The sequence below is a fragment of the Octopus sinensis genome, linkage group LG13, assembly GCF_006345805.1.
Source record: "Octopus sinensis linkage group LG13, ASM634580v1, whole genome shotgun sequence".
Lineage (NCBI taxonomy): Eukaryota > Metazoa > Mollusca > Cephalopoda > Octopoda > Octopodidae > Octopus > Octopus sinensis.
Window position 1 is genome coordinate 55,249,134 of NC_043009.1, and position 56,799 is coordinate 55,305,932.

The 56,799-nt window shown below is 36.3% G+C and overlaps 1 protein-coding gene across 3 annotated transcripts; it reads right to left on the minus strand.

The window, feature by feature from the left end:
• Positions 1-1,161: 1,161 nt before the first annotated feature.
• LOC115218473 (cilia- and flagella-associated protein 97-like) lies at positions 1,162-41,747 on the minus strand. Of its 3 annotated transcripts, none has more exons than XM_036508375.1 (3): positions 39,985-41,745; positions 20,430-20,495; positions 1,162-3,644 (listed from the first exon to the last, which is right to left on the minus strand). In XM_036508375.1, the coding sequence occupies exons 1-3, from the start codon at positions 41,488-41,490 to the stop codon at positions 3,375-3,377; spliced, it is 1,842 nt and encodes a 613-aa protein (XP_036364268.1). In that variant the 5' UTR covers positions 41,491-41,745; the 3' UTR covers positions 1,162-3,374. The 3 variants fall into 3 exon arrangements, with proteins under 3 accessions (XP_036364268.1, XP_029644167.1, XP_036364269.1); XM_036508376.1 differs by lacking the exon at positions 20,430-20,495 and adding an exon at positions 9,499-9,632 and having other exon boundaries at positions 3,513-3,644; positions 39,985-41,747; XM_029788307.2 differs by lacking the exon at positions 20,430-20,495 and having other exon boundaries at positions 39,985-41,738.
• Positions 41,748-56,799: the final 15,052 nt, after the last annotated feature.

A 56,799-nucleotide genomic window follows, 5' to 3' on the forward strand; every position in this document is an offset into this window, starting at 1 on the left:
TGGTTTTGAACTTGAGTCTTACGCAATTGTTGTTGAAAACCATATGAATTTGGCCATTTTAGTTGTATTCACATAAATATAGAACAGACAGTGAAGAATTAATTTGACACCCAAATAAATTAAACTGCAAGACAAGTAAGAAGTGAGTAGGTTACTGATTGTAACTGGAAAGACAACAAGAGTTAGATATAGGTAGACATGACTTCATCTTTTAGTGGAGCAAAGAAAGAAAATTTAACCCTGGAAAAATGGATGATACTTCAAAATGCTCTCTTTCAGACAAATGAGTAAGTATTGTGTGTGTGCGTGTAAAATACATAGATATAAATGTGTGTGTATGTCATATACACACGTGCATGAAGAATGAGCTTTTGAAGTGATATTAACCAACAATGGAATTGGAATAAACTATTCCTCATACCACTCTCATTTTTAAACCTTTTTGAAGAGAAAAAAAAATTGCTTCTATTTGCTTTGTGATATGAAGACACGCTTTAAAAAAACCCAGTTTTATCAACTTTACAATCTCAGTTTTGAAGTAAGGCAACCAAAGAGAGAAAGATGATACAGAATATTTTCCTGGGAACCAGACATTTCACAAAAAGGTTAAGATGGAAAGGTAGATAGCTGATTCAAGATAACTAACAACAAGAATAAAATTATTGAAGGAAGTTGTTCTCTGTGTGTGTGTATATGTATATATATATATATATATATATATATATATATATACATATACATATATACCCAACACATGCCAGTATGGAACACGAATGTTAAATGATGCTAATATATATGTATATATATATATATATATATACACATACATACATAATGAATATGTGTGCATCCGTGTGTACACATATATACCTACATAAGTTAAGGGTTGACAGTTATTTTGAAATAGCCTTTAATGATTTATGCTTTTAATATATAACTATGCAGAAAACAGTACACACATATTCACATGTATATGTGTGTGTGTGTGTGTTATATATTTAAATATAAAATTTTAAATACATAAATACAGTTTTTATATATTAAGTAAATGTGTGTGTGTGTGTGTGTGCGCGCACATATATATACAAATACACATACACACACATAGGCCCAAATATAAGTACATCTCAGAAAATTAGAATATTAAGGAGGAAAAAAAAATGAATATTCAAAAAATTTATTACTCTTATGTACAATAAATGTGGCAGTAGTGCTCCTTTTTAGTCTGCGAACAATTTCTAGTTTCTAGAATGATGACTATCCATTGTAAAAGTACAGACAAATATTTTAATTCTATTCTACTTCTCTCAAAATATTACAATATTGTCTGAGCATGTAAGAGTAATACTCATTCAGCCAATAATTTTTTTTTTATTTTTAATTTTTTTTTTACAGAAAACATTAGTGCTGTAATCATGAGCAAGACTTCTGATCTAAACTGTTGACTAAAAAGATCATCAGTAACATACTTCACGAAGAGGGGAAGACACAGAGAAGATTATTTCTTTAAAAGCTAGCTGTTCCCAGATTTCAACATTGCAGCCACTTTCTGGGATACCATCTGGACATGCAAGATGAGGCAGAAAAAAGGTGAGCCAGCAAGAGGGACAACTGTAACTTCAAGAGAACTGTGAAAAAAAAAAAAAGCCAGTTTGACAACGAGGAAGATTTTCATCAAAAGTTGACACAGAAGTTAGGGCATCAAGAACCACCTTGTACAGCGAGATAGCTTCAAGAGATGGAGCACAACAGCAAAGTACCTAGCACTAAGCCTCTTTTCACTGACAAGCAATGTTACAAGTGGTCGATGGAGGCAAGGAGAAACAGGAAATAGAGTGATGGGCAGTGGCACAATGTGACTTTTTCCTGATTGGAGTAAGTTTTTGTATCTCATTTGGAAACGAAGTTTGCAGAATTTGGAGGTCTGGAAATCACAAAACACCAGCCATTAGAAACCCAGTCTCGAATTTCTGGCAATCAGTGATGCAATGTCATATGTAGATATTGGACTTTTGTGTTTCTTCAGAATTACAGCCAATGCACAAGTCTACCATGAGATCTTGGAGCATTTCTTGTTTCCTTATATCAAACATCAAGCTATTTGGCAATGTAAAATTTTTGTTTCAGCAAGATTTGGTACTTGCACATAGCGCCAAAACAAACACTTCCTGCTTTACTGATCATCACATCAATGAGCTACCTTACCAAGGAACTGACTTGGCCTAAATCTCATACAGAAACTATGGGGTATAGTTAAAAAGATGCCCAATTTGTGTCCCAGCAGTCATTTGGTGGTTAAGGCGGTTCCCACACTAGCAGTCAGTCAAAATGATTAAAACAAATCAGCATCAATCAGGAAGATAATCATTTAATGAAGCTCAATGCAACAACTAAACTGCTCCCTGCCATAAAACAAAAGCCTTGAGTATCCCTTTTTAGGAGCCAAAGGCTGCTAAGGAGACTACCGGGACTTCCATCAAAATTAACTAGTGTCACTAATTGGTTTCCTCTGTCATAATATGTCCAGTCACTGAAGTCAAAAGAGCACCAAACATGTACTGACATTTTGTACCCACCTCGATTTTTAACCGACTTTCTAATGATATGTTTCTGATGTTATGCTGTTACATTCTAATATTTCGAGATATTGGATTTTTAATGTATCAATAAAATGCTGGAAATAGAGCAATTTACATTTAGTGAGCCTAATGCAATTGAAACTTTTATGCTCAGACATTAACTGACAACAAAGATTAACGCTTGCATAATGTTTTAATTTTCTGAGACACACCTAGAGATCGATATGTCATTATCTACATATACACATTCAAACACACACTCACACACACACACATGTATGTGTGGGTGTTTGTATATGTACACACAAACACATACACACACATATAGATATTTTCTTTCTCAAGTAAATTTAGATTTTATTTCTATTTTTATAGTTATGCAATATTTTTGAATTTTTCTCCTGCCAAAAAATTTTTTAAAAAAATCTTTAATATAAGGATTTCTTTGCATTGTGATGGTCATTCCTTTGTCCTATGTCCTGAAGGCAACAATTAACGACATCACAAATGAAGCAGCATAGTTCCAACTGGAAAGTGAAACCAAAATTGCCAAGGAATTTGCTTTGTTGTGAAACTTAACCACCACCACTGTTACCACAGCATGCCACACACCATACAGCACCTGCCACAACAGAATCTTTTAAATATGACAAATATTTGAAATATATACAGAAAACAATTCAAACTTCAAAAACATGAATTTGTTGGGTTTTTCTTTGTTTGTTTGGATTTTTTTCCATACCCATCCCTTACTAATCCCCAGAATTATTCCCATACCCCCTAATTTTATAAAGGTCACCATTTTGATATCCACTCAGGACGGTTTTTAAACTTAGTCTTTGATCGACAATAAAGATCTTTCTTAGCAGGAGGGTCTGATGGGCTTTCAATACTGACAAAACTTTTAGATTCACAGGTTGCAGTTGAGGGTCTCTTTGTTGTACATCCAGGATATGATACTTTATTGAGTGGATATTTCGAGTGTTTTGAACTGTATTCTGCCAACTGTTCATCTCTTGACAAACCTTTGCTGGGTCTAACAGTTTCTAGCCGTCTTAGAAAAGCCTGTGGAAGAAGAAAAAAAAAAGAAATATTAACACAAATGAAGGTGAATTACTGCCTTTTTTTTTTTTTTTACTTGGGTGGAAGCTAAGCAAGCACAAGGCTAATTCTAAAGTAAAACAACTGAAGAAACTGATTAACTTTGAGAAAGGATTCCAGTTACAGTTTAGAAGGAACATCAAAAACATAAAGGGTTTGCAGTACTGTCCCCTGTTGCAGAAAAGAAGTGATTTTAAGGTGGTTCTCACTCTCCCTTTCAGTCAAAACAGCTATGACAAATGAGTAAAAATCAGAAAGATAATTAATTTAATCAAGCTCAATGCAACAACTAAATCATTCCTCAACAAAGCCTTTGAGTAGCCCTGTTTAGGTCTAGTCTACCAGGTCAACCAGCCTTGATTAAGTAATGTTACAGAAGTATTGATAATTCAAAACCAATAAGACTTGAGATGTGAAAGCCTTTCCTGAAATAGGAAGTGCAGTACTTGTAGTGCAGGCAATGAGGAAAACAAGTATCAAACTAAAGAGATGTAATAAAGACATTCCAGAACCAAGAGAAAAGTTGTTGATGGTCTATACTCCAAAGAGAGTGAAGAACTTAAATAAATAAATAAAATTTAAAAAAGCTGTTTTTAATGTGCTCTATTTCAATTATAGGGTTATTTTGAGTGAAGTTTGGTTGCTGTTTTTATCAGACTGAACTATCATGTAGAGACTCCGTCTTTACAATTTGAGAGTAAAACCTATTGACATCAACTTTGCCTTTCAGCACTATGGTGTTGGTGAGACATGTGCTAGACATAATCAGCTTTAAGTCAATTGACAATACCTCTTCCCTATAAACTTCTGATTGTGTTCAATTATGAAAAAATCCTTATCATCTAAGTAGTGGATTTATTACAGTAGTAATTGGCCTTACAATAACTCTATTTCTCTATGTTGTGAATTCAAACCTTTCACTATGGTCTTTACTCCAAGTTAAATAAAATACGAATTATAATTCCCTCTATCATACTTTTATTACTACTACTCCTACAACAGCATCATCATCTTAACATTCTTCAATACTATATTTCACTCAGCTAAGGTGTCTTGTTTTGTAAGTACTTGGCAATTTCACTAATGCTGGTGCCATGAAAAAAAAAAGCACCCAGTACGGTCTGTAAAGTTGTTGGCATCCAAACTGAAGCAGACATTGGAATTCAGTGCAGCCCTCTAGCTCACTGGTTCCTGTCAAACCATCCAACCCCTGCCAGCATGGAAAAATAGACATTAAAATGATGATGAATTCTTGATTTTGACCTAATACCCTAATCATAAAGATTATTGTAAAGTCAAGTATTCAATTAGCTATCTCCATGTCATAGATGACTGCTCAAGCAAAGCCAACCAGTTGTTACCAAAGAAACAAAGAAAAGAGAGAAGAAAAAAATACATATAAGACAAATCAGTGAAGTAGCCTCAATGTGGTCGCTTGATCTGCTAAAAATAACAGCAAAATCTCTCTGAAATTACACCACTTTACTGTCTTCAAAAGACAAGAAATGATAAGAAGATAGTGGATAATGTAAGGGTAGACTTCAGGACTAGACAACAACCCAATGACTACAGTAGGTAGACATGAACTGATAACCATACCAAGTAAGTCGCTAGTCCACCTACTGGAATGTGCATCACTGAAGGACTTTATTAGGCATTGGTATGGCTGTGTGGTTAAGAAGTTTGCTTTGCCACCAAGCAGTTTTAGGTTCAGTCTCACTGCATGGCACCTTGGGCAAGTATTTTCTGCTATTGCTCCATGCAAACAAATGGCTTGTGAATGAATTTAGTAGACATGTGGATGACTGTCATGTATGTGCATGTCTACATATGTGTTTGCATTTATCCTTTACCACATGACAACTGGTGTTTGTCTATATCCCACTGACCAAGTAGTTCAGCAAAAGAGGCTGCTAGGGATATGAAGCTTTACAAATAAACACTGGCTTTGATTTGTTTGACTAAGCCCTTCAGGGCAGTGCCCCAGAATGGTCGTAGTTCACTGACTGAAACAAGTAAAAGATAAAAGCAACCTGGAGGAAAGCCAGTTACCATGACCCTTTAAAAGGTTCTCCAAGACAAGTGGGAGGAAGTTATCCTTGAACCAGAGACCTGACCTCTATGCTTGCAACAGAACAGACTCCATTAAAGGCACCCCAGGATACAAGATGTTGGTGTTAAACCACGTGACAGATTAAGTCTAGCATTCCAGTAGGATTTGAACTTGGAACATTAAGAACCAGAACAAAAACAGTAAGGCATCCTATCTGACATTCTAATGATTTTATTAATTAGTGCCGATGGCACGTAAAAAGCACCCACTACACTCACGGAGTGGTTGGCGTTAGGAAGGGCATCCAGCTGTAGAAACACTGCCAGATCAGACTGGGCCTGGTGCAGCCTTCTGGCTTCCCAGACCCCAGTTGAACTGTCCAACCCATGCTAGCATGGAAAGTGGACGCTAAATGATGATGATGATGATCCCTGAAGAATGAAGAATAATATTGACATTGGTGTGATTTAAACTCAGAAATCAAAAAACTGAGATAAATACCAGCAAGGCATCCTGTCCAAAACTCAAACAATTTTGCCAATCCACAGACCTGGACTGACACTTTATTTATTGACACAATAAAGATAAAAATTAAAGTTGACATTGGTGTGATTTGAACAAGGAACAGATCAACACCACAAGGTTTTTTTTTTTACCTTATGTTCTAACAACTCTGCCAATTTGCCTTGCCACCTTTGTTTGCTTTTTGTTTGTTTTTTTTTAAATTTTATATTGATTTTTCCAAAGTGTGAGTGTTTCCACAAATATTCTACAAATGGATAAACAGTCACAGCAGGTGTTTCACAGCCTTCTCCCAGTGATGAAGTGGGACAAGTAGTCATTCATCAGTCAGCGGTTAGAATTAACTGAGCTGTCTGTCTGTTCATTCATCTGGTCATTCATTCATTTATTTATTCTTGTTCAATCAATATACAACTAAAATAGGACTGGAGTATGTTATAGATCTGCTATTGACTATTTACTTACTCTCCCACGCAAAACTGATTTGTACTTGGTTTGATTGAGTCATGTCTTTCACTACAGATTCTTATGACCTCACTTGAAAATCTTTATGACGTGGCACGAAAAAAGCACCGTCTGGCACCTGTGCCGGTGGCACGTAAAAGGCACCCACTACACTCACGGAGTGGTTGGCGTTAGGAAGGGCATCCAACTGTAGAAACATTGCCAGATAAGACTGGGCCTGGTGCAGCCTTCTGGCTTCCCAAACCCCAGTTGAACCGTCCAACCCATGCTAGCATGGAAAGCGGATGCTAAATGATGATGATGATGATGATGATCACTTAACTTTGAAAGACATTAAATTAATATTATTATAGTATATGCCACTGAGGTCAGCTTTGCATTTCATCCCTTCAGGGTCAATGAAATAAGTACCAATTGAGTACTGGAGTCGATGTAATTGACTATTCCCTTCCACCAAAATTTCAAGCTTTGTGCCTACAGTGGAAAGGATAAGACTGTGAGCTTGGTAGAATCATTAACACACTAGACAGAGTGCTTAGTGGCATTTTTTCTGTTTTTATGTTCTGCGTTCAAACTCCATCAATGTAATCATCTTGCCCTAACCGCCACCAACATTTCAGGCCTTTTGCCTATTGCAGAAAAAATTATAGTTATTATAATTGCCTCTGCCACTGAGATTGATTTTTACCTTTCACCCTTTCAAGATCAATAAAGTAAGCACTAGTTGAACACTGAGTTCAATGTAATTGACTAAGCTCCACTCACAAAACTTTAGGCTTTATGCCTACAGTTGGAAAGATTATTATAAATATTATGCCAAAATTAGAAAGTATTATTATTATTACTACTATCATTGTTGAAGGTGGCAAGCTGGCAGGATTGTTAGCACACTAGACAAAATACTAAGAGGTATTTTGCCAGTCACTACATTCAGAGTCTAAATTCCACCAATGTCGACTTAACCTTTCGGGGGGTTGATAAATTAAGCACCAGAGAAACACTGGGGTCGATGTAATCATCTAGTCCCCTCCCCCACAATTTCAGGCCATGTGCCTAGAGTAGAAAGGATTATTGTTATCATTGTTAAGGTGGTGAGCTAGCAGAATGGTTAGCATCCGGACAACATGCTTAGCAGTATTTTGTCCATCTCTACATTCTGTGTTCAAATTCCACCAACATCAACTTTGCTTTACATCCTTTCAGGGTCAATAAAATAAGTCACAAATGAGTACTAGGTTCAATATAATCAACCTACTTCCCCCACTAAATTTGCTGGCTTTGAACTAAAATTTGAAACTATTATTATTATCATTGTTAAAAGTTCCCTGTCAATCCTGATCCATCAGATCAATGACCTTCCAGCTGTGATCATCTCATAATTTTCTTGGGAATTGTAAATTAGGACTACATTGTCCTCTGAGTTCTCCCTTCTGATGGAAGATCAGGTGTGTCAAACATACAAACCAAAGTAGTGATTAATCTGACCCTCAACTCAATTTTGTAAACAAAAATCTATTAAATATGTATTACTAGCATGCGTTCAGAGTTATAATTTATATTCAACCCTTTAGCCATTTATTTTGGCCTACATTAACCCTTTCGTTACCAACCAGCTCTGGCTCTAAGTACAAATGTCTTGTTTTCATAAGTTCTGAATTAAAATCTTCCACCAAACCTTAGTCACAATTTATGTTCCTAACACTAGCTGAATGATAACTAAGTTATTTTACTAAATTCTTTGTTATATTTAAAGTAACTGAAAGAAACACAGAGCATCTCAAAATAAATATAGTAATGAAAGGGTTAAGCATATGTTTTGTTTTTTGGGGGTGGGTGGGGGAAATTTTCTCTATCCAGCAAGATGTAGTTTATGTTGCAATCCAGCCTGCAAAGTCAAACCATTTTTACATCCTGTGGTCAACTGATATTTGAGGAACTACGATCATTCTGGGGCACTGCCCTGAAGGGCTTAGTCAAACAAATCAAAGCCAGTGTTTATTTTTAGAGCTTCATATCCCTAGCAGCCTCTTTTACCGAACTACTTGGTTAGTGGGATATAGACAAACACCAGTTGTCATGTGGTAAAGGATAAATGCAAACACATATGTAGACACTCACACACATGGCAGTCTTCCACTAGTCTACTAAATTCATTCACAAGGCATTTGTTTGCATGGAGCAATAGCAGAAAATACTTGACCAAGGTGCCATGCAGTGAGACTGAACCTGAAACTACTCATAGACAAGGCAAACCACCATATAAGATTCTCTGGTTAGCTTGTAAGCATCCTATTTCTTTACTACCCACAAGGGGCTAAACACAGAGGGGACAAACGAGGACAGACAAACGGATTAAGTCGATTACATTGACCCCAGTGCATAACTGGTACTTAATTTATCGACCCCGATAGGATGAAAGGCAAAGTCGACCTCAGCGGAATCTGAACTCAGAACATAACAGCAGACGAAATACTGCAAAGAATTTTGCCCGGTGTGCTAACGTTTCTGCCAGCTCACTGCCTTGTTAGCTTGTAAGTAGAGTTAGGATGGAGTCTTAGTTTTTATAACATTTCATTATATTATTGAGAAACGTCTAAGGGAACGTCAGGCAGGTATAGGTTTAGCATTAAATCATTAATGAAATATTAATTGCTGTAGTACTCACACAAGCTGCCTAATTTGGTAAGCTCTATCATTGTACATTGAAAGCTGAATATCTAAATGTCTTATAAATAAACATGGTTCAAGCTGAACATCAACAACATTGAATTCACCAACCTGGGAATGCTTTCAAGCATAGGTTTGTTGTTTTATCTGTTTGATTTGCAACCAGGATGTTTCGAGTTCAATCTCAATGCTTGGTGCTTTGGACAAGCATCTTCTTTTATAGCCCCAGGTTGGCTAATCAACGTCTAGTGAATGGAATTTGGAAGATAAAGATTTTGCAACACAATATCATCAACATCATCATCATTTTACTGTCCAATTTTCCATGCTTGCATGGGTCGTAAAATCTGTTAAGGCAGATTTTTCTACATCCAGATACTCTCCCTGTCACTAACCCTCATCTATTTTCACGCATGTTAATATTTGCCCTAGTCCTTCAGACATGATTGACATAATGGTCAAACACGTTTTCACGAAAGTTTGCAAACAAATGTCAGTAACAATTGATACTTAGCATACAATACTGAGACAAGGATAAACATACACTCATGTGAGCTTCTTCCATTTTCCAGATCCACTCACAAAGCTTTTGGTCAACCAGTGGGGGTGAGGAGATAGCGGGAGACACATGCTAAAGTGTCATGCAGTCAGACTAAACCTAAAACTTTGCAGTTGCAGAGTGAACTTCTTAACTACAGAACCATGTTTGCACATACATACATGCATAGATGTTGTGTGTGTAAAGTGGCTGGCATTAGAAGGCATTCAACCATAAGAACCATGTCAAAGCAGACACTGGAGCATTATATAGTCATCTGACTTGTCAGATCTTGCCAAACCAGTCAACCTAGCAGCCCATGCCATCATGGGAAACATACAAAAAGATGATGAAGATGGCATGACTTTCACCAAAGTAAATCACCGTAAGATGTAAACAGCAGCAAGAAGAAAGAAAAAAAATAATTTCAAATAAAAATTCTGAGTATATTTGTTCTGAGTGAGTCTCTCTCTCTCTCTCTCTCTCTCACACACACACACACACATACAATCCCCTGTCACTCTCTATGCCATCATTAAATTCAGTGAACTATAGTGATTGGTTTGTGGGAAACTTGAAACCAACAATGCTTATTGTTCACCAAATAGGATATAAAATAAAAACAATAAATAACTATACAACTAATTACAAAAAAAAAAAGAACAAAAAACACCACCATTACACATTACTTCATTTGAATCAACTTGCCTAGTTAAATATAAGTGCTGCAACCATTTCCTGGTTCAGTAGTTGGCTAATGGTAGTAAGAGCATCCAACCATAAAATACACATGTTTTGATAATAAGAATACATCTAAGTTTACAAAATTATTATTTATTAAAATGTAATGAAATATTTTTTTAAAAAACACTACTGTAACATCAATCCACTTAAACTAAATTTTATAAATGAATACTACACAAAACAACTGAACTCTGTTAGTGTTACCGTAAAACAAAATTAAAACATGAATAGAAATATATATATATGTAAGTTAACGACATCTAATTAACATAATGTATCAGCTAAGTTAATTATTCCGTTTAATTATTGAATCATCAGAAAATGCATGCTCCAGCAATTTACAAATGTCTAACAATTTGCAAAAGAAAAGACAAAAAGAACACTCCACTCAAACTAAAATGAAATAGTACAAAAATTTATTTTTTTTAAATGTATATAAAACACACATTTCCTGAAACGTGGGTGTTGCATGCCAATGCTAGTCATTTTTGTTGTTATTACTATTAAGGTGGTGAGCTGGCAGAATTGTTAGCTCACTGGGCAAAATGCTTAGTGGTATTGTGTTCATTTTTACGTTCTGAGTTCAAATTCCGATGCGGTTGACTTTGCCTTTCATCCTTTCGAGGTCAATAAATTATCTACCAGTGAAACACAAGGGTTAATGTAATTGATTGGTCCCCTATCCATAAATTTCAAGTCATGTGCTTTTAGTAAAAAGGATTATCATTATTTAAGGCGGTATACTAGCAGAATCATTAACACGCAGGACAAAATGCTTAGCAGCATTTCATCTGTCTTTACATTCTGAGTTCAATTCCAAGGTCAACTTTGCCTTTCATCCTTTCAGAGTTGATACACTAAATACCAGTTGACTACTGGGGTCCACGTAATTGACTTACCCCTCCCTGAAGTTGGTGGCCCTGTGCCAAAATTCGAAACTATTATTATTATGGCGGATAAGCTGAATTAAGGCATCAGAAGAAATACTTTGCTGTTTTTCTTCTGGCCTCTTAGATTTTGAGTTCAAATCCTACTGAGGCCAACATTATACTTTATGTGTTTAAGCGTGTATCTATGTGTATGTTTTTATGTACTTGTGTATGTATAGATGATATGTTCACATGTATGTGTGTTTGTGCACGTGTATACTTATGTGCATGTGTTTTGTTCCTGAAAGCTGAATTCAATAAATTAAACATTAATGTACAAATGACAAAATAAATAAATAAATAAAACCTTCTCCACAAGTTAACATCCTGTTCTAAGGGCAAATAAGAAATATTTCCTAAATAGGATGTATCCTGTTACGAAACATCCTAGTTTGAAACAAGCAATTACTGCATCAGATAACCATCCTGTTGTGACACATCCTATAGTGACACACAATTACTTCAATCATTACATGGCAGTCAGCTTCCCAGCCACATGGTTCTATGCATGGGTAAGTGTTTTCTATAATAGCCCTAGGCCAACCAAAGTCTTGTGACTGAATCTGGTAGACAGAAACTGAAAGAAGTTTGTTAGAATAGCTGTGCAATTCACTCAATGCTTCCAAATCTTAATATATCAAAGAGAGTTTGTGTATGTGTGCATATGTTCCTTATGGAATCGAAAACTGAGTTGCTGATTTTGACATATGAGGTATCAAAAGATTTAGTAATCTTTCAGCTACCAAATAAACTTTATTTTCATTTACATATCTGCATTACAAAAATTTAACATAATCTTTCTCTAAGTCAACTATTGTAAATGACATTTTATACCACCACCACCACAATGTCACATTTTCTATCTGTGTGTGTTTGAGAAGTATGTGTGATGGTGTATGTGTATCAGTATACAAACATTTTTGTGGTGACTGACATACATCTAAAGACATGCAGAAGAACGGAGATAGGTCTGAGGTGTGCATGAATGTATGTGTCTGTCTTAGTATATGTATGTGACTGTACTGCCCAATAGTGAAACGTACCGATTTTGAAAGAGTTTAGTTTAGTTGTGGCCTGGATTTTGAACAAACAACAGCATTCACTTTGAAGTACCCTTGTTTGAATTTTCCTTTTCATCATGGAGAGTTGCGGTTTAAACAGTTTTAACGATTACCACTATTTATGTGCTGAAATATTATTGTGCTTTTCATAATCAACATGAAGATTTGGCTGACTTGATAGCAATCACAACACTTGCAAATGTATTTGAAAAAAAAATTTTATTCTGGTTATTATAACAAATTCAGAAACTTGGCAAAGTAGAAAACCTTAGCGGCTCTTTCAATATAATTACAGAAAGGTTATTCCAGTCCTTACAACCAGTTTGAAAATAATCCTTTTTTAAAAGCCTTATCGTTCTTATCGAATTCCTGCTATGCTGCTTTATCAGTGTGAATATTCAATGCCGCACAACCTTTTTACTGTTCTACAGCCTATAACCTTACGCAATTAAAATATATAGTAAGTGATGTCAAATTAATTTATGTCTTGCTACATACATCCTTCAGCAAATGTTTTAAATTAATTAACATTCACAACAGCAACATATTCCTTTGTACACACTTTGTTCAGTGTTCATTAAAAAATTGTAAAATAATGAATTATGCCTTCTGAATTTTCTTGGAGTTTGACTTTCTTCACTTGTGACATTCAATCCTGAACTTTATAACATTTTAGTACATGTTCCAAATAAATGTTGACTTTCTGTACTTTGTTACATTGGTGATGCATAGTAATTTTTGCTAAATTGGTGACTTTCCGACACTAGAATATTTCTTTTGGAAATATTCCCTGAAACAATTTTATAGCATAACTATGCTACAGAAAGTATGTTTTGCACCTATATTGACTACATTTTGTTTCGTTTGAACTTTGTGTGTGTAGAGTTTGCTGTTTTCAATATTATCAATTCTATGAGTGTCTGTGAGTGTGTGTGTTTTCGTGTTTGTTATGCCTATAGTAAACTATACCATTTTACCATTTTAATGAGCCCATATCTAATGAAGTAGCCATCCTTATGGTAGGTGATCCCCATGAAAATCATGATATTCTCATTCGTGCTTGAGATAATGACCTTTAAAATGTTTCAGAGACTCATCCCTCTTATGATGCACTCCAGTATCCTCTTATTCTGTGGAATGGACAAGATGGGTATCATTTCAATACTCCACAGACTGAACCTGCAACAGGAGAGCCAATTACAAACAAAAAGGTGTCATCAAATGACTTCTATTCTTACCAACTGATGTTAAGACCAAAACAATTAACTCAATTACATATGTATTATGATCTATTTCAGTAATACCTGGTTGATATATATGCTAACGTTGTGAGTGAGCATCTCTACATTCGTAACAATTAAACAAAGGGCTAGAAATTATGTTTCTCTCCAAGATGCTCTGACGACAGATGTTAATATTCAAAACATGGAACAACTTATAATCCTCCCATCATCATTCACAGGTGGTCCTCAATATATGCATGAACGAACACAAGATGCTATGACATATGTCAGGACATATGGAAAACCAGATCTTTTTGTCACTTTCACCTGCAATCCTAAATGGGAAGAAATAAAATTTAACCTTCTTCCAGTGCTGCATCTTCTGGTATTGCAGCTACCCTCCTCAATGGGGGAAGAACTGCTCATTCCATGTTCAAGTTCCCTCTAAACCTTGCAATGAAAGAATCTCAAATGTGCAACATTTCCAAACACTCTGCAATGGCAACAATTCTCCAACAAACTTATCTCATTGTTTGGGATGAGTGCACTATCATATCGTGGAGCTCCAGAGGTACTCCAAGACATAAAAAACAATAGCACGCTCATGGGAGGAATAACAATTCTTCTTGCAGAAGGTTTTTGTCAAACATTGCCAGGTATCCCCTAAAGGATCAAAAGCTAATGAGGTCAATGCATGCTTCAAACAATCGTACCTTTGGAAACTTGAAAAAACTTCATCTTACAAGCAACATCAGAGTACTTCCACAAGGTGATCATACAAGCTTCTTAAGATTGAGAATGGGATATTAACATTCAACTCAAGACTTCAGCTATATGAAATTACATGCGGTCAAATGATACTTTCTCTTAGGAATCTTATGGATAAAGTATTTCTTAATTCATCTGTTAATTACACTGATGTAAACTAGCTTTGTGAAACAGTTACACTAGCTCCAACTAATGAAATGGTTGATGAACTCAATCGTGGACTTCTTCAAAAGTTAACAGATACATCAGAAGTGACTTTCCGATCAATTGACAGCAGTCAATCAAAATCAGGTTGTTCAATACCCTGTTGAATTTCTGAACACATTTACACCCACTGGGGTGCCACCACATAACTTGACACTAAGACTGGGTGCTCAGTTATGATGACCCATCTCACTTGTGTAACGGAACTTGCTTAATTGTTACATCCATGAAGCCCCATGTCCTACAGGCAACAATCATAACAGGTGGTCCTCAGAGTCAATCCCTCAAGGTAGTTGCACTTGATGCTTCTCCCATGGCCAACTCTATGTTACTTGCTTGCGAGTTGGAAGCAGCAACAATTTATTCATTTCAGCACCAACAAAAAAAAATTACACAATGAATATTGTTTATCCTGAGATGCTTCAACATTGACAGATTTTTAGTTTGAAATTCTATTATCATTACAGTTTGGATATTTTTTAATGAAATATAGATATTTTGAAATAATTATGAGAATGTGTCTTTATATTTACTGAATAAGAACAGCAGTAACCCTGGCAATGCCAGGTCATTCAACTGCTATATATATATATATACTATATTTGTGTTCATCTCTATTTTGGATTAAATTCAAAATGGAGACAAACACTGGTATTCTCTCTGATAGGCTTCACAACTTAGGTTTAATCCACAAATAAAGAATCTTTAACCACTATTGCAGTGCTGAGCACTCATTCTCATTGTTCAATATTTATGTGTGTTTGTGTGTGTGTGTGTACACACATACACAGATGTGTGAGTGTGTGTATGCTCGTAGCACCTTGACTTGATATTGTTCGAAATGAGTGTTGCTGTTATATAAGCATCATTCATTTCCAATATTCCATGAAATCATGACTGACCATGGATAAATATTACAGTGTTTAGAAACAGGTGAAGGTTAGCAATAGGAAGAGCATCCTACTGTAGAAAATCTACCTCAATAAACTCCGTCCATCCATGCAAGTACAAAAATGTGGATGCTAAAATGATGATGCTAACACATTATTGTGAAACACATCTACTCCAATTACTACAAGGTGTATGATACACCAACTTGAGCAAACTGTGAACCTTTATGAGGATCACTCAACCTGCTAGAAAGAGCAGTCAAATATCCTCCAACTCAGACCTACTGAGTTTTAAAAAGGGGTACTTCAGATAATAGAGACCTATTATATTTGAATAACAATGGCTGGAATCAAGAAAGATCCTGAACTAAACAATAACAACATACAAACACATCTTCAGTTACTGTATTCTTATGACAGAATGACCATAATGTTGTAATGTACATCTATTTTGTTGGTTACCATATTGTTGAGTGTGACATATTCTGTTGTCACACAACTGAATAATCAGTTTTTGTTCTATTCCAACACATAATTGCTCTAACAGCTACTATTCTACTGTGACACAGAACAGATGTATCAATCACCATACTGTTACACAAACTGATGACATCATATACTATTGTGTTGTAACACAGAACTGATCACATCAAATATTATCATATTGTAACACAGAACTAATCATATCAAATACTATCATAATGTAACAGAACTGATCACATCAAATATTATCATATTGTAACACAGAACTAATCATATCAAATACTATCATAATGTAACAGGACTGATCACATCAAATGTATCATATTGTAACACAGAACTGATCATATAAGGTACTGTCAGCATTGATGTATCTGTTACCATACTGTGACACTGAACTGCTTGCATCAAATTTAAGGTGCCATGGAGATTCTCCATGCAAAGAGTTAAGATTTTTAGATTCTAGAGCTACTGTCATGGTTTTCCAGAAGATATCAATATAATGCTCAAACTATCTATTTCTGATTGTATGGTATGAATGAGGTTGAGAAGCTAGTTTGGACAAACTCATCATACAAGAAAGACTTCTGTTTGAAAGACGTGAAAAGTGATTCCTTGATGAAAGCAGATATATCTAGGAGTACAGAAAAACCTATTTCTTTACTACTCACAAGGGGCTAAACACAGAGAGGACAAACAAGGACAGACACACGGATTAAGTTGATTATATCGACCCCAGTGCGTAACTGGTACTTATTTAATCGACCCCGAAAGGATGAAAGGCAAAGTCAACCTCGGCGGAATTTGAACTCAGAACATAATGGCGGACGAAATACCACAAAGCATTTCGCCCAACGTGCTAACGTTTCTGCCAGCTCGCCGCCTAGGAGTACACAAATACCTACTAGTTCTTTCAAGGTTCTAGTGTACCTTTTTTTTTATACTTAAAGCAAACAGTAGTGAAGGTACATTGCCTAATGGACTGGGTGTTACACTAATGACCTGAAGATCATGGTTTCAGTTCCCAAACCAGGTGGTGCATTGTGTTGTTGAGCAAAAACACTTCATTTTACACTGTTGCAGTCCACTCAGCTGTAAAAGAGTAACCCTGCAACAGACTGACATCCCATCCAGGGGGAATGTTGTGATCTTGGTCACTTATACACCATAGAGACTGGGTAACCAGTCCTACAAGTCCTAAGGCTCAAGACAGTAATGTCCAGAGATTAATGACGATGATGAAACAAATAGTATCACAGGTGAAACATCCAATGTGATCCTATGAAAAATTCCCACAGCAATAATACTTGTGACTGTGATAAGATAACAGTGCAAGAAAAGAATAAGATCTTTGAAAAGCCTGATTGAAAAGTCAAGAATTATTCTCCAGCTGCTTCAATGAAGACTACTGCTCAGTTTTCTAGAATCATGTCTGAGAATCTTTCATAGCCATTTCTACAGTGCATGAGCCTGATCTACAGCTGAAATCAAAGCTAGGGTTTTGTCTTCTAGTAGTCTGGTTCATATATTATATATGTGCAGAAGAAACTTCTGTTATGAATGAAGCACAAATATATTTTTATTTGAATTTATATCAACCACATGTTTGAAGTTACACAGTTACACAATTTAACACTTTGGCATTTAAACTGGCCATATCCGGCCAAAAATATTCTGCCTGTTTTATGTTCAAACTGGCCAGATCTGGCCTCTCACACCAACCCTACAATATCGCTTTAAAAATGAACAGCTACCTCATCAAAATCTCATAACTACAAGATAGTGCCTGATTAGTTCAAAACAATGTGGATAAAAAAAGGATTAACTTTGGCAGAATAATGCGAACACTAAAGGGTTAAACCGATCACATCCTATCCAAATATCCCAGTATCTACCTGTTTTACATTCAATCTGACTAGATCCAGTCTCTCACACATAGCCTGCAATGTCATTCTAAAAATAATCACATCATCAAAATCTTGAAGGTACAAGATAATGCATAATCAATTCAAAACAGCATTACTTTTGACAGAGTAAAACCCTTTTTACTTTTGACAGAGTAATCTGAAAGTTAAAGGGTTGAGCTCAATTTCTAAAGAGATTTTGCATGCACGTGTGTGCACACACACACGCACGCACACATCAATGACTGCATGGTAAATTATTTTCAAGTGCAAGCTTGTGTTATGCTACGGCTTCAAAGACCAGTTGAATGAAAGTCTTTTCTTTAAGCAGTTAAGGTGTCATTATAGGTAATACACTTGGAAGTAACTTCAAAACATTCTGGGGAGAAGAAAGAAAACCAATTTGCTGGGAATCTCAGATAAAAATCATGAGTTCCTTCAAACATAACTTCATATTCCACAAAGACAAGCAATCAATACTTAAAAGATGCAAAGCCTCATGAACTGTTGGTAGCACATAATTCAGGTTTTTCAGGCTGAAGTCTACATTTTATACCAATACCAACAATTACAATATTAGTAAATTTAATTGAAGTGTGAATAACCAAAGCTGAAAGTCAACATACTTTCATTTACTAAATGTTTCACTGACATATATCTGCAGGTAGGCAGACACTAGGTAGAGATAGTTTATAAGAGTATTTATAGCAACAGTAGCAAGTAGTAACTGCAACATCTTGTAGAAAGAGAGATTCAACTATTTTTTTTTGTTATTATAACACAACATTATTAACAAATATTATCACAAGTAGTGTCACATTTAACATCCTCCTGTGTCACAGAAATGTTTCATAAGTCAACATTCTGTGGTGTCACACATTCAATCAGTTAATTTATATCATTTGTTAAGGTTATATCTACAGATCTTCCACAAACAACCTTGCCCGGACTTGTGCCTCGGTGGGTAACTTTGTAGGTGCAATCATGACCAAAGGGGGTCTCAAATCTACAGATCTTATATAAAGATAACCTTAACAAATGATTTAACCCTTTTGATACCAACCCGCCTGAAACCGCCTCTGGCTCTGTAGTACAAATGTCTTGTTTTCATAAGTTCTGAATTAAAATCTTCCACCAAACCTTAGTCAAAATATATGTTCCCAACACTAGCTGAATGATAACTAAGTTATTTTACTAAATCCTTTGTTGTTTTTTTAAAATTAATTGAATGAAACACAGAGCACCTCAAAATAAATACGGTAACGAAAGGGTTAATAGCACATGGCTCAGTGGTTAAAGCGTCGAGCTTACGATCGTGAGGTTGTGAGTTCGATTCCCAGACCGGGCTGCGTGTTGTGTTCTTAAGCAAGACACTTTATTTCACATTGCTCAAATTCAGTCAGCCATAGAAATGAGTTGCGACGTCACCCGGTGCCAAGCTGTATCGGCCCCTTTGCCTTTCCCTTGGATAAGATCAGTGGTGTGGAGAGGGGAGGCTGGTATGCATGAGCAACTGCTAGCCTTCCACAAACAACCTTGCCCGGACTTGTGCCTCAGTGGGTAACTTTGTAGGTGCAATCCCATGGTCATTCATGAACGAAGAGGGTCTCGAATCTACAGATCTTATATAAAGATAACCTTAACAAGTGATTTAATAGCACTGCTAACACAATAGAATACAGTGTTGACTTATAAAGTGTTTGATATACTTTGTAGTATTTTACGGTCGAGTCAATAATAAGTTGATTATATAATGTTTATTGTTAATAATTGTACTTGACACTTCAAATATTATAAGCCCTAACAAATGAAAAATCACGAAATTGAAAGCATGGACAAGCTCTAATGATCCTCAAGTAATACAATGGAGAATGAGAAGTACATATAAAGAGAGAGAGAAGGGAGAGGAGGAGAGAAATAGTAACGATGGTGGGGGTGGTATATTTGTGAGATAGTCACATCCAGAATAACTTCAATCATAATTCTGTTGGGTCCGGACTATGCCTCCAATCACACATCTTTACATGTTATATGCAATGAGTATTCCTGCTGCTTCAACAACAGAACTCACTTTCCCATAGAATTTACACACAAGTGGCTGAGTATTCCATAGCAGTCTCAAGATGCCTATGATAGTGGAAGACTTGTTATATCATAGGAAGTGTGTTTCATAGAGACAAGCATTATGCAGGGTCACAATAAATGGAAACATGGTAAAGTACAGACTCAGCTAATCCATTAGTGTTGAAAAGTAAAAAAGCAGCATTTAAATGATGATTAATCCTCACTTCATATACTCACACACACATTGTTATCATAAAGGGTCAAATCATGTGTCTTCTTTTTGGTTTGATGATTTCTCCCCTTCTGTCAAATTATAGAAATATGAAAAGAGGAAGTAGTAGCAGAGCTGAGAGAGAAGGAAGATACAGAAAGAAAGTATAACATAGAGCAGTGGGTTAGATAAATAAGTGAGAGATTTATATAGAGAAAGAGGCAGCCAGACAGAAATAGCCATTAGTCAGCAGTAAGTGAAACAGGCAATCAAGTGAGCAGATAGTGAAATACAAACAGGGATAGAAGACAAAGTTAGAAGAAGAATTGACACAAATGAGAGAGAAGTGGAAGGGACAGATACAGAGCTCTATAATAGAAAACGTGAATTTAGAAAGAAACAGAAGCAATGAGTGAGGGGGAAAACAATAATAATAATGAAAAAAAGACAAACAGAAGATGGAGTAATGCTTGAAGCAAAAAGATTCAGAATTATTGAATGTAGATAGAAATAAATGCAGTCAATTCTGGCAGGTACTAACATTAATGTGTATAAATTTTATCATCATCATCATTATGATTTTAAGATACTTTTTCATGCATTGGTCAAAATTTATTAAAATAAAAAAAAATTTTTTAACTTGTGTAAATTTATTTATAACGCATGTAATATCAAAAGGAAAGTTAGTTTTTTTTCAAAATAAATGGGTTCAACAGGTTTAATTACTATTTATGTGCGTTAACTATTAACAGTGTATATGTGTGTGTGCATGTGTGTATTCATGCATATATAAATATGTGTGGGTGTACATATGTGTGTGTATATATATATATATAACTATATAGATATATGTACACACATGTGTGTATAAACTTAGATGTGTTTCGACCAATGATTGGTCCAGGCCATGTCTAACTTAATAGCACCACCTGATATATATATATATATATATATATAACTATATAGATATATAGCTATATAGATATAAATATTACATAAATACACACACACATATATATAAAGTGTGTGTATGTGTGTGTGATAAAATAACAGAGAAATCGAAGATGAATCATTCTGAAAAGTTTTTTTTCTGTAGATTTGTATTATTTAATACAATTTTGTACTCATACTACCCACATACATATGCATATATTTGTATATATGTAAATATATATATATATTTATATTTATTTATTTATTTATTTATGCTGATGTGATTACAGGCAATTCTTCTAATTACTTTAGTTCATCAAGCAATGCTCTAATTACATTCAAGTTTTATTTTCAAATGCTGTCAAGGGTAATTTTCCTGAAAGTTTGGATAATATAAACATTTTTTAATGCTTTTTCAAGTTATGCTTGATTATTTTCGCTTTTCTGGAGGTGAGGTTGAGAGTGAGGTTTAGAATGTCTGCATTTTATTTCAATCATTCATGTCAATGAATGGACTGAAATATATAAAGAGGCATTGGGGGGCCTCTTTATATATATATATATATATATATATATATATATATATATATATATATATATATATATATATATATCAAAAGAAAGTGAGTAAAATTTTTTTTAAAAAGTATCACAGGAATTGATGTTAGAGATGTAATTAAGAAGACTTCTACATCAGATTCATCAATACAAAAGTGCCAAAAACAACAAAGTATTGAATAACAAAGAGGAAAGAAGCGATGGGTGGGTAGGTTGGTAACATCACTTGGAAATGAGTGGGGAGGGGGAAGAATAAGTGAAATAAAATAAATTGGAAGGGAAAGGAAGAGAGCGAAATAAAAAAAAGTTTAAAAGATATTAACTACACATATTGTTTATTATTTTTGTGTTCGATTTTTAATAAGTTTTTTTTAAATATCTTTTTAGTTTTCTATTCAAATAGCATTGATGTTATTTAGTTCAAAGCTATAGTATAGGAGAAGGTCTGTCGTACTGTTTTATTTTCAGAATTTAACCCCAAAAATGATATGCATATGTCATATGCATTTATATATATATATGTGTGTACATATGTACATATATATATGTACATATGTATATAAACACACAGACAATTTTTATATATACATACAATATATATATATATATAATGCTTTTATTTCATAGGATTTTAGCAAAAAAATTATGTGTGTGTGGGTGTGTGTGCATATTCATATTTGTTGTTGCCTGAAGGATTGCATCAAATGAGAAACTCTGAGTAGCAAGGAGTGAATCATCAACCTTATACAAATGTACATCAAAGGATTGCTTTGTTTCGACCTGTCTTTGTGTATGTGAGTGTGTGTGTGTGTGTGTGTGTGTGTGTGTGTGTGTATGTGTGTGTGTGTGCATGTGTGTATGTGTGCATATGCAGGTGTGTGCATGCATGTATGTGTGTGCATGCATGTATATGTGTATTTTAAATAAAACCAAATTCCTTGTCCTATTATTTGGGGTATTTAACACTTCACATTCTCACTTAACAAAAAAAGAAAAAAGAAAAGCTACTCTGCACTTCAATGAAAGCCTGGATGGAATTGAAAGATGGTAATTCTAAAAATATAGAACAAAGGAATCAGAATATCCATTCTTCAGTGATGCAGCAATGCTAGAATACAAAATATAATCCCTAAAAAAAATCCTAGCATTGTTGAATAAGAGAAACAAGAATCAATGACTGCAAAGTTGTAAACAACTTCTGCCAGTGTGAACACATGGATACATTAGGATTAAAAGAGACTTTTACTTCTTTGACTGTTAAATTTATTAAAGCTTCACGTGGGGAAAAGGTTTAATTCTGACTTGATACCCACTTTTGATTATCTTTCAAATTCTTTTTTTAGTTATACCTGCATCCACACTTAGTCTTAAAAATGCAGACTTTTTTTCCACAGCAGAAGTGTTAAGGCTGCTCCCCCTGGTGTAGAGGATTGGTCTGCAAGAGTCTTGTACTGGTGCCATGTAAAAAAGCACTTGTGCCCATGCCATATGAAAACACTGGTGCAGTGTCATGTAAAAGTGCCCAGTACACTCTGTAAAGTTATTGGAGTGAGGAAGGGCATCCAGCTATAGAAACCATACCAAATCAAACTGGAGACTGGTGCAGCTCTGGTCAAACCGTCCAGTCCATACCAACATGAACAATGGACATTAAATGATGATGATGATGTTTGTATGTATTGACACACACACACACACACACACATATAATAATAATAATAATAATCATTGTTTTAACGTCCACTTTACCCTGCTTGCATGGGTTGGATAGAATTTGTTGAGGAACCTCTTCTATGACTGAATACCTTTCCTTCTGGCCAATGCTCAGTCGTTTCCAAGTAAGATATTTCCTGAAGACAAGATGTGGTTGCATGGAATATTGGGAATGAATGACACAGCTTGTATGATAGTGACATTCATTCACAACAATCACATGATGTCAAGCGCAAACTCCCCACATGCACACACATACATATAATGATGGGCTTCTTTCAGTTTCCATCTACCAAATCCACACAAAACTCTTGTCAGCTTAGGGCTATTGTAGAAGACACTTGCACAAGGTACTACACAGTGGGACTGAACCCGAAACCATGTGATTGCAAAGTGAGCTTCTTAACAGCACAGCCATGCCTATGACTAATACTGAGTGCATATATTAAATATAAATGCCTCCTAAAGCCTAGATCTTCAAATCTGGTGTTGTGGAGTGAAGCAGAGATGAGAGATAAAACTTCCCTGGAATAGGACGCCAATCTTTCAAAACTGATCCGGCATTTATTCCTCAACAGGCTATATGAATTTAGGTGATGTGGATTAAAGCGTTCTGCCTGGAGACACAAAATAATCAAGGTGGATTTGGTGTCATAAACCTAGACTAATGCATCCAGTCATGTTGTCTATACTGGATCCTAGTTCTGGGTTATCATTATCATCACCATCACAACAACCACTATTTTGAACGTCCATTATCCATGCTGGACATAGATATACAAGATATTAAAAGACAGGAAGAGGAAAAAATAATAAATGCAAGCACTAGATAGGAAATGGTGTTTGCTTTCTTTTTCTCTCTGTTTACGGTGGTAATGGTGATGATGAGGAGGAAGAGGAGGAGAAGGAAGACATCCAGTGATCACAATTGCATTCAATAAAAAAAAAAACCGTGTTTAGAATGCAAATGTTCTAGTTGCTAGGGTTACCAGGACAGCCACCAATTGCCTTTGGCCAAGATTCTTGATAAGCAAGCTGCAAAGTCAATCAACCTAGCTGCAAGTTGTTGCTGTTTAGCTCCAGGTCATCTCTGGTCATGCAAACCTTTTGTCAAAGGTGTTCCAGTTATGACCATTTCATGTTATTTTCAGTCGCAGTTTATCTAGAATCATACTGACCAAAGTGTCCTTTATTAAGATCATGGAAGTGATTTAAAAGAGATTTGGGAGCTAATTTCTATGAAATCGGGTAGAGCACCTATATAAGGGCTCCTTCATTGGTTTGTCTAGTTGTTAGTTGGAACAATGGATGGTATATAATACAGCATTACTATTATAAGCACTAACATTGTAGATAGTGGTACATAATATACCAGTGTAAATAGGTAAACAGAGGGAGAACTGTGAAATTAATGAGTGAATCACTGATTGGCAGTAATATAGTTCAGTTACCTCATACAAGGAAAGCCTGCCTACAATAAAACAGGGAGACATGTATATATATATACACACATATATATACATACATATGTACACAGACACAAATATACATACACATACACTTACATATGTACATACATATTTTTAATCACGACATTAGAATGACTCAAGGACCAAGAGCTTTTGCATGAAACCCTTCAAAATCGTATTAGCCATGTAAAAACTCGCAGCCCTTGAGTCACTTGGTGACGTTTGTCAATTAAAAATAATATTAAAAAAAAACATGTATATATAGGTGCAGGCATGGCTGTATGGTAAGAAGCTTGCTTCTCAACCACATGGTTCCGGGTTCAATCCCATCACATGGCACCTTGGGCAAATGTCTTCTACTATAGCTTTATGCGAACCAAAAAGCCTTGTGAGTGGATTTGGTACATGGAAACTGAAAGAAGACCCATTGAATGTGCGTGTGTGTGTGTGTGTGCGTGTGTGTGTGTGCCTTTGTGTCTGTGTTTGTCCTCTCACAATCGCTTGACAACCAATGTTGGTGTGTTTACATCTCTGTCACTGAGCAGTTCGGGAAAAGAGACCGACAGAATAAGTACTAGGCTTACAAAGAATAAATGCTGGGGTTGATTTCTTCAAATAAAAAAAACCTTTAAGGCAGTGCTCCAGCATTGCCACAGTCAAATGACAGAAACAAGTAAAAGAATAAAAAGATACTCATGCTTTGAGTATTATTCTTCTTGTTCATATTAACAAACACATATACACACATATATATACTTACAAGGTGAGCAAAAGTGTATGTATGCCACTATATGTATATATAAATAAAAAAACATGAAACAAGAACGCAACAGACGACAATAAAACATCCAGACAGATAGACGATGTAAAGATGGACAGGACAAATCAAAGATGAGTCATTTGTAGAAGAGGAGGCTGTGAATGACCCGTCCTTATTTTTTTCCTGTCTGTCTTTTTATTGTTTTTCTTGTCCGTCTTCACATTGTATATGTGTATATATATATATATATATGTAAGTATACATTTTTCTAAATCTTGTACGACTCTACTTCTGTCTATCTACCCTTTCAGGCTTATTTGTTCATTCCACTCTTTGGTCTTTCATTCCCCCTCTCTCACATTTCTTTGTCTTCTCTTGCTCACTTTCCCTCCACTTTTCACTTCACTGTGTCCCTGTAATTTTTTTCCGCCCCTCCTTAATTCTTCTGTCCTTCTGCTTCTACTTCTCTCTATTCTCATCCCACGTGACCAGAATTCGGCCAAGCCTGTTCTTTCTTTCTTGGTCTGGCCGTTGTCCATGCAACATCGATATTTCTCCCTGTGTTTGTGAAATCTTGTATCCCTGCTGTAAGGCTTCATTTCCACACACACCAGCTGAATTTAATTCATCCTTAGTCGAAAGACACCTGTTGTTGTGTCCTGTTATTATTTTTATTGTATTTGTGTAACATTGTCCATTTTTTCTATCCTTGTTTTTGTATACATTCGCTGCTTTCTTCCAAGGAATCTAATGCTCTTAGCTTAGTTTTTCCCGGGGGCTGGCCAGATTGGAGCAATCTCAAGTATAACCAGCTGAAATTGCGAAGATAATTTGGTACTTGACTGAGGAACGAAAACTTCGAATGACCCATCCTTGTTTTCTTTGTATTGTCTATCTGGATGTTTTGTTGTCCCATTTTTGTATCACCTAACTGTCCAGATGTTATATATATATATAAATGGGACAGTTATATATATATATAACTGTCCCATTTTGTAATTTATATATATATATCATCATCATCATCATCATTTAGTGTCCGCTTTCCATGCTAGCATGGGTTGGACGGTTCAACTGGGGTCTGGGAAGCCAGAAGGCTGCACCAGGCCCAGTCTGATCTGGCAATGTTTCTACAGCTGGATGCCCTTCCTAACGCCAACTACTCCGTGAGTGTAGTGGGTGCTTTTTACGTGCCACAAGCTTCTGCACAGTTTCCATTTAACAAATTCCCTTGTGAGACAATGGCTGACCCACAGCTGTAGCAGGAAACACTTGCCTCAAGATTCCAAAGCGTAGGACTGAACCCAAAGGCATGTGATTACAAAGCAAGCCACTTAACCACATAGCAGTGCATGCACCAATGATAGCTAATTAATTCATTATGAATAAATGTAAAATTGTTTTAAACAAAATATAAATCAATCTAAGAAAGGAAAACAGAAAAAGACGCAATGATAGGATTGGAGATAAGTGTCTGTTGCTTGCTGTTCAATTTATTCTATTAATATTTGTAAATGTTGATTTTTCTTAGGATGGATTATGTATATATATATATGGATAATTGTCTATTGATGAGGTGACAAGAATTGTGATCCGTTCTTTTACTTGCCACTACAGGTGAATGTCCTTTTTGCCAGTCATGTCTAAAGTTAAGCATGTCACCTATTTATTTAGCCAATCAGTCAAATACAAACAGACAGACTATTATTGGATTTAACAATGAATGTTAACAACACAATAGCTGTGAAGACCAATAAGTGACATAATGACGATGATGATGATGATGATTTAATTTATTTGCCACCAAGGAAGGTGGCAAATATATTACAGAGTCCAATTACAAATAGGGTTGAGATTTACATAGACATTGAATTTTTTACCTTTTATCCTTTACTTGTTTCAGTCATTGGACTGTGGCCATGCTGGGACATTGCCATGAAGAGCTTAGTCAAACAAATGAACCACAGTACTAACTTTTTAAGTCTGATACTTATTCTATTAGGGTTTTGGAAACATAAACAAACCAACACCAGTTGTCAAGCGGTAGTGGGGGACAAATATGACACAAACACAAAGAGACATATAGATAGATAGCTACCACTTCTACCACCACAAGTACTAGGGATTAGAAAAGGGAGTCAAGAAAATAACCAATAAATTCAAGAGAAATGAAAATCAAGAATTACTTTTTCAAAGACCACCATCTCCATCATCATCAGCTCAACTTGTATCACCAAGATTACATCCGCTACCAATACCACCAAGTTCATTCCCACCAAGATCACCATCAATGCTACCACCACCATCAATGCCACCAACACCAATACCATCATCATCAACATAACTAACATCACCAAGACTACCACCACTAACAATACCATCAAGATCACCACCACCAACACCACTAACAAGATTACCACCACCAACACCACCACCAACACCACCATCAAGATCACCACCACACCATCAACACTACTACCACTAAGACCACTATCATCATCCCCACCAACACACACACACACACACTCATTGACTACAAAACCAATATATCTGATTGCTTACTACACAAATTGATTAGCTGGATATAGATATTAATTAAAACTAATGTATCAATACAGCCAGAAATTAACAGAACATATATTAATGTTTAACAATCATACTGATACTGATAATAATTTAGTTACAATTAAAATTGAAGTAATACTATATGATGTATTATCTAATTACGCATCTCCATTGTTGACATTTTCATTATTCTTCTTCATCTACTAATTATACACCACCACTACTGCCAACAACAACAACTCTTTTATATGTTTCAGTCATTTGACTGCAGCCATGCTGGAGCACCGCCTTTAGTCGATCAAATTGACCCCAGGAAAGTATTATTCTTTGTAAGCCTGGTACTTATTCTATTGGTCTCTTTTGCCGAACTGCTAAGTTACGGGGACGTAAACACACCAGCATCAGTTGTCAAGCAATGCTAGGGGGACAAACACAGACACACAAACACACACACTCACACACATATATATATATATACATATATACGACAGGCTTCTTTCAGTTTCCGTCTACCAAATCCACTCACAAGGCATTGGTCGGCCTGGGGCAATAGCAGAAGACACTTGCCCAAGATGCCACGCAGTGGGAATGAACCCGGAACCATGTGGTTGGTAAGCAAGCTACTTACCACACAGCCACTCCTGCTTAATTAACTTTCACTTAGTGACATTAATTGCTTGACAGATAAATCTCTACCCTTGGCTAACAACATGCTAGACTCTTTAAGGATATGGTATTTCTGAATAATCTAGTTAGTATTTAGTCAAAAATTCAGTGGACTGAGATGTACAGAATTTATGCCCCTAACATAATGAAATTCACACACTGGGTTTGAACTCAATAAACATCACTAGTTTATTGAAATCATATCCAATAAGCTACTTAACTTTAATACTCCCATATTTCTACCACCCTTGGAGTCAGTCATTTAGCCATGAAATAGATTGACTTTAGTGATATCAAGAGAAGGCTGTATTTGCCAGTCTGTAAATTGTGTGTGAGTGTGCATGTTGTCAGTCAACAGCAGCTTACAGTATTTCTTGCTCTTAACAGCAGGACCCTAATCCACAAACAAAAGTTGGATGTGTGCATAAATAACACTTCCAGGGTGCCTCTTGTCATATATTGGACTTAACAGCAGGATATCCATCCATGGACAAGAGTAGGACGTTTGTGAAAATAGCATGTCCAGGATACTTTTTAAATACATACTGGTCTTAACAGCAGGTTTTTTTCCATCCATGAGCATAAATAGGTTGCAAAGATGAAACCTGGTTATCAAGATCTGATGAGACTTGCTATTTAAGTGTCTGATTCATGTCTAGCGAACTTCAATGACTTTAAACTAATAAAGCAACCTCAAAATAACTGCTTCAGTTGCTAAAGATTGCAACTTAGTTTCCTTTAAATAACAATTCTACTGTCTTAAATAAAGGACACATCAGGTTATATATTCCTAGATATACTAACTGGCACTCCATAGTTTACAACAACGAGGGTTCCAGTTGATCTGATCAACAGAATAGCCTGCTCAAGGCGGCGAGCTGGCAGAAGCGTTAGCACGCCGGGCGAAATGCTTTGTGGTATTTCGTCTGCCGCTACGTTCTGAGTTCAAATTCCGCCGAGGTCGACTTTGCCCTTCATCGTTTCGGGGTCAATTAAATAAGTACCAGTTACGCACTGGGGTCGATATAATCGACTTAATCCGTTTGTCTGTCCTTGTTTGTCCTCTCTGTGTTTAGCCCCTTGAGGGTAGTAAATAAATAGGTATTTTGTCTGCCGCTACGTTCTGAGTTCAAATTCCGCCAAGGTCGACTTTGCCTTTCATCTTTTCGGGATTGATTAAGTAAGTACCAGTTATGCACTGGGGTCGATATAATCAACTTAATCCGTTTGTCTGTGCTTGTTTTTTCCCTCTGTGTTTAGCCCCTTGTGGGCAATAAAGAAATAAGAATAGCCTGCTCATGAAATTAACGTGCAAGCGGCTGAGAACTCCACAGACATGTGTACCCTTAACGTAATTCTCAGAGATTCAGCATGAAATACAGGTATCACCATTTTTGCCAGCTGTGAACCAGAGCATCATGAAATAAAGTGTCGAACTCATGAACTTACAATTGTGAGTGAATACCCCTAACCACTAAGCCATGTGCTTTCACCCTAGATATACTAGGTCTGGAAAAAAAAAAAGGAAAGCCGATAACAGCTGAAACACTTTTCATCATCATCATATCATTATCATCATCGTCATTTTAACATCCACATTTTAATGCTTGCACAGGTTAGACAGAATTTGTTAAGGCAGATTTTCTACAGCCTGATGTATTCCCTCTTACTAATCTTCACCTTTTTACAAAAAAAAAAAAAAGCCAAAATTTCTTCATGGTCAGACATGGTTTTCACAGAAGACTGGAAACAAACTTGCTTGTGTAATGAGGTTGCTCATTTACAACCATCACAAGACATTAAGGAAAAGGATACAAACAAACATACACACACACAATTATAACAGGTTTTTTAAAGTTTCCATATATTAAATCTACTCGCAAAGTTTTGGTTGGCCAGCGGCTATAGTAGGAAACACCTGCCCAAGGTGCCAGGTAGTGGGACTGAACCTGAAACCATGTGGTTTGGAAGCAAGCTGTTTAACCACACAACTATGCCTATGCCTCACAAGTTTACTTAATCAAGTCTAACCCATGACATCTTCACTTTAGCAAGTTTGCTCTACTTTGTAAATGTAACAACTACACTTAGTCTTGTAGCAAATTTGGCTTGAGCAGGAATGGACTATCACAATTCTAGGTTTCATCAGACTTAATGTATAAATGTTGCTTCCGCTTTGGGTTAGCTACAGACAACTTAGGAAACTTTTGTTACATACACAATATGGTGCTGAATTAAAGAAAAAAAAAATCAAAATTAACTAAAATTTTCATCAACACAGAGCACAACAATGAACAGATAATGCCATGTGTTGTGGTTTGGTGAAAGGTTTAATTAATCCAAGTTCTTTTGTCTAAATATACGAGATGAGTTGTTGTGCATGAGTCAGTGACCTAGCAGATCAAAACTTTATTCACCACAGTTTTGTACTATTGTATATCCATTCAGGAATAAGAAACCTAATGAGGATCAGAGATCCAGGCAATTAAAGTGTACTGTTCATGAGAAGATATTTTTTAAAAAGATGTATACACAGGCATGGCTATTGTGGTTAAAAGGTTTGCTTCCCAGTCACATGGTTTTAAGTTCAGTCCCACTGCACTGCACCTTGAATAAGTGTTGTCTGTTATAGCCCTGAGCCAGCCAAAGCCTTTGAGAGAATTTGGTAGACAAAAAAAATGAAAGAAGTTCATCATGTCTGGGTACATATAAATGTATGCATGCATGCAAGAATGTATATGGGTGGGTTTGTGTCAGTCTTGACATAAAGCAATTCTTGTAAACATGTGTTACTGACATACAAGCAGTGTCCTTTGTTTCCAGTCTTCTGTGAAAACAGGTCTGGCCATGGAGAAATACTACCCTGCTTGGAAGCAGATGAAGGTCGGCAACAGGGAAAGCATCTGGCCACAGGAACACTACTGCCTCAAAAAATTCTGTCTAATTCATACAAGCATGGAAAAGTGGACATTAAACAGCGATGATGTTCATACCTAAAGACCAATATATATACTGTACAGTAAATTGTCCAGTAGCTTAGAAGTCGCACTCCAAGCAAACTTTTATGCTAACTCCTGCGGAGGACTAATGGGCCTGCAACACAGAACTAAAGACAGCAGTAATAATAAAGCATTTATTGGTACCCTACCAATATGGTATTATTTCAAATTCAGTTTAAATGAAAAACTTGTAAATTCACAAATTTTTGGAAGTCTTTTAAAAATTTGCATTTTCAACTGTTAACATTGTAACAAATGCTCATCCAGACCTGATCCCAATGCTGGATGTTCAAGAACCAAATGAAGGGCAGATATTCAATCCTGGGATCATCCTGATTCCAAAATGGCATAATATGTCTATGCAGAGGAAATATAGACTGAGATACAGGGATCCTCATCCAGACCTGATCCCAATGCTGGATGTTCAAGAACCAAATGAAGGACAGATATTCAATCCCAGGATCATCCTGATTCTAAAATGGCATAATATGTCTATGCAGAGGAAATATAGACTGAGATACAGGAATCCTGCATGGACAGACAGACAGAATTTCACATGTCTTATTATAGATATGGATTCATAACATATCTGTGGAATTAAAATATCTGGTTGCTCTTAAGCTTTCAGCTGATTACTTCCTAAACAAACAAGGAAACATTTATGCAGTCATCAACTCAATTTTTCTTTTTTTTTTTAAAAAGCAACCAATTTTCTCTCAAATCACACTCAATAATCTTCCAAAAAGAGGAAGGAAACACCAGAATAATGTAACCCTAGGTAGATTTTAAGACTGTAAAATAGAAAAATAAATAAATGGTATTGTGATGATTACAGCAAGAAATGCTCTTAGTCGGAGGTCTGCTAGATCAGGGCTCACAATCATGTTATAGACTGGTTCAGGTAGAACTGACCAAAATTAATGAACATTAAAAACAATATTGATGATGATGATGATGATGATGTTGCCGTCGACGATGATGATGATATAGATAAGAGTAATAATGATTCAGTTACCGATAACTGATTTATGGATCTGAGGTGAGAATGAGGAGTAGACAGGTGTTGAAGTAACACTTAGTTTATTTGAAGTTAGTAAGCCTGACTTATAAGGCAACAAACAGATGATCAAGCATGCGGAATCTTTCAACAATTGTGGTAGATACAAATCCACTTTTTTGCCATGGAAACAGCACAAGTGAGATCACCAAACAGTTCAGAGAAAAAAAAAAAAACCTTTGATTGAGAGTGATGTAGAACTGAGAACAGTGACTTATGCTAGGTGTTGAGAGGCATGACTATGATATAGGGATAGGAATAGGTGTGTCGTTGCAGAGGAGGTACATGACTACACCAGCAGGAAAAGGAGAGAAGAAAATGATGGCGATGGGTGTCAGAATGTACCCTCAAGGTGCAAGAGGGTGAATGTGAGGGGGATAGGGTCAAGTCAGAGGAACAGGTGAGGAGAGTAGGGGCAGAAAATCAGGTAAGTTCACAAGAGCATCAGGTGAGCAACAGATGGTTAGAGGCAGGGAATATTAGGATATAGATGATGCAGTGAACAACAGACAAAGGAGAGGGGATGGTCAATGATGAATATCAGTTTAAGGGAAGGTGAGAGAAATAGGAGGGGATGATAAATGGTATACAGAAAAGGGAGGAGGGCAGAGAGCAGCATTGTAATAAAATCCATATAGATGAGAAATAGGGAGATGGTGTGATATATGAGAGGGATGCTTAAAAGTTCCTGATGTGGAGTAAAAGAAAATACAGGAGGATCAGTTAATTATGATTTTATTTGATGTATTCTCCTCTCAAGATTCACACACTTATTTATTGCAGCAGTACCCCAGGAACTTTTCAGCAACCCCCTCATATATAAGAAGTCTGCCACATGGTTCTGGGTTCAGTTCCATGGTGTAAGTTTCAGGCCAACCAAAGACTTGTGAGTGGATTTGGTAGATGGAAACTGAAAGAAGCCCATCATATGTGAACATATGCATGTATTCATGTGATTGAGTGTGTATGTGTCTCCTTCTCTTGACATCACATGTAGTTGTAAATGATTATCACTGTCATACAAGCAGTGTCGTTCATTTCCAATATACTATGAGAGCATGGGAAAATATCACCTTGCTTTGAAAAAGGTAAAGGTTGATGACAGTAGAACCATCCAGCTGTAAAAAATCTGCTTCAATAGACTCCATCCTACCAATACAAGCATGAAAAAGTGGATATTGAAATGAAATGAAATGATTATTTATATTAGTAAAAATTTCTTTCCTTCTCCCAATTTTTTATTAATGAGAAACACAAAATATGTGTTGCATACATATAATTATATTTTTTCACCAAACTGCTGGACTAGTTTAAAAAGTTATAAAACTGTCTATATCTTATTGATTCTTAACATCCTGTTGAAAATCTTCTAGGTTAAAGCCCAGTCCTGCAATAATTCTGTAATAAAACAGAAATGAATGATACACACACACACAAAAAAAATTAGCATCTTCTCACCTACATTAGAGAGTTCCTTACTGCTTTTCAAATGAAGGTAAACAAGGTTTGTATGATTTTTGTGACATTGAAAGTTTCATAACTGGACCAATGCAGTCTTGTGGGATACTGTGCTGCATCAGAAGTTTAAAGTTAAACACAGCAATTTGTCTGACCCCTAGATGTGTCCTCATCTATGAGAGTACAAGTATTTAAATTGCTTTTGTTTAGCACCAAGTTACAATGGTTGAGTGACCCAAGGCATACCAACCATGATGGTGCTGGAATAATGTATCCAAGCCAATGTGACCATCACTTATTACATTATCCAATGTAACCTTCTCTAAAGATGACAGGGTGTGATTTGAGGAAGATTGGGTTGTTATTTCTTGAAAGTTCAATGGCCATGTATAAACTCCTGAGTTCAATCTAATTAGTTATACATATATACATACGATATAAAGATTGACCTCATTAAAAGATCATAAAAGACCAATACTAAGATAAACGATGTTACCTTTTGTGACACAATAGGTGCCAGTCACCAATAAATAAACACATTTTTTTCTATATAGTTCAGCATTGACCGAATTTGTTGTTGACATAATGTCAACAAAGAATTTTGCTAATTTTGTTCAGGGACTGGCTCTTTTGTTTTATTGAATGTCAGTTTTGATAAAAGCTGGCTCTTTTCATATCGAATATTAATTAGTTGAGGACTGGCTCTTGTTGAAAGGAAATCACAGTCAAATAAGAAACTTTTGAACCATAATTATTTAGGAGCAACACGTTGAGCCTTTTCAGTTCAAAAACTTTGTAAGAGAAGAATACCACCACTGTTTCGTTTGTATGAGAAGTATTTTAGCCATCAATTCACAGCACACATCGCATGAAGACTCTACATAATCCTCATTCTACTGGGAATAGCAATCAAATATCTCTCAGGTCGTACACCCTACAGTATTAGAAGAAGATCAAGGACACATTAGATAACACTATTCTTTTGTTTTTTTATTTTTAACTCATTTCAGTCATTGGACTGTGGCCATGCTGGGGCACTGCCTTGAAGAATTTTAGTTCAATCAAATCAACCTCAGTACCTAATTTTGGGGTCTTTTTTAAGCCAAATCGCTAAATTACAAGGATGAGAACAAACAAACATAAAGCAACACTCAAACACATAAATGATGGGCTTCCATACAGTTTCCACCAAGTAAATTCCTCAGAAGGCATCAGTCGAACTGAGGTGCTGCACCAGGGGACTGAACATGAAACCATGTGGTTGCAATGCAAACTGCTAAACTACATAGTCATACATGCACCTATGGCTGTAAAACAAAAAGAAACAATGGAATGGTCATAGCAATATTTGTGATTGTAAATCTGTTCAATCAGACTTGATTGATGCTACACAACAACGCACACAAGGGAACCACTTCATGGTCAACTTGATTTTCTAGAACTAGCAACCGAATTTTATGGCAGATCATACTTTACTGTCTTAAGAACAGAAGATGGTCATGACTCTAGAGCAGTGGTTTTCAACCAGGGTTCCGCCAGTGCAGTCCAGGGGTTCCGCAAGAAGTTACAAAACTGCTAAAATCGGCAGTAATTTATAATTCTCCTGTGCAGATATGTGTGCATAAGACTATTAAATTATTGCACAGGGGTTCCTCAAGCCAGGGGAATGTTTCTTTGGGGTTCCGCTCCAGCGAAAAGGTTGAAAAGCACTGCTCTAGAGTCATCAATGATGTGTCTGCATACTTGGTCACACTACTAGATTTAACAGCTAAGTCTCTTTCAAAGATGCAATATCCTAGAATTTCGGAATGTCTCAGAAGATACTGGTAATATAGTCCCCAGATACAGTGTCTGGAAGAAGGAAAGAAATGATGATAGCTCAAATATATCTGACAATATTGTCTTTTCAGTCAGGACTGATACGGGTTTAAAGAACTCAATAAGCTGAGTTTTAAATTCCACTTTTCCATATTCGCATGGGTTGGTCTGAATTTGTTGAGGTACATTTTTCTACAGCCAGATACCACACCTGTGCCCAGCCCTCGTGATTCTAAGAAAGGTGATATTTCCCCCATGACCATGTTTCTGTGTAAGGCTGGAAATGAGGACGACACTCGTTTACAACAAAAGACAGTGAAACACACATTTACGACGGGCTTCGTTCAGTTTCCACCTGCCAAATCTACTCACATAATGTATTTTATATATATATATATGTCATTCTGATCAACATTTAATTAGTTAATTAGATGGATGAACAAACAAAAGGTGCTTGAAATTTTATTTATAAACAGAAATCACTTTGGAGTAAATAGAATGACGCACAAAAAATAATTCTATTTTATCTCTCTCTCTCTCACACACACACAAACACAGTTACTCACTCACACACTTTCAATCACAAACACAATCACAGAGATGCCTCACATTCAATGATGTGATTGACGTCTGACCACGTGAGAAAATACTTCGTCGTATTATAAAAGCAAATCCAGCGAAAGATTCCATAAAAGAATTAATGAAGTTGGATCAAATGAATTTGCTATCGGTGTTGTTTTACTAGTTTTGTTTCAACCACGTCATTTCTACATTACGTAGGACGGCTTTACATTATTACAAAGCGGCTATTTTTATTCTTTCATTATTTCAGCGGTTTCCGCTAATGGCCTGCGGCCACGCTGGGGCACCGCCTTCAACGGTTTTAGCCGACCTTTACCTCGATGCCCATTCTTATCCGATATTTATTTTACTGATCAGATGTGATGAACCGCTTAGTTACGGAATATAAAGAGGCACACGATCAATAACATAATGATTTTCTTTGTGCCGGTCTAAATATAAACACAAATTACTATATGTATGTGTGTGTGTATATATATATATATATATATATATATATATATATATATATATATATATATATATATATATGTGTGTGTGTGTGTGTGTATGTATGTATGTATGTATGTATGTGTGTGTGTGTGAGCTGGCAGAAACGTTTGCACGCCGGGCGAAATGCGTAGCTGTATTTCGTCTGCCGGTACGTTCCGAGTTCAAATTCCGCCGAGGTCAACTTTGCCTTTCATCCTTTCGGATCGATAAATTAAGTAATCCGTTTGTCTGTCCTTGTTTGTCCCCTCTGTGTGTAGCCCCTTGTGGGTAGTAAAGAAATATATATATATATATATATATACGCGCGCGCACACATATATTTACACACCTACGTATGTAGGCTTACCTTAAGATCGCCCATATGTATATACGCATAAACATATATATATATATATATATATATATATACAGACAAGTGTACATATATATTAATACACACACAGGGAGTTATTTACGGTGTACCCGTAACATAACGGTTCGACAAATAGTATCGGTAAAATACAAACTGGAGTTAATAATTGTTTAGGGTGGTGCTCCAGCATGGTGGCATTTCATGACTGAAGCTAATAAAAGAATAAAAAAGTAAAGATCCCATGGGTCTGTATAAACACTAAATCGTTTGTTTGTTGTTGTTTTTTACCCCTCACCCGCCTACTTTTTCTTTGTCGTCTTCTAAATAAATTTATTTGTCATGAACAACTATTTTAAAGGAAATGAACATTTTAAAATGAATTTCCTTGTAAAAGCTACACTAGGATATATTATTTTATGTAGGCTCTAGGGACGGATGAATAGAGTATTTATAAAAATAAATACTATAATAGGATACATACAAACATATACACGTACGTATGTATGTACAAACATACATACATATGCACACATGCATGTTCGTATGTATGTACATACATACAATGTGAGGCTTAAACTTGTAGAATAATACAAAAAAAAAACACACATTCTACTCATGAATAAAGTACAGTTTTCCTCGCCTTTTAAAGTACAAACGTATACACATATAGGTAAGCATGTGTAAGCGCAACATACGCCATATATATATATATATATATATATATATATATATATATATATATATATATATATATGCAGAGAGAGAGATACATACATACATATACATATATATATACATATACAAATATATATATATACATACACATATATATACATACATATATATACATACATACATAAATACATACATAATACATACATACATATATACATACATATATACATACATACATATATATATATATATAATATATATATATAGAGAGAGAGAGAGAGAGAGAGAGAGAGAGATAGAGAGAGAGAGAGAGAGAGAGAGAGAGAGAGAGAGACGCTTACATATACAAACATATATATCTTCAAAAATAACCGGAATCTGATACACACACACGTGAAAGAAGCCGGAATCTGGAAACGAAGCGCATGTTGCAGACATACATTCTTCTACATCCACAACTTATCTGATTACGTATTGATATTTTCAGCAAAATGCCTGTTTTGCCCCCTATTATTACCAACAGTAATAGATACTACGTTTGCGTGTGTGAAATGTTTTAAAAGTTATCATCTTATATATCATTGCTCTCCTTCACACAAACTCTGATTGCCTATCTATCTATCTATCTATCTTCTCAATAAAGAAAGTTATCTATCTATCTAATCTATCTATCTATCTATAACACTGTATGCAAACGGGTAGCGCCAATTAAAAGAACATGTGAGGGTGGAAAGGACACCTACCTTCCCACCCACTACTTCCATTCATTAAAATCATTGACGATAAAGAAATTACTATTGGAGTTCGATATGACGTAATTTCGGAACAAGTCGATGAATAGTAGGGGGTGGGTGTGTTTAAGGATACAGTTATTAGTGGATCTTTTGGTTTTACTATGTTAACATTTTTTTAAAGAAGCAAAACAACTGTTATCTATCCCTTACACGCAAACTATAGATCAGTAAAAAGGAAAAAAATCGATATTCATTGCTTACACACACACACAGATAGATAGATAGAGATAGATAGATAAGATAGACAGACAGACTTTCGATTGTTTATGTATATTACAAGAAGTTGGAAAGTATTATCCATAAGCTTAATTTCTTCAATGGTATGGTACCCGACAAGCGTGATAAGAATTTATTGTAGTAGATATAGTTTCTGCTAGTGTTATTACAAAGTGGAGTTTGGGCTTTTTATTGTCCTGAAAAGTATGAGAAGAGATGAAGGTCGAAAAATAAGAGTAGCAGTCATATACTGGGGAGTTATTTCCAAACCTTTCCTTACTTCTTACAAATCTGTGGGAGCGATTCCATTGTAAGAACACATTATCAATAACATAATTTATAAAACACGTTAGCAGGGCTTTGACGATATATATATATTCTAACACACAAACACAAAGATGATAAGGATAAATTATTTGCAGAAGGAAGCCACAATAATATATGTAAGACATGCATGCAAGTAAGGTCAATTACCTCGTTTTCCCTCTCAATCCGACGTTGTTCACGCTGTCTGTTGATAGCAGAATGGGCTACTTTCGTTTTTATAGGCAGTTTCTTGGCATTCTTATAGCTTTTGTTCGAAGATAGCTTTAAGATCTCAGACAGAAGTCTCTCATTTTCTCTCTCGATTTCACGAGTCTGATATGTATTATATGACAAATTAGTTCGCTGATTTTTTTTCCGAATAGGGGAGGAATCTCTAGTACCATATTCTTCCTTACCAATCTCTTGAACAGCTCGCATAATCAAATTCATGTCCATATTGCTGTTGTCCTGATCGGTAGCCGTACAGAGTCCGTTTTGCTCACAGAAAGGCGGAGAAGAAGGTTGACGGCTAGGGTTCGGTGCCGATTTACACCTTCTTACCATTGTAGGGCTACTGTCACCAGAAGCCAGGGGAGACACATCTGTCATTTCTGATGCCGACGAACAATCACTTTCAAAAGTGTTGCAGTTCAAATCACTTCGATTCGAACTCTGCGAGTAACCGTTTCGCTTCGCATGAGTTTTCTGCTGGAGCGAAAACCTCTCGGCCAGCGTGATACCCACGTTCTTACGCAGAATCGCCTGCGGTTGGCTGGCCTTTCCATTTCCCAATGTTTTCAAATATTTATCTGTTGGTGTAGAATCCACATTGCACTCATCTTCATCTTCGCTATTATCTTCTACACTCGCTAAACTATCATCATCATCATCAATATCATCCTCATCATCCTCATCGTCGTCGTCATCATCATCTTCAACAACATCATCGTCGTCGTCATCGTCACCGTCTATGGAACTCAAATCAGTGTCTATAAGATTTGCAGCATCCGAAGGACCAGATTCGGCCGCCACATCAGAATCGGTGTGTTCGGAGTTCTTAAAACGAACTGTGTTTCTTTGGTCTTCGGTTTCTATCGCACACTGTTTGTTGGGATTCGATCCGGTGTCACCAGCTGCTTTCGAACCACGGGGCTGGTTGGCGAACGGTGAAGGCTCTTTACCGTTTTCCTCATCAGAGAAATCTGGGAGATCACTTAGGTTACTATCCGTGTCGTCGGAAATGGAAACATCAAGGCTAGACTGGGTATCGTTTTCATCTGCTAGTAGCGTACAGTCTTCGATGGTTGGTGTTGTTGTTGTAGTAGTAGTAATAGTAGTAGTAATAGTTGTTGTTGTAGGTATCCGTTCGTTTTGGTCTTCTCCTATCAAATCCACAGCACCTTTCATTTTATCTACGTCGCTATCGTTCAAACAACCGTTAACATATTGATATGGCTCCCCGCCTGCCGCAGAGGAGCTGCAAAAGCTATCATAACAAACTTTTTCTTGCGAGCAAGTGTGAAAATGTCGATGTCTGCCAGGAGGCGGCTTGCTGTATACTTTGTTGAAAACGGTGTTCATAGATTCCTGGTCGTTGGATTCGTAAAAATCAAAGTCGACCGAATCGTTGAGGTCCTCGTCGTCCATGGACCCTGCCTTGGTAACGTTATTCATGTCTGTAAATCCAACTGATCATGTTTCTTCTTCTTCTTTCTGTATTTTTTCGACAATGAAGGTTGATATCTCCGACCAACCCCTTGTTGTTTTGTTAGCAACAAGTGACGTCAAGATCGAGGCGAGAACTGACGAGATTCAGCGTGACTTTCGTCATTGCCGTCGCCGACAACATCGTCATCGACGCCGCCACTCTCTCCTTACTTGGCGTTCCCGGAAGACAACCATTTTGTTTGATCAGTCCCTGTTCTCCCTCTCTCTATCTATCTATCTATCTATCTATCTCTGTTTATGTGTGTAGTTCTCTCTCTGTATCTCTTTATGCACTCCCTCTCTCTCTCTCTCTATGTCTCTTTCTCTATCCCTCTCGCTGATCCCCTTTGCCTATGTATCTTTCTCTCTCTCTATGTGTCTTTCTCTATCCCTCTCGCTGATCCCCCTTGCCTATGTATCTTTCTCTCTCTCTATGTCTCTTTCTCTATCCCTCTCGCTGATCCCCTTTGCTTATGTATCTTTCTCTCTCTCTCTCCGTCTTTGCTAATGCGTCTGTCTCTTTCTTTATCTCTCTTCTCTCTCTCTCTGTATATCTCTGCGTCGCCCTCTCTCTCTATTTCTCTCGCCCCCCCCCCCTCTACACTTTTTCCCTGTCGACTGCTATAACGGTTTCTGTATCACTCGCTTTGCTTTAAAACGAACTCTTCCTTATCCATCACCATTCACTGTTCAGTTCCCAGTTTTGAAAAAAAAAAGGAAAATCTAATAGACGACGAACGAGGAGGAGGAATCATCAAAGGAAGACACACACATACACATACACATTACAAACAGACAAATAGAAGGTAGTGAGGGTGGTGTAATTATTTAGAGAAATCACAGCATAGTTTTCTGCTCCATGGAGGAGATCCGTGAAGAAAAATAATAACAGAGTGAATGAAGGCAGAGTCACGCACATGACTCCCAATATATATGCGTCATGGATCCATCAAGCTGCAGAATAACTTTGTTTTCCTATCATCACTCGTATTATTATTATTTTTTTTTTTTTTGCTATTTTATTTATTTTGCGACAGAATCGATTGTAGTTGCAATGGAATTTCCATCGTTTTTGGTGACTAATACACTATGACAATAGAAATACTGCTTATTAAAGAAATATTGATTTATCACATTGGCACGGGGTTTGCAAATTTGTAGGGAGATGAATGAATGAATGAATGACTGCTTAAAATCGATTGAAACTGCCCCCCCTACCCCACCCCGCGAATGGGGTGGAAAGAAGACTAAGTCGACTCTTGCGGTATTTGATCTTAGAACAAAGAGACTGGAACGGAAATGGAACTAAATACCACAAAAACATTAACTACATAAAAAGCGTCCTTCCCCGACTCTTTCTTGCAGCTGCGCCGATCTTTTTAGCATTGGTATGAAGCCACATATTTTGAATGAAGATATATAGTCGATTCAATTGATTCCAGTTAACTTGACTGATACTATTTTTATCAATTGCAAAAAGGATGAAAGGCGAAGTTGACGTCGCGGCTACATTTGAACTTAGCGTGTCAAGGTATGCAACTAAATACCACGAGGCACTTTTGTCCGTCACGCTACCGGTTCTGCCAATGCACGACCGTATTGATTCCTTTTTTCAGTTAGCACAAGGTCGATTCCGTATTGACTTAAGTGATTGGAATAGGTTTTTAGAAACGAGGGGTACGTCAAATACAATGAGCCTCATAATAGGGTGAAGATTTGTGGGAACTAAACTCTTTAAAATTTCTTGTTAAATGAAAAGCAGAGGACACACCCGCCTTCATACTTCACTCTTTAGCATCACTAGTTGACTTAACTATTGTTGGGTCTTATAGTATAGCATTGTACTGTCTTAGCATAATTGCTAAGGCTTAATGGATTATTAAATTACCGTATAGCATTATAGTCCACCGCAATATAAGAATGCAAGAACAACCCCAACAGGAGCCGAAATAATGAAATTAAATGAAACAACACTTTATTTTTCAATGATTTTCTTCTAAATTATCTTTTTTTTTTCAAATTCAGTTTATATCATAAAATAAAACTAGAATTTATGAAAAAAATTTTCTACACTATAGATATTTTTTTAATTTCTCATTGGGTTTATGATAATATATATTATTTCATAAAAGTTTATTTGATATGTTCTTTTTTTTCTTTGGGAGGATCACTATGCCAATGATAAACATGCATTGGTTCTGTTTCACTTCTTTATTATTTATCAATTGCAGCTTCATTTAATGAATTAACTAATCAATTGTTTGAATAACCATTCAGTTAATCAATAAGTCAGGTTTGCCAAAGTCCTTCATCGCTATTTGCAAATTCATCAATGACAAACCCTCTTTTCTCCAAGTTTATTACTGGGCTGTTTATGTATCTCTTGATTTGTAGGTTCTATATTGTTATATATAAAGTGTTGAGCTCCCAGAATTATTAGTATACCCCCCCCCCAAAAAAAAACATGTTTAAAGGCATTTCTTCTGGCTCTTTATGTTCTGAGTTCAAATACTGCAAAAGATGGCTTTGACTTTCATCATTTCAGGGTCAATAAAATAGATATCAGTTGAGCACAAGGTCAATGTAATTGACTATCTATATCCCTAAAATTGCTGGCCTTGTGCCGAAATTTGAAATCGATACTTATATTGTTGTATGAATGTGAGAGAGGTAAGGGAGGAAGCAGGAGCAACCACATGACCTCTGAAAGTTCATCCAACAATCCCAACAGTTTCAAACCCAATTCAGAGATGAACTATGAAATGGAGACTCAACTGCTCCTGTGCTGCTGTCTAATTCAAATGCAACTAGCTGAAACATATAACTGAGATTTTTAGAGGTGGAGATGGGATTTGTTTTTTGGATTTCATTTTTCTTGGCATACAAACTACAGAACTTTGGTCTATTGAACATTTGACCAATTGAGATAGAGTAAAAATGTTTACAACTGTTGTCTCAGATGCGACATATCTCTTGTTTCATTCATACAAGCTGACCTGTGCCCATCATTGCAATCAAGAATCACCAGCTGTAGATTGCTGAAAACTCCAGTTTTTAAAACCATCATGATCATAATCATCATCATTTTAACATCCACTTTTCCTTGCTTCCCTGGGTCAGACAGAGTTTATTGAGGCAGATTTTCTATGGCTAGTTGTCCTTCCTGTCACCAACTCTTACCTATTTCCAAGCAAGGTAATATTTGCCAATGACCCAACATGTTTCTGCTGAACACTGGAAATGAATTATGCTGCTTGTATGATAGTGACTCTCATTTACAACTATTGCATAATGCCAAGAGAAGGAGATACAAAGGTGGATGAAGACAGCTGCATAAAAAGGGTCAATTTCTAATTGTTGAAGGAACCTATGGAAGGGGTAAAACCAGGAAGATGTGGGACAAAATGGTGAGAAAGGATCTTCAGATATTGGGCCTCGCTGAGTAGATGACAAGGGACAAAGGCTTCTCCCAATTTGCTGTGCCTGAGAAGACATATTAAGCTATGTACGACCATCCATACATACAGGCATATCCTTTATGGTCATACACCCCCATTCCCTCTCTCAGTCAAGAGGTTTTTGCCTTGCAAGTTTGCAGGTGTTGGTGCCACCTAAAAACCACCCATTCTGATGTCATGTAAAAAGCACCCATTTCAGTGCCGTGTAGAAAAGCACCTGTGCTGGTGTCACCTAGAAAAGCACCTTTGCTGGTGCTTTGACTTGGAAAAAGCCTTTGACAGAGTACCCCACTTCCTCATCTGGTGGTCCATGCAGAAGTTAGGGATAAACAAGTGGTTGGTAATAGCTGTACAAGCCATGTGCAGAGATGCTGTCAGTAAGGTGAAGGCCAGCAATGAGTATAACAATGAATTTAGTGTACAAGTAGAAGTTCACCAAGGATCAGTTCTCAATCCTTTCTTGTATATCATAGTCCTTAAAGCCATAACAAAGGAATAAGATTGTCTGCATTTGGGAGCTCCTCTGCACAGATGACCTTGTTCTTACAGCTGAATCACTATCTGGAGTTAATTTAGCAAAGACCAAAGTTTTATTAAGAAGAAAAACAGACAAATCACAAATCTCTTCAAGGAAATGGCCCTGCTCAATATGTTAGAAAGGTGTTGGTAGAAACTCCATACGGTGTACCCAGAGCAAGTAATTGACATGTAAGAGGTGCAGCAGTATCATGGGGGGGTGGTTAACAGAGAAAGTAGTCTTTGTATGTGGCAGATGTGTGGGTACAATAAACACTAAGAATACACAGAGAACAGAATTCTCCAATTGTTCAGTGGGGATCCTTAGATAAAGTAGATAGTTCCTATTACTAAGGCAACCAATTTATTAGTGAAGAAGGAAGCTTTGAAAGCGTAGTTTCTAGAATAAGAATGGGCTGGGCAAAGTTCAGAGAGCTGCTACTTTTATTGGTAACAAAAAGCTTCTCTCTCAAGGTGAAAAGCAGATTGTATGATGCCTGTGTACATACAGCTATACTACATGGCAGTGAAACATGGGCTATGATTACAGAGGACATGTGAAGGTTTGAAACAAATGAAACCAGCTTGCGCTACTGGATGGGTAACATCAGTGTGCTTGTACGATTTAGTGTAAATGATTTAGGAGAAAAATTGGGTATAAGAGGCATCAGATGCTGCATGCAAGAGGGAAGACTGTGCTGGTATGGTTATGTGATGTGTATGGATTAGGACAGCTACATAAAGAAGTGCCAATCTCTAATTGTGGAGGGAACCGGTGAAAAGCACCCATGCCGGTGGCACATAGAAATGCACCTGTGCTGGTGTCAGGTAAAATGCACCTGTGCTGGTACCATGCAAAAGCACATATGCTAGTGCTACATAAAAGCACCTGTGCTGGTGTCACATATAAAGCACCTATGCCTGTGCCCTGTATAAAGTACACTGTATAGTGGTTGGTGCTAGGAAGACCATCCAGCTCTAGAAACTATACCAAAACGAACAACAGGAGCCTGTGCAGCTCTCCAGCTAGCCAGTTCCTGTCAAACACTCCAACCCATGCCAGCATGGAAAGTGGATGTCAAATGATGATGATGATATATTTATATATATATAATCAAAATAAGCAACAAGAATGACTCCGGTAATTTGGTGCGATCGTTTCATACTACATCATTTTATTAAATGTTGTAAGTATTACAACAGTTTCAAAATGCTGAGTACTCATCAGCCAATTATAGAGGTTTTCCATTAATACAAAAGTTTTCATATCAAGTGGCAATATTATAGAGAAGGTAGATACATAGGTGTGGATTTAAATTTTAAGAACATTTGAGGTAGTGGAGCTCATCAAACTGACTGACTAAGATTCAGTTGTTCCAAACTACTTTAAGGTTCTGAGAATGAAGAACAAGTGTGTGTGTGTGTGTGTGTATGTATGTATGTATAGAGAGAGAGAAAGAAAGAGAGACCAGTTTCCTTCTACCAAATCCACTCATGGCCTTGGTTAGCCTGGGGCTATAGTAGAAGACACTCAGCTAAAGTTCCATACAGTGGGACTGACCCAAAACCATGTGGTTGGTAAGTAAGTTTTTTTAACCACATAGTACTTAATTATACTGTCAACCTCTGCATGTCTTAGTAACCTAACACCATTCAGTCTGCAAGACAAACAAAAAGCAGTGATATCTACAGTTAAGAGTGTCATTTTGCTTTGTACATAGTCACAGATTTGGACAACTAAGTAAACTGTGATAGATATATGCAATTCTTTAGCATTGAGGAGATGCCTGATGGAGTGTTAGAGTCTATGATGCAAATTCTGGAGATCTGGCAGCAAGTATTCAACTCCTGTCACACTCAATTGCAAATCTTAACACTTAAAATTAAACACTGTAAATCAGAATTAAAGTAAATAAATAAATTAATTGAATTAAAGTTTTACATTTTGAAATTAATACCTCAGGTACATATTGCCAGTTTCTTAGACAGCAAAGGTGGCAAAAAATAGCGGGAAAGGTGTCAGTTTTGAAAAATGTGCTGGGGGTGAGGAATGATATTTCTCCTTGTTCCTTTATTAGCTATGCCACCGGTTCTATTCAAAGGAATATTGTAATCTCAGCCACTTATATGCCATAGAAACTGGGTAATCAATTTTATGGGTTTTTGGGCTCAAGAAAGAAAAACTTTTATAAATAAAACAACAATGTTTAATTAACTTTAAATACTCAACTAGTACATCTTATTTTTCTAAGTATCTTTTGGAAAGCCAAATGCAATATCACCCCTTGTGATAAACTACCATAAATGATGGCATAAAAGACACATGGGCATATTAGTTGCACCCCAACTTCAGTAGTGCATATTCAAGAAAAAAAGTTTTCAGTGGTTTAAAACATGTATTAAAGGTCCATCTTCACATATAATATCCAGGGTGATTTTTTATGGAAGAAAGTGCCTTATATATCATCAAATATGGTTGATACTTTACAGATCATCTAATTCTCTATATTACTATTTTCAGTTTTAAATCCATCAGAAATGGTTTTCTTTTCTTTTTCCTTCAGGAGCTGCTTTACTCTACCTCTCTCAAGATAACAGTAATATACTAGGTTACTAAGGCAACGAGCTGGAAGAAACATTAGCATGCCGGGCAAAATGCTTTGCAGTATTTCGTCTGTCTTTACGTTCTGAGTTTAAATTCCGCCATGGTCAACTTTGCCTTTCATCCTTCGGGGTTGATAAATTAAGTACCAGTTGTATACTGGTGTCAAGCTAATCAACTGGCCCCCTCCCTAAAAATTTCGAGCCTTGTGTCTAGAGTAGAAAAGGATATACTAAGTTACTTCATCAGCCGTAATGCCACCTGTATCACACACAATCAAACCAAAGCAGCCAAATCTCCTTCAAATCATGTACCAGCATCTCAAAGTATACATTTTTATGAAGTAATCATATATCCTTAAAAAAATGGGATGGTTATGGCTGGAATACTTTAGGGGCTACAAAACAGCAACAAAGGAAATATTCATCCTCACTTCCAATGATAAATATAAAATCAAGCCTAAGAGAGCATGACCAGTTATTGTTCAGAGCCTTTGCACTTTACATAGACCGCTAATGCCCTTTGGAGATGTATGAATGAGAAGTAGCAACTTCCTATTTCTCTTCCTTTGTGCCTAATCAACAGTAAATAATATTTCTTATTCAACCCTAAGAGAAGCAGATATGGTTGAAGTAGTAGAAAACCTGTTTGGATACTTCTTAAAGAATACCTACCTACTTCTCTTTTCTATGTTGAAATCTCACAAGGGGTGATTTTGCATTTGGCTTTCCAAAAGATAATTAGAAAAATAAAAAGATGTACTAGTTGAGTATTTAAAGTTAATTAAATTGTTTTATTTATAAAAGTTTTTCTTTCTTGAGCCCAAAAACCCATAAGATTGATTCCCCAGTTTCTATGGCATATAAGTGGCTGAGATTACAATATTCCTTTGAATAGAACCGGTGGCATAGCTAATAAAGGAACAAGGAGAAATACCATTCCTCACCCCCAGCACATTTTTCAAAACTGACACCTTTTCAGCTATTTTTTTTAAACACTTTAGTTAACTGTATCAGTAGTTGTAAGGTTTCATACGTAATCCTTTCTATCATAGGCACAAGGCCTGAAATTTTGTGGGGACAGAGCTAGTCAATTACATGGAATTTGAACTCAGATCATAAAGATTAATGAAATGCTGCTAAGCATTTTGTCTGGCATGCTTATGATTCTGCCAGCTTGCAGCCTCTTAGTAAGTTTCATGAATAATGATGTTGTTGTTGAAACATGAAATTAATGAATATAGAATGCAATTACATATACTATAACTTATAAAATATTCTGCTTAATATAAAAGAAATGAGTTAAAACTTGTTTGGCATGATACTGTTTTTTTTTTATATGCCCACTCCCACCTAACTTTAGAACCTGGCTGCACTGCTGACTGGGATGCTGGCCTCTTACAGAGTTTAACCCTTTCATTACTGTATTTATTTTGAGATGCTCAGTGTTTCTTTCAATTACTTTAAATATAACAAAGAATTTAGTAAAATAACTTTGTAATCATTAAGCAGGTGTTAGGAACATAAATTGTGACTAGTGCAAGATTTTAATTCAGAACTTTTGAAAACAAGACATTTGTACCACAGAGCCAAAGCCGGTTATGCCGGATTGGTATCAAAATGGTTAAGGCCAGCAGTTATAAAGAGGAAGGGGAAAGTCAATTACTGGTACTTTATTTTATCAACTCTGAAAGGTGAAAAGGTAAAGCCAACCACTGCAAGATTTGAACTCAGAATGTAAAGAGCCAGAACAAATATCACTAAGCATTTTCTCTGATGTACTAACAATTCTGCCAGCCTTATTAATTAACCTTTTCATTACAATATTTCTTTTGAAATATGCTACTTTGGTTCTAATTAATTTTGAAACTAATGAGGAATTTATTAAAATAATTTTGTCAATATTAAGTTGGAGTTTGGAACATAAATTAACATGGAATTTTGAAGGAGAGTTTTAATTTAAATCACTTTAAGACAGTAAAATTTTATCATAGAAACAGGAGCAGTGTCAGGCAGGTTAGTATCAAAAGGATTAAACTTAAAGTTTAATCAGTGTCATGTCACACAGCAGAAGACTTACTTGTGAGAGGTTTTTCTATAAAATCTAAGTACAATAGAATATTGGACAATTACCAAGTGAATTTTAATGGCTTAGATCTTATCACCAACATGCTCATATTGTCCATGGTCCATACACTTACTTCATAAATTACCTAACCCACCAAGCTGTAAGTACTATGAAAGTACTGTATAATTAAAATCTGAAGACCTATTTATTTACTGTTTATCATAACATCTGAAATTATTTACTGACATTTGAAAATTATTTAGTATCTAAATAATTTTATTTATGTTCACCAACAAATATGTGACACTGTATATTTACTTTGAGATTTGTTTAATACTATTTTGACAAGACCATACATACATACATACATACACACACACATACATATATACATACATACACACACATACATACACACATAAATACATACATACACACACACATACATACATGCATACATACATACATACATGCTGAGACCCCCTTCAGTCATGACTGACCATGGGATTGCACTTAGAATGTTACCCCACCCCACCCCCACCCCAGGCACAAGTCCAGGCATGGTTGTTTTATGGAAGATCAGCAGTCGCCCATGCATACCAGCCTCCCCTCTCCATGCCATCAGTGTTATCCAAGGGAAAGGCAAAGGGGCCCGATACAACTTGGCACCTGTGACATCGCAACTCATTTCTACAGCTGAGTGAACTGGAGCAACGTGAAATAAAGTGTCTTGCTCAAAAACACAACACGCAATCTGGCCCAGGATTCGAACTCACAACCTCACGATTGTGAGCTCAACGCTTTAACCACTGAGTCATGTGCCTTCACATACATGCATACATACATACATGTGTATATTGTCATTGCTATCATCATCCCCATCATCATTGTTTTAATGTCCAATTTTATTCCATGCACCCGCAAGGGTCAGACAGAATTTGTTGTGGCATATATATTATATATATATATATATATATATATTATATATATATATATATATATATATTATATATATATATATATATTTCCATTTGGTTTGATTTTGATATATACTTGAGTCGAAGATAGCAAAATTAAGTAGAAATATGTCTGGGATTGTTTCCAATACTTGTCAGAAAAAGGAAAAAAATAATTGCATACATTCATTATAATGATGATGATGGTGGTAGTAGAGATGATGACAATGAGGACGACGATAACAACAATGATGATGATGATGTTGATGAATTGATTGTGGTAGCAATGATGACAACAGTGGTGGTCAGGATATGATGATCATGGTCATATTGAAGATAACTATGTGAACATTCTTTGATTGCTTCCTGTTGGAATTTTATGGTATTTCCCAAAATGTTATTTTCTGCACCCAAACAGTTTACCTTATAACTTTAACTTGTTAATTGCTCCATCTAATAAACAGACTGACATACAGATTTATTTTTAACAGTTTCAGAAGAGAGGGGATACAGTGCCTCTAACCTTTGCTGGTTTTCCCAGAGACTGATGTGATTGATGTGATTGATTGAATATTTGTAGTTCAGAATTCCAAAAGGAAATGAGTTGTGAAGGAATTCCAGAAGCCATTGTTCTGGGGAGGAGAAAGCTCTGTATAGTGTTGAGAGCAATGGTTCTCAACCAGTCTTTACATATAAACCCCTTTGATTACTATTTTGTTCTAGTGGACCCCCATAGCCATTCTATCTTAAAAACTAGTTTTATAGATACTTCTTTCAAAATTCCTAGTTTGCTTTTCATACATTCATTTTTCTCTTTTACTCTTTTACTTGTTTCAGTCACTTTGATTGTGGCCATGCTGGAGCACTGCCTTTAGTCAAACAAATCGACCCCAGGACTTATTCTTTGCAAGCCTAGTACTTGTTCTATCAGTCTCTTCTGCCGAACCGCTAAGTTACAGGGATGTAAACACTATAACATTGGTTGTCAAGTGATGGTAGGGGGACGAACACAAACACAAACGCACAAATACATACATGCATACATACATACATACATACATCATACATACATCATACATACATACATACATACATACATACATACATACATACATCATACATACATACATACATACATACATACATACATGTATATATACATGTAACGAGCTTCTTTCAGTTTCCATCTACCAAATCCACTCAGAAGGCTTTGGTCGGCTTGAGGCTATAGTAGAAGACACTTGCCCAAGGTACCATGCAGTGGGACTGAACCCAGAACCATGTGGTTAGGAAGCAAGCTTCTTACCACAAGACACTCAGGTTTACAATAGAACTCTTTGAGAGAACATGTTTCAGAGGCCAGACACATATTGAACTATGTAAAACATTAGAGAAAGAAACCTAGTTGATTCTTGCAATAAATACATCGAAACCAAAATTTTTCATGGACCCCTAAAATTCTTCCATAGATCCCCAATTTACTATTTTACTTGCATAACAATAAATGTTGCCCTTCTCAAGCCTAGCCAGGCTCAAGGGCCCAGTTTCCCAGTTTCTGTGGCATATGTGTTCCCTCCAGCTTGACAGGACGCCAGTCCATCGCAGCATTACTCAAGAAACACGAAGAGAGAGTGAGAGAAAGTTGTGGCAAAAGAGTACAACAGGGGTCGCCACCACCCCCTGCTGGAGTCTCGTGAAGCTTTTAGGTGTTTTCGCTCAATAAACACACACAACGCCCGGTCTGGGAATCGAAACCATGATCCTCCAACCGCGAGTCCGCTGCCCTAACCACTGGGCCTTTGTGCCTCCTTTTACTTGCATGGGACTCCAAAAGTCTTATATGGACCCCCAGTCCATATAAGTCATATGGACACTTGTTGAGAACCACTGGGTTAGATCAGTACTCCACAACCTTTTTCATACTTGCAGTACACTTCTTTTCAAAATTCAGCAGCACACCTGAACTCAAAATATGACTAAAAGTATAGGGAAAAAATTAAATTCAGGTTACACTGAGCACACCTAGCATCATCTCATGGCACACCAGTGTGCTGCAACATGGACCACTGGTTTAGAGCAATGGGTCTCAATAGTTTTTTTTTTATGTATGGACCCTTTTGACTACTATTTTATTCTGGCGGACCCCATAATCATTTGATGTTTAAAAACTAGTTTTATAAATTCTTCTTTCAAAATCTCTATTTTGTTTTTCACACTATTTTACTCTTTTACTTGTTTCAGCCATTTGACTGTGGCCATGCTGGAGCACCGCCTTTAGTCGACCACATCGACCCCAGGACTTATTCTTTGTAAGCCTAGTACTTATTGTATCGGTCTCTTTTGCTGAACCGCTAAGTTATGGGGACATAAACACACCAGCATCAGTTGTCAAGTGATGATAGGGGAGACATACACAGACATGCAAACATACACACACACATACGGGCTTCTTTCAGTTTCTGTCTATCAAATCCACTCACAAGGCTTTGGTCGGCCCGAGGCTATAGTAGAAGACACTTGCCCAAGGTCCCATGCAGTGGGACTGAACCCAAAACCATGTGGTTGGTAAGCAAGCTACTTACCACACAGCCACTCCTGCGCCTTTGCACTAGCACCCACTGACAGAACAAGTTTCAGTGGCTGGAAACATGTTAAACTATGTAAAACATTTGAGAAAGAAACTTTGCTGTTTCTTGCATTAAATAAATCTTAAGAAGAATTTTCGAATGGACCTTTAAAACACTACTGTGGACCCCCAATGTACTATTTTGCTTCTGTGGGCACCCCAAAATCTTATATGAACCCCTAGGGGTCACACTGACCCCAGTTGAGAACCAGTAGTTTGGAGTAAATGTCTAAGCTTCAAGACATTAATGGGAACAAGAGAATGAAAAATGAACTGGCCAAGGCAGAGAGGGTACACAGGCAGAACAGAGAAGCAGAAGCTGTTGTCATGGTGATAGAAGAAGAGAAAGAAAACAAGAAAACAAGAAAACAGTGCGTCTGTGAGATTGCAGTTGTTGAAGAAGCTGAATCTTTGTCAATCAATCAAATGGATTTGCTTTCAGTCTAGACTCCATAATTAACTCACATTAATTCAAGAACATCTATGTGGTCACTTGGCTTGCTAAAAACTGCAGCCAAATCTCACTTAAGCAATATCCCATCATCTTAAAATTTCCATTTACCGTATGAAACTTTAATCATTCTTAAATAATTAGGACACATTCTTAGAAATTCTGAATCTTTCCACTTGGTGGTGGAGGTGGTGGTAGAGATGGTGGTGATGGTGTTCCATAGGGAAGACGATGACAAAATGTTATCATCGTCATCAACATCAAGAGCACTTTTATCATCATCACCATCATATTGGCTGTAAAGGTGATGATGATGACAATAATGGCTATGATGACAATGATGATGGCGACGATGATAATGATGATGATGATGATGAAACATTATCATCACCATCACCACCATCACTACCAAAATCATCATCCTCATCATCATAGGGATGGTATTAATGAGAAAGGTCATGACACTGACATTGAGGCTGTCAATTATGATGTTGACAAAGACGATAATGATGATGAGGAGGAGGAGGATGATGCCAACGACAATGATGGAGATGATGATGCATTACTGCTGGTGTTGATAATGATGATGTTGATGACAGCAATGATGATGATAATGATGACACTTCTGCTGCTGATGATGATGGTGATTATGATGACAAGGATGATAACAACAACAATGACGGTGATGACAATGATGATGATGATGATGATTATAACAATGATGATAATGATGATGATGAGAATGACAACAACAATGATGACAATACTGCTGCCACTGCCACTGCTGCTGCTGGTGATGATCATGAAGATGATGATGATGGGTTGGTGGTGGGGGCAGTCAGACTGATGACGATAATCATGTTGATATTAACTATTTCAACTTTGATTCTTTCCTGCAGGAATTTTATGGTATTTTCCAAAATAATATATTCCTCAGCAAGTTCTGAAACAGGAATTATTTTAATTCCTATTTTAATAACAGGAAATAAAATAGAAGAAACAGAGGGATAAAAAAAAGACAAATTATCTTGATATATGGTATAAAAGTTGATGAATTAGTTATTAGATAGCGTATGTGTGTAAGGTGGCAAGCTTTTCAAGGGTCAATAAAATAAATACCAGTTGAACATTGGGATCAATGTAATCAACTTACACCCTCCCCAGAAGTTGCTGGCATTGTGCTGAAATTTGAAACCAAGTAGTGTATGTGTGAAATTTCAAATAGTTATTAAAGATGGTTCACATTCAGATTAAGTGTAAATCATCATCATCATCATCATCATCATCATCATCACACCACCACCACCACCACCACCACCACCATCATCATCATAACCCCCACCACCACCACCATCATCATCATCATCAGCAGCAGCAGCAGCAGCAGCATTATCAGCATTACTCTCCTCATCCTCATTGTTTTAACATATGTACACACTCCCAAACGCACACAGACACACACACACATGCGCACGCTAAAACAAAATCTGTCATTAACTATTACTTTAAACTAATACTGTTTGTATTGCACACAATGAATTTTATTCAGCCCACCAGCCAATAATTGTGACAAGAGTGATTTTTTTCAAACACTATTTTTATATATCAGATATTGTTACAGCATGCTTTTACCAATGAATACTTACTAGTGACAAAGTCCCAAGTCACAGAAATATATATTTAGCAGTGCCACCATGGCTGTTAGACAATTTTCATGTGCTACAGATATATTTTTGTGTCAATATGTCTTGCAGAAATTATGACAATCATGTAAGAATAACATTATTAATAGCTTTGATAAACTAATTATAAGATGTAAACATAGATTACATAATACCTTCCTCTTATACAAACCCTAATTCCCATTAGAAAATACTAGTTACTCCCGCTGATTGTTCCTTAGAGAAGCTCACTTTCCTTTGCCTCTAGGTCCATCTATTTAGCATTATTTAATATAATAATTACATTGCCTGGTAAACTCCTCATCTAGTTTTATCAACTTGTATATGAACCATTGGATTCTACAGTACTTCTTTATGTTACTACTATGTAGTGATGTTGGGATCTAGCTAAGCAGATTATTCCTTCCATATGTTTTATTATTAACAGTTCACTTCTTACATCAGTTACTTTGTAATTACCCTGAGTGCCATGTTATATCTTGCTAATTTATACATTTTCTTTATCCTCACACATTTTTTTATACTCATGTATAAGAGCCTACTTTCTTCCTTTTTTTTCACACATGGTACACAGTTACATGAGATTGTTATTTCACATTCTGTCTTAACTCATACTACCCGTGTTTTCAAGTTTTGTTTTTCTATGTGTATAACGACCTGTAAAGATACATACTTGTGTGAATGCATGTTTTTTTCTTTTCTCTTTTATTCTTTTTCATTTTTCCTCTTTTTTTTATGTGTGTATATATTTATACATTTGTATTTTACATATAAATTTTCATCCGTTCATGTCAGCTTTTTGTGTTTACATATGTGTATCTATATTTTTGTGAGTATATGCTAGTAGCTAGCATGTATATGCATATTCTTATGTTTGGGCATGTGTATATCACAATATATATATATATAGGTTAGATG

What these genes read in the sequence shown, in the direction of transcription:
- LOC115218473 (XM_036508375.1), bottom strand. Translation starts at nt 41,490, where the DNA reads ATGAATAACGTTACCAAGGCAGGGTCCATGGACGACGAGGACCTCAAC. An exon ending in GGATTGAGAGGGAAAACGAG is followed by an intron (nt 20,496 to 39,984) that starts GTAATTGACCTT and finishes ATAATTTGACAG; the next exon opens with AAGGGGAGAAATCATCAAAC. An exon ending in TTTATGATAACAATGTGTGT is followed by an intron (nt 3,645 to 20,429) that starts GTGAGTATATGA and finishes CTTCTTCCACAG; the next exon opens with GCTTTTCTAAGACGGCTAGA.